This window comes from Haliotis cracherodii, unplaced genomic scaffold (assembly GCF_022045235.1).
Source record: "Haliotis cracherodii isolate W230 unplaced genomic scaffold, xgHalCrac1.p SCAF_27, whole genome shotgun sequence".
Lineage (NCBI taxonomy): Eukaryota > Metazoa > Mollusca > Gastropoda > Lepetellida > Haliotidae > Haliotis > Haliotis cracherodii.
The window spans coordinates 3,505,326-3,577,414 of NW_027266283.1; the positions used below are offsets into that span (position 1 = coordinate 3,505,326).

Sequence of the window (72,089 nt, forward strand, 5' to 3'; positions counted from 1 at the left end):
TTTTCAGTAGCAGGGAAGGAGAACTCGGCTTCAAACCTGTTGCCCCAGTCGTTGTAGATCTGCATGTTGTTCGTGGTGAACTCCTCCCCACCACCAATACCCGTACCTGAAACATAGAACCAATACCCGTGCCTGAAACATAGAACCAATACCTGTGCCTGAAACATAGAACCAATACCTGTGCCTGAAACATAGGACCAATACCCGTGCCTGAAACATAGAACAATACCCGTACCTGAAACATAGGACCAATACTCGTACCTGAAACATAGAAGCAATACCCGTACCTGAAACATAGGACCAATACTCGTACCTGAAACATAGAAACAATACTCGTACCTGAAACATAGAACCAATACCCTTACCTGAAACATAGAACCAATACTCGTACCTGAAACATAGGACCAATACTCGTACCTGAAACACAGAACAACCAATACCCGTACCTGAAATTAAACATAGAACAACCAACACCCGTACCTGAAACATAGAACAATCAATACCCGTACCTGAGAACTATCTGGAGGCTATATGTCTGGCAGTATACAAAGGTGTCTAACAGAGCAGGACATGCCAACTCTTTTTCGCGGACACTTGGCGTCATCACTAATTTTCAGAGATCCATCATATAACTATCATCACTATTTTTCCTTTTACGTCCAATGGAATCTGTCTCGACAGATAATCGAAAATCATTATTCCCTTTTTTTTGCCGTTTTGAATTGATAATTTAATTATCCTCCGCCACGAAGTGGAAGGGGGATATATGAGGGGGTGCTGTCCGTCCATCCTTCACGTTTCATTTTCTGGAGCAGAACTCAAAAACCATGAGAGATATCTTCACCAAACTTGGCACATTGATAGGTCTAGTGGTGAACTAGTGCCTTTTGATATTTGGGGATTTTTAAAAAACACTATTTTTCGAGTTTCCATAGCAACAATTTTGACTTAAACTGAAATTGGTAATATTGGCGGAAGATATGATTATTTCATGCTTGTTTGAATTTGATTTGAGATAGGTAAGGCATGTGCGCACACTGTACATTCTACTTACTGACATTCGTCGATATTGGGACGGTCACGGTGACACCTGGTGTTGCTGTCTGCTGCTGGTTGTTGTTGTTGTTGTTGTTGTTGTTGTTGTTTGAAGAGTTTCCAATAGTTCCAGTGGTGTTCATCCCTTCTACAGACATCGTCATCTTTGGCTGAATGTCTCCAGTAGTTCTAGCCACTAAGTCCAAGCAGAGTTTATCGCCCACATGTTCATTGGCATTCCACTGTTTGTTGGAGAGGACAAACTCCATTCCCCCGTCCATCTTGAGGACATACGCTGTCCCAGTCTAGGGACAGTAAAGTACAGTAAACTACGGTTATGACGAACTTAAAGAGACCACTAGTTTTTGTTCGTTATAACCGTAGTTCGTTATAAGCATATATACACAAATCTACAGCAAATAGTCGGAACAAAAAAGTAAGTTCGTTATACCCGTCAATTCGTTGTAAGCGTGTTCGTTATAAACGTAGTTTACTGTATTATAGTTGATGAGTATATTTTGCCCATGTTCAGTGAGCGGTTTTTTTAATACTTAACACGACTTTGAACAATACATGTATTTCAGTTATATCACGACGTGTCTGATTGATATTGGAGAAACGCTGATGACTATATCATGAACATGTGTTAATGAATCGCAATCAAATATTGTTCCAATGCTGAACCCCAAACAACTTATCAGTGCGACATGTTCACATACACGGCATATGTTACAGACAAACACAGAGGAAGTATAGGAACACGTCCATGTGTTAGCGAGTGGCATACCCAGCAGGTCTTCTGGTCTAAACGGAAAATGTTTCTTCGACATAGGAACATCACTTTACCATCTGTCTGTCTAAGCTATGTACGTATCATGTTCCGTTTCAGATGTACAGTTAACATCCGTTCACAAACACTAAATGATATGCTGAACACGTTGATGCGTTTCCATCACTATCAAAGACACAATGGTGACAGTTTCAATGCACATAAAATAATATAAACAACCACCAATTCCTCTCTCAATACTGGGGGCACGGGGGGCCGAGTCGTCTAAGGCGCCGCGATTCGTTGTGCAGAGTTGCGTCCCTTGGGCACGCCAGAAACCTATGATTGTGGGTTCGAATCCCGGTTCGCCCCGATTATGTTTCTAGGTTTGTCAGCACCATACCCGTGCTCGAGGGTTTCACCGAAGTGGTAAACGTCTTAGACCTGCATCACTTCGGGCTTTCCTCGCACATTAAGCTGACACGCCGTGATATAACTGGAATAATGTTAAAAGCGGCGTTAAACCCAATTCACTCACTCACTCTCTCAATACTTCTAAATACACTTTACCCGATGAAGGAGCAAGAAGTAGCTCTGAAACGTCGTGACAAAGAATAAAAGAAGCTGCTATCCATGAAAAAGTGTCATGTTTTCATGTTCTTACAACTTTAAATGCCTATCAAAGACTTCTCAATACTTTTATTCTCACTAAAGACAAAATTTTCAGCATCTAACATTTTGAAAAGAAATATTACTGAGAAGGAGTAACAGGCCAATCTCGCCCTTTTCCGCAAAGTAGACTCGGTTATAGATGTAGGATAAGGGTCAACTTGTCCCCATGCATAAACAGACCTAAACACGCCGACAGATGCACATTTCTTGTGCATTTACTGTCCGTATGTGTTTAATGTTCGTTAATCTTATATATACATTTTTACAAATTTAATTTTTTTTATCCCTAAATGTATTCAAAGGGTACTTGTACAACAACGTTTTTGAAATATAGTTCCAACATGGTGAATTCACACAAAGGTTTCCTGCACTAGAGTGATATTGGTTACCATTGAACTAAAAATCGTCCGATTGTTTTTGTTTGTCGACTGCCAGATGGGTTATTTATATCACGAGGCAGTCATTTGCTGTTGAGGTCGCATTGGCGACCAACCCGTGGTAATTCCGGGCCAAGCCGAATAACGACTCGTGCCCCTCTTGTGGCCATTGTCTAAGCGCAAAAGGGCACAGCTAAAAGAATTGTCAACTCGTTGCCTAATGATTCACCTATATTCCCCAATATATCATATAGAATCTAACTGATATTTAGCACACATCGGGACTTACAATATTATACAGTATGATAGAACACATGTAACTGTATCTTAAATGTGTATATCTATAGATGCAAGACATGTGTAAAATAAAAACAAATATTCCTGAAGAATTCTTTGACCAAAGTACTTGAAACCATTCGCACATTCTCATTGGTTTGTCGTATTTTCGCACATAACATTAATCGATAGGGGGATGAGTCTTCTTGTAGGTTACGGAAAGGGGCGAGTGGCGACGAAAGGCAAGGTCGCGAGTTAAACATAATGGGTACGAGTCTCCTCTGAGGTCTGTTTCCAGCGGAAATGGACGATCGTCTTCAGTGAGCGAGAAACGGTTAACTATTGGTATGTAGTCTTAGATAAACTGATTTCGTTTGTATAAATCTACATATATAGTGTAATCAAGAGGAGAATGCTGTGAAGATCAGTTAAGGAGACACGCCTATGTACCCAATTGAAATATGTTATCGCTGTTTACATGTACCTTTTCAAACATTGTAATGTTTTGGAGTCTTTAACAAACAAACCTCAAGGGCTTCAATAGTCTGGTCGAACTTGACGTGGACCTTCCATGAGTGAAGCTCTTCTGTAATAGGTATGCAGCCTTTAACCTGGAATCCCCCGGGCCAGTGGTTGCCGATGTTTACGTTAAGATCACTCACTGAAAGGGCGACAAATGTCGCCAGCAGCCCGAGGACAAACATTTTGCTGCAAAGATGAAAATTCTGCAGATTCAGTTCAAAGTGAGTATATGTCATTTTGAACATTTACTGATCACGTACAGTATTCTCTCCGGGATTCTGGTTTTACATGTGTCATCAAAGTAAAATGTAATTTTGAATGGGACGTGACATTGGTAGATAAGTAGATAAATAAATAAATAAATAAATAAGTAAATATCAATGTTTATGTCTCTAACAGGAGCCTCCTGCTTATACTCACCTTGACCCTTTGTGAAAGCATTCATGGAAATTAATTGTGTCAAAATCCGATCCATAGTCATAAGGAAGCTCTACTACAAAAAGTGGTTACTGGGCGATATCATATCATCGATATACCTGAAGCATAAGTTAAACTTGGTCAAATTACCTCGTTTTGCCTTTTAAGAGTCCTTCCTTGATTGTATTAATGATTATGGTTAATCGTTCAGACAGGGATGTGGTGCACCTTTGCTGACCCAGCAATATATCGCTCTCTTAACGGATTTTTATGTAGCTTAACACCAGAACGACACCAAAGTCACGAAAAACCAGAATGGTTACCCCAGAAACTATCTCGCAAAGAAAAACACATTGGCATTTTGTTTTAACAACAGTATGAATCTACTGAGATATAAATAAATATTCATACATGTACCTCTGAATGCTCCCGGCTATGTCACATGCTAGACATGTTTGCTATATTTATATATTTAAACGTGTATCTTCTGATAAGACTGACACACTTCTTGTTCAAGAAAGATATATGCTATAAAAAGAATGACGTCTTATACTGATTTGATGACAGAGACTGTTGTATTCATTTCATATACCGTCTCTATAATATAAACATTATGTAATGTAAGTACTAGTGTACGACAATGGCATACCTTTATACCTAATACCTAATAACTTTCACAAAATAATCAAATATGGCAAATACTGTATGCGTGATTTCATGGTTTTTTTCTCATGTGAACCGCAGTATGATTCATATCTTATCTGCTGATAGGGGAGTAGACCTGTTGTATGTTTAACCGTTTTATTGAACCAGTTTAAATTGTGTATAATATTGGCTCTTCCAGATTCCTGTAAAAGAAATGACCTCTCATTGCATTACGGTTACATGGGAACTGTGTATACTTGTGAATAGACCCGAGAGGAGTTCATGCTTACCGTAAAAGGCGACTATTCTTGCTGTAAAAAGTGACTATGCTTGTCGTAAAAGGCGACTAACGGGATCGGGTGGTCAGACTCGCTGACTTGGTTGCATGTCACCATAGCCCAATTGCGTGGATCGATGCTCATGATGTCAATCACTGGATTGTCTGGTCCAGACACAATTATTGACAGATCGCCGTCATATTGCTGGAATATTGCTGAGTGCGGTGTTAAACAACGAACAAGTAAAGCTTGTGAACATGTCCCGAGAAGGCATTTTGGTGATCATAATGAGAACATCTAATTAGACACGTATCCGATGACTTGATGATCTATGTAGCAGGTAAACCTACTGTGTTTTCAAATTAGAGCATTCTAAAGACGACTCAATACTTGTAAGCGTGAGCGTTCGATTTCGAAAGAAACATTGCAGGTTTTAAATCGGAGTTCTATCTTGAAACCACAGAATGTCCATCTCCATTCTACTACGGCTAAGTCAGAAGATAGCGTGAACTCTTTCGTAATAGAGGAAGGCAAGCGCTGAGTAATACGTTTAATGGGTTGAATGGTCGAATCAATTATGATCGATCTTATTCAGCGTTCTGTTTGCTTTTATATTCGCAAACCATAATTGGGACCCGTGAAGATCCGGTGTAGAATTGTTCTTCAGCAACCCATGCTTGTCGTTAAAGGCGACTAACGGGATCGGGTGGTCAAGCTCGCTGACTTGGTTGATGCATGTCATCGATCCCAATTGCGTGTCACATCGCTGGAATATTGATGAGAGCGTCGTTAAACAACGAACAAACAAACAAACCATGATTGTCTATAAAACGCATGACGTTGCTGAAGGTGGGACAATACATTTCTCCAGCGCACATACTCTGTATGAAGTACTCTAACAGTCCTCCTAATGGAAGACGACCGCCTCCGTGGTATAGTGGCGTCCGCCCGACTCTGTTTTTGGCAGAGATTTCATTTGACTATGGAAAGGTTTCTGTCGCTCTATTTATATTCATGGATAAGTGAGTTTATTTTAACCTTCATTTGTACATATTCCTGTTGATAAACTATTTGTTTAAGACTTGTTAGGGAAAGGTCTACATCTGGTCTGGCCAATTGTCAGTGGGGAGTAGACAAAAGTCGGCTGTGGAGAGATGTTTTGCAGATTTGCAGCACGAAATACGATTTGATCCGAATCTGAAGAGTGAGGAACCAGCTTGGGTTTCTTATGAAACAGCTCTTCATAAAAGGGATTAAAAACGGAGTCATAAGCAGGATTGGTGGGATTGCAACGCAGTTTAGTATTGAAGAGACAATTTAATAAGGTGTTGTTTTGAAGAAGATCAGCCACCACATAAAGGCTACCAACATGAGAGGCGCCAAGACACAATCTTAGGCTTTGGAGCTGGTTGAATCTAATACTTTAAAAGTACTCTTTCACGATCCAGCGTAAAAGAGGAGCCATAATCAACATCAGAGCGTATTGGTAATCTACTAGTATATAAGTGAAGGAGGTGGTCTGATCCCCTCACCATTTAGAATGTGATACGTCTTTCAGCAAGTCCAGGGCCTTCGGGCATTTAGTTTTCAGATATTTAACGCGTGACATAAAAGTTAAATAATGATCAAAGATTTGTCCCAGGAGCTTGGCATCCTTTTATTGGAGTGCAATCTAGAGCACGTTCGGGATGTTTAATGGATTTGTATGTTCTGCAATATTTTCTTTTCTTTTAAATCTTATAAAATACCATGCTTCCATGTCGTATGATACGTTTATTCTAAATACAAAAAAGGTTGATTCAGGTGAGGTGAGGTGAGGTGAGGTAAGGTGAGGTGAGGTGAGGTGAAATTGGGTTTAACGTGGCGTCCAAGATGATTGCACTTATATAGCGACGTGCATGCACCAGAGCGCCAGACAGGGTAACAAGAAGTACTATCATTAAGCGTCTTTTTGTTTGACGAGACCGGGCATCGAACCCTGGACCTTCCGCTCTTCGTGGGGACGCTCTACCAGTAGACCACGGAGGCGGTCAGATTGATACAGCATGTTGTTTATTGACAATGACATTTCTTAAATAAACGATTCTAATCGACCCAAATGGTAAATTTTGCTTCTGTTTTTGTCGGACACCACATTGTATGGTTAGTCATTAGATCGAACTAATCTGTTGCATGTTTTTTTAATTGCAGCTAGTTAAGGATATAGGTCCGGTTTCGGAATGAGAAATAGCCAAGAAGGCGGAAAGTGTCCTATTGTCCAAATTGTCCAAATATCATGAAAACTATTTAGAAGTGTTTCGAGACATAAAAGGAGTTGACAGTGGATAGTATCAGCTCCTGTTCCAGTATCCTAAGCTTGCGCTCGGGCAGTATTGAGCTCAGGAAGTGAAAATACTTCATTATCATTTCACCATTTTTATCAGAATGATAATTAATCGTCTTGATTTCTTGTTGATTTGAATATTTCTGAAATTGGTGATTATAATTTAATGATAAAGAATGTTAAGCTAAAGTTATTTGCAATGTCATATATATCAGTAAATATATTATGTTCATCTTTAAGAATTTGTCCCTGTGCCTTTCATTTTTTGTATCATATATGTACGTGAATTAATCGTTGATACAAATTACTTATTTTTACATTATTTTATATTATGAACTAAAGGATGACGGCGAAAGGATTTCTCTGTCTTCTTCCTACACTTCCTAGCTAAGACGTCTAAACCATGGTTCAAGAATGAGTGGGTCACCAGAGGACTTAGTAATATTTACATCAGCTATATCATTCAGTGTTTCCGTGAACAACTGTGTAGGGTCAAGGGCATTGATAAAAAAGTCTGATTTCAATTTATCAGTTCAAAGCGTCTGAAAGATAGGCCAGTTGTCCTTATAAAAATAGTTGAACGTGTTGTGGGAAAATGGTCACTTCCACGTAGGTCATCGTGGACCGACCATTCAATTTTGTTAATACTCTTAAAATATTGAAGGGGGTCATGAAATACAAATGTTCATACAACGCATCAGAACAAAGATAACAATTGGCAAACATCCTATGCAAGATCGTTTATGTATGTAAATAAAAGCGACAAAACCCTCACCATATGTATAAGAGTGAGTAAGGGAGTTGGGTTTAATGCCGCTTTTAACAGTATTCCAATTATATCGCGGCGTGTCAGCTTAATGTGGAAAGCCTGAAGTGATGCAGGTCTCAGACGTTTACCACTTCGGTGAAACCCACAAGCACGGGTATGGTGCTGACAAACCTAGAAACATAATCGGGGCGAACCGGGATTCGAACCCACAATCATAGGTTTCTGGCGTGCCCAAGGGACGCAACTCTGCACAGCGAATCGCGGTGCCTTAGGCGACTGGGCCCACCCGTGCCCCCCCTATGTATAAAAAACCGCTACGATTGTACAATTCCGAACATATCACGAGCATGTGTTTATGAATCACTATCAAATAATGATACCAGGTGTTAACGAAAATGTAAGCGTATCCTGTCCCATCTGTACCACCCGTCACAAACAAATGCAAAGGTAAGTCAATTGTTCACCAGAAAAAAACACAAGAACAAGTCAAAATAGGGAAATGCATCAGACATATACTTTGTCACTGGTGTCCTGGAAATGTCCTCTACATGTTTACAATAAAACTGAGGACTGGAATGTTGTAACTTGTTCCAATAACCTCTGACAAAGAGTATATATTGCTCGACAGAAAGGGAAAGTTGACTACTGGAAAGGTGCAGTCATCACTCCTGTCGTACAGACATATTTTTGTCACTCTTAATCCTTATGCATAGAACCGAATAGGAAACAGATGAGGAGGTAAAGATGCAGATCAACAAGAATGGGATCATCGCTCTTGTCATACAGTCTTGTGGAGAGTGTTTGGTCACTCCGAATGGTTATGCGTAGGTATATGGTTTCACTAAAAGATAAGGCTTCACTGGTCTCCTTTATTTCTTGGTCAGGTGTGTAAATCAGTGGATAGGAATTGGCTAGTTAAACTTCTTGGCCAAATTTACTTTCTTTTGACTTTGCCATTACAAGTAGAAATTCTGATCAATATGCATATAGAAACAGATCAGCAAGAAGGGGAGCGAAGTTGGTGCCCAAGGGGATGCCTACTTTCCCCATTATTTTACATAGATGTTATAAACGAGGAAGTCAAGCATTTCACAGTAAACTTCAGACGGCATTGCTTTCATTTTTTACTAATTTCCCTGAACGTCTGAAGATAGATGAGTATCTATGGTCGCCATGTTTAGTAACATGGCTCAAAGAATTACGTTTTTTAGTTCTTCAATTGGGATAGCGATGTACAAAGTTGAAAATAAAATGTTTTGACAAAACTGAACTTGACAAAAACAAAACAAAACTGACAAAACTTTCTGAGATTGTAAAAAAGTCAAGAAAATCCTTTGAGTTTTTAAGAATCCACGTGATATTAATTCCACTTGCCTCAAATACTTTCTGTGAATACAAAGAAACGTTACATGGAAACTACAACACATCGTATAGTTTGCACGTGCCTCACGCACTAGAGTCACACACGTGCGTAGGATGTTATTCATGATTTCAACACTTTCAAAGGTCGAATAATCTCTGTATGTAGGCTATTATTTCTGTCAAACTTATTGATTCTGCTTCTCATACTGTTGTATGCACGGGTGGCCCAGTCGTCTAAGGCGCCGCGATTCGCAGTGCAGAGTTGGGTCCCTTGGGCACGCCAGAAACCTATGATTGTGGGTTCGAATCCCGGTTCGCCCCGATTATGTTTTTAGGTTTGTCAGCACCATACCCGTGCTCGTGGGTTTCACCAAAGTGGTAAACGTCTGAGATCTGCATCACTGCTTTCCTCCCACATTAAGCTGACACGCCGCGATATTACTGTAATACCGTTAAAAGCGGCGTTAAACCCAACTCACTCACTCACTCATACTGTTGTGATTCACTTGATTTCATTACTTTGTTTGCGTCTACGGGATATTGGCATGTTGGAAACGGCCACAAGCCAGCGTGCAGTGGGCAATACGTTCACTGTTTCACAGTCTGTGTTTAGCAGAGTGAGTGAGTATGGTTTTACGCCGCTTTTAGCAATATTCCAGCAATATCACGGCAGGGGACACAGCAGAAGTTAGCAGAGTATGGAACAGATACAACAAACCCAAAGTGTTGAATGGTCGACCTCACTCAGGTCGTCCCATTAAAGACAAGACTACAGGATTGATTGATCCAGGCTCTACCGGCGAGCTTAAACGGCGAACTAAATTGTAATACCATATTTGGAACTAATTTTAAATATTGTCTCAGAGAGATCATATTTTCCAGAGAGTTGGAAGTTGATATTCTTGTTCCTCTTCACAAACAGGGGTCAAACAGCGATGTTAATTATTACAGAAGCTTAATATATTCCTCTCAATATATTCTGTAAATATCTACTTCCATTTATAATTAAGAGTTTTGTTTTCTGGGTTGATTTTTTTAGTAAAAAAATAATCGAATCACAAGTAGGCTTTAGAAAGGGATACTCCGCCACTGACAATACTTTCATCCTACATTCTATGATACAGAGAAGTTTATTAGTAAAAGAAGGAAAGTTGTATGCTTTATTTGAAGATTTTACAATGACTTTTGACTCCGTGAAAAGGGTTAACTTGTCCATCTTTCAAAGACATAGGCTTAATAGTTGACTTGGTAAGTTATTGTGTTCTTTATATAAAAATGTGAACAGACGTGTATACTTTCTTTTGCCCGACAATTTAGTCAGGATCGCAAATCGACGTGGTAAACGTCTTAAAAAGGTCACTGCGGGACTTTCTCCCACACGCCGTGATTCAGCACTCGTTATTTGAGTCATTAAAGTAGATTTCCGGACACGAAGATACCAATAATATAATAATATAATAAATTATAATGCAGCTAAGTTTATTCACCAAGTGAATACTCATGGCGCTACTTTTTTTAATTACCCCGTCAACGGATCAGTTTGTATTCAATTTTCCATCTCAGCTCCCTGGGGAGTATACAACCCAAGCTGTCTTTGAGGCGCTAGAAGGTGAACAGTGACATTACCACCTCATTGTACTGGGTACCCATTCACTGACCCCCGATCCCGTTAGTCGCCTCTTACGACAAGCATAGTTACCTTTTACGGCAAGCATGGGTTGCTGAAGACCTATTCTACCCCGGCATCGTCACGGGTCTGTGCGCTGTGCAGAGGACCACGCAACATAAGACACCACTATGCAATCTTGATTTTACAGACTATATTATTTGACTCAGTATAATAATTTGAACGTTTCTGTTTCTTCATGTATCATTACTATTGGTGTGTGGAAAGTAGGTTTCCAGATAAGACCGTGCAAAGGTAACTATATGAGGCGAGGTGGGACGACTACAGCGTCTTTAGTAGACTTACCACGCGTCAGGAGTCACGAGGTAAGGGAAGGCTTTCAATACTTTCAATAGGTCTCTGAATTTCTGATTAAAGCAAGGAATGTTTACTATCAAAACCCTCACTCTACAGATTACTTCCAGGAATGAACACGCCATCTCTCAAGGGACGACGTAGCGTCACTGGATCTGTACAATTTTAGAATTAAGCGACGTTAAAACATAATTATAAAATTGTGTTGATATGTATGAGAACTAGACTTTGTTGATTTGAACAAGTTAATGTTTAGTATTAGTAATGGCATTAAATATACCGAGGACTTGTTCATATTTAGTATCGGCCGCTTGCACTCATTTGAGTGAGTGAGTATGGGTTTACACCACTTTTAGCAATATTCCATTATTATCACCAGAAACGGGCTTCACACATTCTACCTATGTGGGGAATCGAACCGGGCCTTTTCGCGTGACGAACTAACGGTTTAATCACTAGGCTACCCCACCGCTGCCACTCATTTCAGACATACTTATATATATAATTATGTAAAATATACGAAACCTGCTCGTGTAAGAAAGAAAATATGATTATGCTAGTACGTAACTTTTCGTGTCATTGTCACACGGTCTCGTGAATTGGCCTGGGTTTAATGTACCGTTTGCAAAGTTACAGCCATTTTAACACCACATGGTCGATGGGAATGAAGTTCGACATTTTAAAAATGGCATTTCATTCATTTCATTCACTATTTATCTAAATAGAGGGTGTTAAATAGCTAGGGGTAGACAATGTCACTGTTTGATACCTCTGTTCCAAGCATGTCATGTTGTGATGACATCAATATGTTTCCCAGAAGATATTGCTAGAATATAAAAGTGCACTTCCAGATTTATGCATTGGAGGTTTTTTTGTGATTGTCTGTTTGCAGCACGAGAACATTCTACCTTATCAAAAAACAACCAGTCATAATCTTACAGGCATGTGATTCTAACATGGTTCACGATAAAAGTCGAGGTTACTCTGACTCCAAGGTCATCTATATATAGATTTATGGTTGAGATCCGGGTCACCTTGACAATAATAACGTGTGTAAACGTTCACTTGAAGTCACGTACAAAACATTTTTTAAACATATTGAAAGCTGGCATTATAATATTGCTATGACAGTCTGTGAGCTGACAGCATGCTTTATGTTGCCACAACGGGTGTTGCAAAAAAGTGCTTTCCTAACATTTATAAAATAGGTGAACAGTTTTACTACGTAGAATGTAGAGTAGCTCTAATATTGGTAAATGTCGGTTCTGCAAACAGTCTGGTACTTGCATAGTACCTTAATCAAGGAATTACATCCGGGTTAGAACTGGTCTTAAGCAACCCATGCTGGTCGTAAGAGGCGACTAACGGCGGGTCACCAATTGCGTGTATCGATGCCAATGATGCCAGTCTCGTCCAGACTTGCTTAATTACAGACTGTCGTCTTACTGCTTGAATACTGCTGAGTGCGGCATTTCCAAACGTGACATGAGTCAGTGACTAAAATGATATTGGATGCAATTCCCTCTGACTTGTACATTCGTTACCGTTTTGCGAAAACCTGGTATCATCACTGCGTCATTGTGATTCCTAAGCATTTGTAGACCGCCTCCGTAGTCTAGTGGTAGAGCGTCCGCCCGGAGAGCGGAAGGTCCGGGGTTCGATCCCCAGCCGCGACATACCAAAAGACGCTGAAAGATGTTACTTGTTGTTGCCCTGTCTGGCGCTCGGCATTAAGGGGCTTAAACAAGGATTGGTCGGCTCGGAGTCAGTATACTGTGTCTGAGTGGGGTATTCATGTTAAACTGCGGCATGGTATCTCAGTGTGCTAGCACTTTAAATTGGCATCAGTCCGGACTAGTACAAGCAGCCACACACGTACATGCACGTCGCTATATAAGTGCAATAATCTTATAATAACGCGACGTTAAACCCAATTTCACCTCACCTCACCTAAACACTTATGACACAGTAGGAATCGTTCAATGGAACAAAAGAACAGCAGAGATTATGATTATGTAAATAGGTTTGTCGCTTTTATTGTGATATCATAGAAGGATACTCTAAATAGCATTTTCATTTTTAATCAGACACTATGCTGGTGTTTGTACTGGCGGCGCTAGCGGCTGCGGCCTCGGCGGTGGACGTCACCATCGGCAACCACTGGAACGGCGGCTTCCAGGCGAAGGCCTGCATCCCGATTACCACAGAACTTCATAGCTGGAAGGCTCACGTGACGTTCTCGGAGGCTGTTGATACCTTAGAAGTGAGGATACAGTGTTTGCTTTTCGTATTCATCGAATCCGTTCTTCACATGAGCCTGACCACCCGATCCCGTTAGTCGCCTTTTACGACAAGCATGGGCTGCTGAAGACCTAGTCTACCCCGGAATCTTCACGGGTCGCGTTGTAGGGTCATGCATTGTACAGTTAAATAAATAATAGGACGAGATAGATTTTACTTTAAAAAAATGAAAGCCTACGTATATTATTTTATTCCATGATTATACCTGTATTATTATATCTTCATTGTCAGAACCGTATTGTCCTAATAGAGTTTACTGTAGAAAAATATTTGAATTTCTCTCAGCTATTTGATCACGAGAAACAGAAAACGTAATGTAATGGTATATTTGTTTGCACATCCTGTTCTGAAAAGGTAAGGGTGTACGGGAGGTCCAGTTGTCCAGTTATGTCCCTTACCCGCGCAAGGATCCGCTGGTTGTCGGATCGAACTCAAGATGCACCAGAATTATGATTCTTTGTCTGTCAACAGTCGACCTGTAACTTAAATGATAATAGTTTACTATATTGCAAGATGGTAATTAATGTTAAAGAGATACAGTGCACTTTACCACAGGTATCTGAATAAGCGCCCCTTTTACCTTGTAAAATCCGTCGGTTACGGCTGTATATAAGAGGTCTTTACACCGTTGTTCACAGTGCGGCACAGCCGATGTCCTGAAGACGAATGGTGGAAAAGAATTCATCCTCACGAACAAAAAGTGGAACGCAGATGAACACACTGGCGATACACTCTGTCTGGACATTGTCGGTCACACAACTGGGGATATCACCCCGACGACCACCCTAACAATAGAGGGGAATGTTGCCGGGGCAACCCAGGCCCCTCCTCAGGTTGTCCACACAGGTGCGTTCGTTGAATGTTATTATTGAAGGGGGGTGGTCGGGTAGCCTAGTAGTTAAAGCGTTCGCTCGTCACGCCGAAGACCTGGGTTCGAATCCCGACATGGGTACAATGTGTGAAGCCCATTTCTGGTGTCCCCCTCCGTGATATTGCTGGAATATTGCTAAAAGCGGCGTAAAACCAAACTCACTCACTATTATTGAAGGTATCTACGGAATACTGCTGTTCCCAAAAAGCATATTGTCAGAAAAAGGTAATATCTAACTGTTGCAATGGGATGCCTAGCCTGATATGAACTCTACTCTACGTGTTGTCTGTTAATCATAGTCGCATTTGAGGATGTCTCCAGTACCCGTACAATGTCCACGACCTGTGGCCATGTTTGCTCGTTCTGTTTGTTGTTTGAAATTCAGCAATTCAGCAATTCTAGCTTTATGACGACGGCAAATAAATAATCGATGCTGACCAGAGGTAATCCAATGGTCGATATTGTGAGCAACGATCCATTTAGTCGCCTCTTATGATCAGCAGAGTTTGCTTGGGATCTATTTTTAATCCGTAGTCCACACTGGATCCTGCGGCAATGTAGCAATCCAACTTTATAAGTTTTGTTTACTTTACATGTCAGCATGTTATTAGGTAGGAACTGACTATTACCATGTCAGCATGATATTAGGTAGGAACTGACTATTTCTCCAAATAGGAAACCGTGCTGACAGTTTCAAAATGAACTTCAACTGGGACAAAGAGAAACATCCTATCAATGACATTGACAGCACATATATATAGTAGCAGGCCTTCGTATGTTGATATGACCTAGTTAGTGAGTGTGTGTGATTTAAAGCCGCTTTGGACATTATATCAGTTATACCATAGTGACCAAGTATGGTTTTACGCCGCTTTTAGCAATATTCCTGCAATATCACGGCGGGGGACACCAGAAATGGGCTTCACACATTGTACCAATGTCAGGGATCAAACCCGGGTATTCGGCGTGACGAGCGAACGCTTTAACCACTAGGCTCCCCGACCGCCCCAGTTATACCATAGCGTCAAGGCAGGTGTTATGCAGGTCTCAGACGTTTACCACTTGGCTGAAACCTTTTGGGCACGGATATGATGACAAACCAAGAAACATCAGATGGAGGCGAGGATTCAAAGTTAACCCAGAAGCCTCGGTCTTTGGCACGCCTAGAAGACACAACTGTGCACAGCGAATTGTGATGCTTGAAGATGTAAAGAATCTCATATGTCTACTATGTAAAGTCACACGTTATGTACAGGGTAAATTCTGTGTTGAAGGAGGCGGTAAAGCAAGATACAACTATGGCGAGGCTCTTGGCAAGTCCATCCTGTTCTATGATGCTCAGAGATCCGGCAAACTTCCGGCCAACAACCCCATCAAGTGGCGAGGTGACTCCGCCCTGGGAGACAAGGGAGACAACGGCGAGGATCTGACTGGAGGGTGGTATGATGGTCAGTAGTCCGTACCCCAGACACTGTATTGTACCATTTACAACACTGTAGACACTGTCCACATGGCTTTAGGACAAATAGCACCCGATAACTCTTATTAAACAATGACATATACAACATCAACATCAACGTCAGAGAGTCGTCGGTCTTATTCTCCGTTAACACGGGGTGACACGTCGCCTATCGCATCTTAAAAAACAAACATATATTCAAATATTGGTGACTACTTTTCTCTCCAGCTGGTGACCACGTCAAGTTCAGTTTGCCTATGGCTAGTACTTCGACTGTGTTGCTCTGGGGGTACCTACAATGGAAAGATGCCTATGCTTCCACCAAACAAACAGACATGTTCTTTGACATGATCAAGTGGCCCTTGGACTACTACTTGAAGTGCTGGATTCCAGCAAGTCAGACTCTGTATGCACAGGTAAGATTTCGTTGTCGTGTATCCTGGTGTTTCCTAATACAAGTGTATACTGTTGGTTTTATTTGGAATGATAGTGAGTGATCTACCTGCATGGTCAAGATCGAAGTGAAAGTTATTTATTAAGCATGCTCACTTAAATGCTTTTTTTCTGAAATAAACAGCCGGGCGAAAGAAAGTGTACACTTAAAGATTGAATTTGACCAAAACATTACAAACCGTTACCGTTATCAACCCCTGCATACTTCAAGTCCAAAACACAACTAAGATACCCGTATCAAACACATCACCATCAAATAGCAATATTCGTGTTTGTTTCATATTTAGCCACCATTACAAATTGGTGTGTATATATTTTGCCCGGCAGTTTATCTTAATGTGATGTTGAATAATTAGTTTATAACATCCATAGGTCACGGTGACCTACTTTCAACGAGTATTATATGCTACCTTTTCCACGAACAAAGAAATCATAGTTGGTTTAGTCAAGTTATTCTCTTGCATTGACAATTTATATCATATGCTGTATAGTCTGAGGATGTTCTTGAAATATTTGGTATTGATATAAGATCACATCTACTCTTAAAGTCGTACACTGAAACTGTGCAATGCTCATGATAACTGAAGAAGTGTACACTGTAGCAAGAACGAACTGTAGCCATCCTATTTGGGGGTGAAGCCATAAGGTGTTGGTCAACCATCAGTGAAGGACAAGGTCACTGTAGTGGACATTTGTAAGATAGTTCGTCTCCTTTGTGTACTGTGTGGACAACACGTACCTGGTGAGGTGAGTTGAGTTGAGGTGAGGTGAGGTGAGGTGAGGTGAAATTGGGTTTAACGTCGCGTTCAAGATTATTGCACAAATATAGCGACGTGCATGCACGTGTATGTGTGTGTGTGGCTGCATGTACTAGTCCGGACTGACGCCGATTTATAGTGCTAGCTCACTGAGATATCATGCCGCAGTTTAACATGAATACCCCACTCAGTATACTGACTCCGAGCCGACCAGTCCTTGTTTTAGTCCTTGCACCAGACAGGGTAACAACAAGTACAATCTTTAAATGTCTTTTTGTTTGACGCGGCCGGGGATCGAACCACGGACCTTCCGCTCTACCACAAGACCACCGAAACACGTACCTGGTATCCAGCTTGAAATTATCATACATATGAATGTCTGAAATGAGGGTCAATGCAGTAAACTCAGAAGTGCAGGTATTCCATTTATTAAGATAGGTCGACACTTTCTGTTTTACAGCGTGGCTTGTGATTTCTGACAACGGAGTTGCAGTAATTAATCTGTGCCTAAGCAAACTAGCTGGAGGCATGACACTTTCTGTGGTTAAATTTATTTTGGCACCGAACGCTTCTTTTTTCCTGTCCTAGAGGCATACGAATATGAATTAGAATTGTGCAACATTAAGAATGATTTTGTCCAAACCAGAAGTGGCTAGACTGGCAGTGATATCATTCATCATGTTAGCAATAGGTATTTTTTTTAGGTTTGTTTCAAACAGAATTCCACGGAGGTAATGGGCAGTGGGATAGCCTTGTGGTTAAAGCGTTCGCTCGTCACGCCGAAGACCCGGGTTCGATTCCCGACTTGGGTATAATGTGTGAAGCCCATTTCTGGTGTACCCCGCCGTGATATTGCTTGAATATTGCTCAAAGCGGCGTAAAAACATACACACTCACTCACTCCACAGAGGTATGAAGGTCAAACTCTTGCAAATACGTTTCTAGCTAGTTGATGATCCGTATGGCACGATTGATTCCGAAGCATCTGTCGTATGGCAGGAGTATTTCATGAAACATTAATCCCTGTATTCAAACCTAGTGTCTGATTTCCCCAAGGTTGGAGAAGGAAATGATGATCACCACTTCTGGGGCCGCGCTGAGGACATGAAGATGGCCAGACCCGCCTACAAACTCACACCAAGCAAACCTGGGTCCGATGTTGCTGGGGAGATTGCTGCATCCATGGCTGCTGGGTATCTGGCGTTCAAACAGAGAGGTAGGTGTTTGCATGGAACAAAAAGCATAATGCTGTTGTTGTTCTCAGTGTTGAGGACATCTACACACATTAATGACAGACCGTTGTAATGGTGGATAAACAGTACTGCAGATTTAAGAACACCCTTGAGAGTCCATTGCACGATTGCGATTGTATCATATGTTTAAGATTCACTAACAAATTAGGATGATACCAGGTCGCACCCATCACAAACACATGCAAGGGCCTAAATTGTTCACCCCCCAAAAAACATAAGGGGAACATATGATTCAAATCAAAAAAGGGAATTGCATCGGACATAATTTCTGTCACTGATGCGTCAAATTTGGAAATGTCTTCCACATGTGTAGCATAAAACTTTCTTGAGACCCGTGAAGATTCCGGGGTAGAATAGGTCTTCAGCAACCCATGCTTCCTGTAAGAGGCGACTATGTTTGTCGTAAAAGGCGACTAACGGGATCGGGTGGTCAGACTCGCTGACTTGGTTGATGCATGTCATCGATCCCAATTGCGTGGATCGATGCTCATGATATTAATCACTGGATTGTCTCGTCCAGACTCGATTATTTACAGACCGCCGTCATAAAGCTGGAATATTGCCGAGTTCGGCGTTAAACAACAAACAAACCAATCTTTAAACCTTCCCGAGGCTTTGATTGTTGTAACCCCGATCAAACAACTGTTCAGCTACAGTCGAGTGATACTCTGGTAAATCTTTGGAGAAGGGGATTGTTCGATTGAACCTGAAATGTTGTGAAATGTAGACACCAAATGCTGGAGCTGCTGAAATACTGCTAGACATAAAGGGAAAGTCGGCTAGTGGAAAGTTGAAGTCACCCTTGTGATACAGGCTTGTGGAGAGTTTTTTAACCTCAAAATCTTTATGCATAAAATTTGCCCTCTGTCCTGAGGCCTTTAATGTTGTAACCCTGATCAAACGGTGGGACATGGCAAGATAGCAATGGAAATGAAATTATACATTACAATTGTATCGGCATGGTGTGTAATATTCTCGAAGCGCTGTGTGGTAATATCAAGAGCTGAGTTGTCATAAGTCGTTGTACCGTCTGACCATTTACTATACATTAGACATAATGCGGACATGACAAAATGTTTAGATTCTGCCTATGCGACCAAACTCCTGACTGCATCCAAGCAGATCTATGAATTCGGAAAGAAGTACCCCGGAAAATACAGTCAGAGTATCCCGGATGCCGGCCAGTTCTACTCGTACGTATGTCCATTGTAACGTGCAATTTTACTCGTACGCATTTCAATTACAACGTGCAATTTTACTCTTACGCATTTCAATTCCAACACGCAGCTCCAATCGTACGTATATTAATTCCAACATACGGTTAAGGTAGCGAATACTTCTAGTTTGTGCCGATTCTGCAAAGCAATGCCTCATATTGAGTAAGCATCTTTAATAAAATTGTTAAATGTATAAAAGTTATCGCCGTGAATAGTTGAATTGCTGCTGACCTGCAGTTAGCAACATTCATTACCTCACACTGGATTACAGAATGGCGAGTGGTTGACAACCAATGTTGAAGGAATGTGACTACAATAGGTAACACAGCTGCCGAGAGCTGTCATCATCGCCACATAGTACATCGTTGTGAAAAGATTAAATTTGGCTGATTCCAAAGGTGAGAAATTTTATGAAATGACTTGTTTTTGTCTTGAGTCCAGATCAAGTGGCTACAAGGATGAGATGTGTGAAGGAGCTATGTGGCTGTACAAAGCAACAGGGGACAAGTCCTACCTGGCCGATGCCAAGGGATACCACGAGAATGCTTGGGCGTGGGCTCTGGGATGGGACGACAAGAAGATCGCTTGCCAGGTGAAACAAGTCTTTGGCGTGCTCAAGTTATAGGGGTACTGAAGTGGCAGTTCAAGGAAATTTAAAACAGGTCCCTCCAAACCCGCTTTGAATGTCAAGTAACCTACACACAAGATCCATATCAGTAAATAACTACCCAAAATACACAAGACGATATTTCAGGTCGACATATAGCAATAAATGCAAGGGACATAGACTGTGTGATAACATGTTAACAAATGTTCCAAAATATTAAGTAAGCCAAGAAATATGAAGACATGAGACAATAACGATCAGGTGGTTGGTTGGTTTGTTGTTTAACGCCGCACTCAGCAATATTCCAGCTATATGACGGCGGTCTGTATAAGGATGCTAATGAAGTTTTGAACACATCCACACTTGCGACAGGACGATGTTGTGTCTGGTGTTAACGTCAAAATAATTAGTGAAGATCCGGGTTAGAATAGGTCTTCACTCCTCATGGTTTATATTCATGCCGTGTTTTATTGTCCGACAACCAACTCCCACGAGTCGTTCATTTCTTCAATACATGTATCTAGTATATACGTCTCACACAAACGTGACGATCCGGGGTAGAATACATGTAGGTCATCAGCAACCCAAACATGCTGGAAAAGGCGACTGTGCTTGTCGTTAGAGGCGACTAAAGGGATCGGGTGGTCAGGCTTGGTGACGAGGTTGTCATCGTATCCCAACAGTATATATCGATGCTCATGATGTCAATCACTGGATTGACTGGTCCAGACTCGATTAATTACAGACCGCCTTCATATAGCTGGAATATTGCTGAGTGCGGCGTTGAACAAACAAACAAAACATTATCCATGTTGTTATTGCCTTCTTTTCTCTTATTTTTTAAAACTTACTACTTTTCGCCAGTGCCACGTGTCAAATATGTATGTATTTTCGGGTATATGTTACTGTAATATTCAAATCACGAACGAATACAAAGTCGTTACTATTTCTAAAAGATATAATGCAACTGACATTGTATCGTCAGTGTTGACTTCTTTGAATAACACAATTTGTTTTGGTGTACATTTTCGATAAAGTATTAAAGTAAAAGAGTATTACGCCCTTTTAGCAATATTCCAGCAATATAATGGCGGGGGACAACTGAAAATGGAAAAAAAAACTATTGATGAATACATTTATAAAGGTGAGGTGAGGTGAACTGGGGTTTAACGTCGCATCCAAGATTATTGCACTTATATAGCGACGTGCATGTACGTGTGTGTGTTTGTGTGTCTGTTTGTACTAGTCCGGACTGATGCCGATTTATAGTGCTAGCTCACTGAGATACCATGCCGCAGTTTAACATGAATACACCACTCAGACACAGTATACTGACTCCGAGCCGACCAGTCCTTGTTTTAGCCCCTTAATGCCGAGCGCCAGACAGGGTAACAACAAGTACCATCTTTTAACGTCTTTTGGTATGACGCGGTCGGTGATCGAACCCCGGACCTTCCGCTCTCCGGGTGGACGCTCTACCACTAGACCACGGAGGCGGTCCCACATTTATAAAGAGGTTTGTATTCCTCCCACGCTGACCTGAGTGTGTTCCTACTTTCAGCTGCTCTTGTACGAGGCTACAACAGACACTGCCTACAAGAACGAAGTTGAGGGCTTCTTCCAAGGCTGGCTCCCTGGCGGCTCCATCACCTACACTCCATGCGGACAGGCATGGAGAGATCAGTGGGGCTCCAACAGATATGCAGGTCAATCTAAATACATGACATATTTAGGCGTATTTCATTTTGAAACAAATGAGGTTCGATAATGATATAAAGCAGTTCTTCATATCTTTTAAGGGGAGCATGTAAATGTGCGTTCCAATAAGGAAGAGAATTTATTGATGTCAACTTCTTTATTATGAGGATCACAACGTTTCGGAGCACATGCTTAGATGCTTACTCCTTCATCATTCACCTGATGAAGGAGTAAGCTTATACTCCGAAACGTTGTGTTCCTCATACTATAGAAGTTGACATCCATAAATTATCTTCCTAATGTGTATCACTTCTAAATGCCTTTCAAAGACTTGTGCTCCCATAGTTAGTAATTTAACATAAAATAATCACCAGAGTGTAGCTTGTGAGAATATGTATTCAACTTTGTGCCAGACTAACAAGAACCTTTGCTTCAATGTCACCACTGTGTTGCCTTTTAGGCCAAGTGGAATCTGTTTCGGCATTTAATCGAGACTGATAGCTGATAATAGCTTACCAATAAAGTCTTATAGCTTCATCAAAGGCGCATCCATGTCAATAAGTCCTCGCACAAACAGAGTAGTTGCTACCAGATGCACGCAGAGATACGGTTAAGGCCTTACGGGTAGTCATATTCGTAAAACCAAATTTAATCAGTTGCGCTTTCGCCACGTTGAACTCGATCAGAAAGTCTGAACATAAAAACGCAAACATCCTTTTGACAGTTTTTGTGAGTCTATTGTCTCTGCAGTTTTTTAACAGCCTATTTCTTCTCTTAACTAGTGTTGATACACAGTTTATCGACAGTAAAAAATGGTCACTAATAAACCTGAATCAAAACTTCTTAAAAGCTGATTAAATCTTGTACCTATACTTGAAGATACATATAACAGATTATAACGGACACTCATGATGTAGAGTACACCGTTAACATCAACACCATATTTTACTCTTAGGTGATGCAGCATTCGTCGCCCTGGTGGCTGCTGATGCTGGTCTGGACACTGCAAAATACCGGGAGTGGGCGGTGGGACAGATGAACTACATCCTCGGGGACAACAACTACGGCATCAGCTACCAGATTGGCTTCGGCACAAAATACCCCAGGAATCCACATCACAGATCTGCGTAAGTTTTCTTTTACATTTAAATCGTCATGTTCGAAAATATCATTTTGAGCAATAACTGTCACCAAAATTATGGTGTATTCGTTTTTAAGATACTCAGTACATTCAGTACACACAGGAAGTATACGGTAAAAACGTACTGTAATTTAACGTGATGGTTATTCTGACACCGTCCTTGACTTTATACACCATTGTTGTAATATGGAAATTTGTCATGCTAGATGATCAAAGGTCAATGTTTATGACTGTACATGGATCTGAAGAAAATATTACTTAATCATTACAGCTTCTTTAAAAAAATGATTACATTATCATATTTGTGTTCGTACGGAATGTCATGTAAGACTCCACGCAGTCGCTCTAGAAAATGTGTTCTTAAAATCAGTATGCCATACACATGCATTTTGTTTTGGTTTTCATTCAGCGAAAACCTTCAGTCTTGAATAGTCACTTCCCTTATTATCATCTAGTAGGTGTTAGTGTTCTAGATCGTTTTGCACTATCTATGTGGCACATGGATGCATGTATCTAGTCTTCCATCAACTGTTTTCTTCATTCCAGCTCCTGCCCTGACATTCCAGCTCCCTGCTCCGAGGCCAACCTTCACACCGCTGGCCCCAGCCCCCACATCCTTGTGGGCGCCATTGTTGGAGGTCCTGGTAAAGACGACTCCTACAAGGACAACAGGGAGGACTACGTCCACAACGAGGTGGCCTGCGACTACAACTCCGGCTTCCAGTCTGCTCTCGCCGGTACGTATGTCGTCTGAGGTGTGATGTGCAGCCAGAATTACATGCTTTGAATTCGAAAAGGTTCCTAAACATTTCATATAAATGTCAACCCAGAACGTTCAATATGTCTAGTTTGCATGTTATATTTGAGCAATATATGACAATAATTGTAACAGGTTATGATTATTTGGATCTGCCATTACGGTTAATTACGTACATGTATGTACATGTATCTAATTGAAGTCTTCTATTTAAGGTCTAACGCATCTTGTAAACATCAAGGAACTGCCAGCCATCCCCGCGCCAAAGTGTCATGGTTCAACAAACTGAATGTTTTAAAGGAAATAAATCATGGAGTATTTTTATATAATGTCCTCAATTTATTATCGACACCGTATATGTATTAAGTAAGCTTATATTGTTCCATGTCATTCCCAAATTGAAACGATTAGTTAACCCAGAAATCTCTTCATGAATTTTAATGTGAAACCAACGAATGACCAACAAAAGGTATAAATTAACAATTGTTTTATAAAAGTAACTGGGTTTACAAATCAATACAAATTAGTGTACAGCAATTACAATGGCAGTATGCAATAGTGAGTGAGTGAGTGAGTATGGTTTTACGCCGCTTTTAGCAATATTCCAGCAATATCACGGCGGGGGAGACCAGAAATGGGCTCCACACATTGTACCCAAGTCGGGAATCGAACCCGGGTCTTCGGCGTGACGAGCAGACGCTTTAACCACTAGGCTACCCGACCGCCCCGAGTATGCAATAGAGTGGTGGTACAACATTCAATGGCAAATGTGAGATGAGACAGGCACTCACCCGCTCCACTTATACAGTCTATCTAGCTTCCAACACTTCCACACACTGGATAACCTTGGTAAAACACACCTTCGACGATTGTGGCCTTCGTTTCATAAACAGCTTGCACATCGGTTTTTCGAGTCATACCTAAATGAACCGCAAACAATACACAGTCAATGCTTATAAGTAACTTCGACAACGAAAACATGTTTTATGTACGATAGTTTAACCAAACCAGTTGTATATATCAAGGCTGACAAAAATGTCGTGATTGATAATCATTCCAGGTGTAGCAATACATACAGTGGCGTGACAAATAACATGGTCAGATACCGCCAGATTAAAAAGATAGTTCCATGAGAACGGGGAAAAAACAGGTGAACGAGCATGCACGTTTGCTGTTTTTTCCTTCTCGGCCTTCGGTCTCAAAGTGTAATTTGGACAATGAATATACCTGAGTTTCGCTAAATGTCCTGTGCATGACGATACACGTGAACAGAAAGGGAATTCCCTCGACTGTAATATTGGGATTCCCCAACGTTCCGTTATAATAAAAGTAGTCCGCCTCGGTAGGCGTGGCTTAATTTTTTTACATTTATTGGGAAATGAATGCAGTAACACGTGGACCAATTCAGCTAATCAGAATGCAGGAATAACAATGAACACAACGAAATTTTAATTATTTGGCAATCACAAATCATCTTAAAAATATGGTTAAGAACAAATCAATTGATACCAATTTACAATGCTGGAAGCCACGCGAAATAAATCTTCCAAAGGAGCCATGGATACCATAGTTAAAAATAAATTCCTGAATTTCTGAAATTATTTAAAAATGAAAGTAAGTATTTGGCGAGACTTATTAAAATTTAGAACCTCCAACCACAACCTCCAAATTAAAACTAACCTCTAACAGAAAGAAAATGTCCATTTTGTAAATCATTTTATTTAGTTGATGAGTTCCACTTTCTATATGTCTGTCAACAATCTCAAAATGTAAGAACACATCTAATGAGAAAATATTTTTACTTTACACCGGATATGTATAAAATGATTTTGCTTTCGGATAATTAAGTTAATGATTAGCAACTTATCCAAATTTTGTAAAATCATAATGCTGCAGTTATTTAACCCTATCAATATGTCTCGTAACTGATCTGTATCTGTATTTACTGAAACCGTTGCTAGGTAAATCTGTGGATAGGTAGTGTATATTTGTATATAGTGATGTACATGTTGATGTATGAATGCTGTACCTCTAATGCCGCTGATAGCAGCCTGAGTGTAATAAATTTCAGTACAGTTCTGCCAAGCCAGTGTCACTTGAACACCACAAAATATTCCACATGCTTCTTTTACGCTTGACACCCACCCTTGCTATTCCGAATGTTTACAGATAATTCGAGCATTCACCACTGCTTACATTTATGGTACTACATTCCTTTCAATGATCATTGTCCAAATACAATGCAATGAACTTCTACTGAATCTCAACAGAAACAATGCAATACAGTCAGAATCACTGTCTGACGATACATTACCCTGCCACCTACAAATATAAAGACCTGAGGTAGCATTTGCAATTTTTCCGAAAAGGTTATGTTCTGTTTAGGTTTATTAACATTCTTGAAAACCGTGCATTTGTGTTTTATGCCTTATTATGTCAATATATATTGTTTTTCGCCTGGTTCCCTTTGGTTTGGCCGTCGGTGTTCCCATCCTTTTCTGAACCCTGCCTTGTAAACCGTTCAATGTTTTGCAACGAAACTTGGCATATCCATTGCTCCAAATTTTCTTTTCTTAGGTTTCTATGGAATGAGGGTTCATTTCTGGGCCCTAACTTGAAAACCGTTCAATATTTTTCAACGAAACTTGAATATGCTCCTCAGCTTAACTGGTGTCTTGTGCTATTTTTTTTCTTCTAAATTTTATTTTCTTATCTTTCCAACAATTTTGACTTAGTCTCAAACAACTTTTGGCTTCGTTACATAGCCATTACTCTTTAAATAGTGAATATATATGTTTGAAACTTTACATGTGCAATGACTGTATGGCTACGTCCCTGCATTAAACGTAAGGATACGTCCCTGCGGTAAATGTGTGGCTACGTCCCTGCATTAAATGTAAGGCTACGTTCCTGCGGTAAATGTGTGGCTACGTCCCTGTAGTAAATGTGTGGCTACGTTCCTACAGTAAATGTATGGCTACGTCCCTGCATTAAATGTAAGGCTACGTTCCTTCAGTAAATGTATGGCTACGTCCCTGCATTAAATGTAAGGCTACGTTCCTACAGTAAATGTATGGCTACGTCCCTGCATTAAATATAAGGCTACGTTCCTACAGTAAATGTATGGCTACGTCCCTGCATTAAATGTAAGGCTACGTTCCTGCGGTAAATGTGTGGCTACGCTCTGCATTAAATGTAAGGCTACGCTCCTGCGGTAAATGTGTGGCTACGTCCTTGCATTAAATGTAAGGCTACGTTCCTGCGGTAAATGTATGGCTACGTCCCTGGAGTAAATGTAAGGCTACGTTCCTGGAGTAAATGTATGGCTACGTTCCTGTAGTAAATGTGTGGCTACTTTCCCAGAGTAAATGTAAGGCTTCGTTACTTGAGTAAATCTAAGGCTTCGTTACTTCGGTAAATCTAAGGCTTTGTGTCTTCAGTAAATGTATGGCTACGTCCCTGCATTAAATGTAAGGCTACGTTCCTGCGGTAAATGTATGGCTACGTCCCTGCATTAAATGTAAGGCTACGTTCCTACAGTAAATGTGTGGCTACGTCCCTGCATTAAATATAAGGCTACGTTCCTACAGTAAATGTATGGCTACGTCCCTGCATTAAATGTAAGGCTACGTTCCTGCGGTAAATGTGTGGCTACGCTCTGCATTAAATGTAAGGCTACGCTCCTGCGGTAAATGTGTGGCTACGTCCCTGCATTAAATGTAAGGCTACGTTCCTGCGGTAAATGTATGGCTACGTCCCTGCATTAAATGTAAGGCTACGTTCCTACAGTAAATGTATGGCTACGTCCCTGCATTAAATGTAAGGCTACGTTCCTGGAGTAAATGTATGGCTACGTCCCTGCATTAAATGTAAGGCTACGTCCCTGGAGTAGATGTATGGCTACGTCCCTGGAGTAAATGTAAGGCTACGTTCCTGGAGTAAATGTATGGCTACGTTCCTGCAGAAAATGTGTGGCTACGTTCCTGGAGTAAATGTAAGGCTACGTTCCTGTAGTAAATGTGAGGCTACTTTCCTAGAGTAAATGTAAGGCTTCGTTACTTGAGTAAATCTAAGGCTTCGTTACTTCGGTAAATCTAAGGCTTCGTTACTTCAGTAATTGTAAGTCTACGTTCCTTCAGTAAATGTGTGGCTACGTTCCTGCAGTAAATGTAAGGCTTCGTTACTTGAGTAAATGTAAGGCTTCGTTACTTCGGTAAATCTAAGGCTTTGTTACTTCAGTAAATGTAAGGCTACGTTTCTTCAGTAAATGTGTGGCTACGTTCCTTCAGTAAATGTAAGGCTACGTTCCTTCAGTAAATGTATGGCTACGTTCCTTCAGTAAATGTAAGGCTACGTTCCTGCAGTAAATGTGTGGCTACATTCCTGGAGTAAATGTATGGCTAAGTTCCTTCAGTAAATGTATGGCTACGTTCCTTCAGTAAGTGTGTGGCTACGTTCCTTCAGTAAATGTGTGGTCCTGCAGTGAATATATGGCTATGTTCCTGCAGGAAATGTATGGCTACGTTACTGCAGCAAAATATATGGCTACGTTCCTGGAGTAAAAATATGGCTATGTTCCTGCAGGAAATGTATGGCTACGTTACTGCAGCAAAATATATGGCTACGTTCCTGGAGTAAATATATGGCTACATTCCTGCAGTAAATGTATGGCTACGTTCCTGCAGTAAATGTATGGCTACGTTCCTTCAGTAAATGTATGGCTTTGTTCCTGCAGTAAATATATGGCTACGTTTCTTCAGTAAATGTAAGGCTTCGTTCCTGCAGCAAATGTGTGGCTACGTTCCTGCAGTTAATGTATGGCTATGTTCCTGCAGTAAAAATGTATGGCTACGTTACTGCAGCAAATGTATGGCTACGTTCCTGTAGTAAATGTATGGCTAGGTTCCTGCAGTAAATGTATGGCTACGTTCCTTCAGTAAATGTGTGGCTACGTTCCTGCAGCAAATATATGGCTACGTTCCTGTAGTAAATGTATGGCTAGGTTCCTGCAGTAAATGTATGGCTACGTTCCTGCAGTTAATGAGTGGCTACGTTCCTGAAGCAAATGTATGGCTATGTTCCTGCAGTAAATGTATGGCTATGTTCCTTCAGTAAATGTATGGCTATGTTCCTTCAGTAAATGTATGGCTATGTTGCTGCAGTAAATGTATGGCTATGTTGCTGCAGTAAATGTATGGCTATGTTGCTGCAGTAAATGTATGGCTATGTTGCTGCAGTAATTGTTTAGGTTCGTACGTTGTGTTATTTCCCCGGACAGGTCCTCACCTATTGCAGCAAATCAAACATAACACATAGTGCACATACTACCAAGGAATACCACTAACTTGACTTACCGACCTGGACCCACTTGCATAAAGCAATCTTAGCACTACGACTATTGTTAACCTATGTTAAATAATGGGAGTTACGATCATCTTAGCGCTAAGACCGATTTGTGCAAGTGAGCCCTGGACTAGAGATAAAGACCAGTGAGATCTCCTCGTCTGTTTCATATATAGATCTATGCTTCACGATTCAGATTTACGAAACACTCCCAGCAAGACTATGACAAGAGCGAGGACTTCAACTTTCGAATAAGCAACTTTCCCTTTATTTAATATATAGCTCTCGACTTCGGAGTGCACAGTTCAGAACTTTTGAGGTACAATGGAGCATGCTGGTTCTACGAAGATTTCCAAGAGCCTCAAGTTGTTTGATCAAGGTAGTAACATTGAAGGCCTCAGTAAAGCTTTTAAAAAAGTTTTATGGCAGACTGTGGAGTACATTTCCAAATTTGACGAATCGGTGAAAAAAATGATATCCGACGCAATTCCCAATTTTGACTTGTAGCATATGTTGTTGTTTTTTTGCAGATGAACAATTGACTTGCTTTTGCATGTGTTTGTGACAGGTGCCACCGGTTTGGGCAGGATACGCTCACATTTTCGAGAACACCTGGAATCACCATTATTAAACACATGCTTTTTGATATAAACTTCCGGGCAAAATAGTGCATGCATATACCTTGAAAATTGATTTGGCCAAACAATTCCAAGCGTTATCAAAACGGAATCATTTTGGTCGATTTTTATCACCATACCCGTGCTCGTGGGTTTACCAAAGTTGTCTTTATAGCTTCATAGCTTTAGAACTTCATAACTGTTAGGCACATGTCTGCGTGATGTCATTCGTTATTTTAGCCAGGAAAGTACATTTCTGAATAAGAAGATACCAATATTATAATACTATAATAAGTATATTAATAATGCGCCAAATTCCATTCACCAAGTTCATTGCGCTTCATTATTAATACCCCGGCCAATGGATCATTTTGCACTTGATTTTCATTCTCAGGGGCGTTAGAAGGTAATGAGTGACATTTCTGTCTCATTTTACCGGGTACCCATTCACTGCTAAAGTCACATGCCAAATGAAACACCACGTGCCTCACAATTGCTTCAGTGCGGGGCTGTACAGAAACCCCAGAAGCTCTCAGGAGTCAACCTACCTAACACCGTTATCTCGACGACCATCATTGATTAACTTCATCTGATGTTTGACATGTAAGCTATGCACAGGTCGACGTGCCACAGCACAATTTTAAGTCTTTTTTTTTACTCTTTATAATATTTTTAAAAGATTCCATTTCAACTGCACGCTTCTTCGTGTATCGTTACCATTGGTGTATGGAAATTTTGGCTTCAAGATAAGGCCGATGACAGGTGAGGCGAGGTGGGACGACTACCGCGTCTTCAGTAGACGTACCGAGTCAGGACTAAGGAGGTAAGCGTGTGTTTGTTGTGTGGCGCGTGTCTACAACAAGGTTTTCATTACTTAAGCCTGATATGTGAATTATTCAGTGGCACGAATGCATTTCACTTCCATCACAGAACGCTGAAGTTATGATTAAAGGAGTGAATGTTTACTATCAAAACCCTCACTCTATAGATAAATTGCACGAATGAAATGCTCTCACTGGACGAGGTGGCCCTACAGGATATGTATGCTACAAGAAGGGAGCGAAATTTTCAAAAATGTTATGGGAACAATACTTTGTATTTTTGAACAAATGTGTGTTTAGGATTTGTAACATCAAATTGGTAAGGCAAAAACGTTTCGAAAACGCTGAGTTTGAAGGGTCAGGAAGAGGAAGCGTTAGACTAATATTTATACAAGGGGAAGTCTTTATCCCAAGGTGATTTTAATGACTTTTCGATAAAGAACTTGCTAATACTTTTAAAATCGGCCTTTTGCACTCGTTTTTGACACACTTACGTATTTGGTCATGCCTATGGAATACTGTAAGGGACATTCTCGCGATCTCGACCATTGAAAACGAGCTAAATATGCCAAAAACACGAGAATGCGAGATCGCGAGAATGTCCCTTACAGTATTCCGTATATGCAAGAAAAAAACAAACTTGTAAGTGTAAGAAAGAAGATAGAGACTAGTTTCCAGTTGTTCGCAACTTGTGGTCCCAATGGTCAAACGGTCCCAATATGAATTGGACTGGGTGTAAGATAGTCCAAAGTTGCAAGACATTCCGAGATCGCGTGAGGAACATTGCTAATTGCATTGATTTCTGCATTAAAATACGAGACCGTCGATGGAAGTGAGGTGCGACATTTTACAGATGGTGTTTCATTCCTGTAGTTTCTCTATACAGAGTGGGTGTTTGATAGTTAAGGTACACAATGTCATTGTTTTAATCGGAGATTCAGATTCCCGTGCCTCTGTTTGTAACGCTCTGTTCCTTTTATCTCCTACACCACATGTGTCCTATTGTCTTCAGTCAATGGACAGACGGAGACTTTTTGTGAAGATTGGTTTCGTTATCGTTAAACTTTCATATAATTCAATAACTAACCTGAATAATTTTATTTTACTCCCTTGTTTTTATGTATATGGACAAAAGTATTATTGTGTTAAAGGGGTATTATGAAAATTAAAAAATAACATCAACATGCTTTCCTGAAGATATTGTTAGAATAAATAAATAAATAATAAATTCCAGATTTATACTTTGGGGTTGGTTTATTTGAGATTTTCTGTTTGCTAAACGAAAAGGGATTTTTTTTACCTTATCAACAGCCATGCAGTAATAATCTTTCCAGCATGTGATTCTTACATGACAAAGGTCGAGGCAACTCTTCAACGCCATGCTTCTACAGAGATATGGTTGAGGTGTGGGTCACCCTGAGAATGAAGACATATGTAAACGCTGATCTTGAGTCACTGTCAACTTGTTTGGTAGATATGTCCAACATAACATATCCAAACCTGGAATTAGGTCATCGCTAAAACAGTCTAAAACAATTTAGATATACAGTGATACATACTACATGTTGTAAGTCCAAAGTATGTCCCAGAACTCAAATCAATGTAAGGAGATAACTGTATATGGACAGTCTGCTGTATGTGAAGATACAAATGCCATGTGTGATTTGTTTCATTCGAATATCAAATGTATCAAGACTGACCACATACCGCACAAAACTATAACCATTCGGCCAATTTGACAAACATTGGTTTGATAATGTTCTACGTGATCGTCAAAGATTGATTGAATATGGTTATACGCCACTTTTAGCAATATTCCAGCAATATCACGGTGTGGGACACCTGAAACATTTACATAACTATTTTCTGAGAAGTCAGCTTTTATATAAGTTCCAGTACGGATTTGTTTTGAGGCCACAGTACTGTCTCACAATTACTTGAAATATATAATAACTGATGTCAAGCACGAATTATATCGTGGGATATTCTGTGATGTTTCTAAATCATGTATGCGGTTTTGCATAGAGGCCTATTATATAAACTTGAGAAATGTGGTATTAATGGTAAAATCTTATCATGGTTAGGAAATGACATTTCTAGGCCGAAAAAGTATTTGTAAATTGTAGCCTGTCCTCTTTGAAATACATATCAGCTTGGGTACCCCAAGGTTCTGTACTGGGTCCCTTTCTATTCCTAGTTAACATAAACGATTTGGCTGATGACCTTAAGAATCCAACTCCTTTATTTACCGATGACGCGTCTATTGGTGCATCGTCTGTTAGACTTAACCATTAGGAAGAGACCTTGAATCATGATCTATGTTACCTCTTCAACTGGATGTATCATTGACTTATAAAATCTAATCCCGACAAAACAAGATAGATATTATTCAAACAATATTGCCCAACATAATTTTTGTCTATAACAATACACCACTTCATTCTCCCAAAATATGAAATGGTCTACATTATGAAACAGAATGGAAGACACTCTCAAGCAGACATAAAACTTAAAACTATATCTCTATAAAAATTTCTTAACTACGTAAGCCCCGCTTACTTGAATGGCCTTTTACCACCAAGAGGAGACAATATTAGTCAAAATAATCTAAGAAATAGAACAAATACTGGTATTCCTCACGCTCGAACTGACAATTATCGGCTCCCTTTGATATCAGACATACTCAAATTATGGAGTAACCTTTCATGGGAATGTAGGCTATCTTCTACATTTTCAGGTTTTAGTGTAAAACCAGATAAAAAATATGCTCTTATTACCTCTCCTCTGGGATAGAAGAGCAAATATACTTCGTACCCATTGCTGTAGTTCCCTGAATGCAGATTTATTTAAAGCCAATTTGTCAGAAAACTCAACAATGCCTGTGTGGAAAGCCATGAGAAAACGTACATCATTCATCACGGCAATGATTTATGTAATTTCATTACTATTTTTACTATTTCCATAATGTATCGAATTTTGTATGCACGTTATGCGTTTCAATGTGTAACATTAACGCTATTGTCAGTTATCTGTATAGATGTTGATGGAAAAGCGTTTTAAACTGGACAACTTTTGCCAAATCCATTTGACCTATTAATGTCAATAAAATTAGATTTAAAAAGTTTTGAATGAAAGTGTTTTTGATTTGTCCTGTTTCTTTTTCTTTTATTATCATCAAATGATAGTTTTTTCTTTTCTAATCAGACAATATGCTGGTGTTTGTACTGGCGGCTCTAGCGGCTGCGGCCTCGGCGGTGGACGTCACCATCAGCAACCACTGGGACGGCGGCTTCCAGGCGAAGGCCTGCATCGCGATCACCACAGAACTCCATAGCTGGAAGGCGCACTTGAAGTTCTCGGAAGCCGTTGATTCTCTAGATGTGAGGTTGCCTTTCGTATTCATCGGTCGAATGGTTTATGCATATGAAACCTACGTGCACATGACAATCATATCTCTTCTGGCTCGTGCGAAAGAGTGTTTGCATTGTGGCGACGTGCGATGCAAGTTAATCAAACAAAATACCCGCGATAGAACCCAAATAGACCCCCTCCCAAAGAACGACAGTCATATACTATTTTATTCCCGATTATATCGTTGTACATTAAGAACCATACAGTCCTGCTGTATTTTGCTGTGGTAAATCATATTAGAATTTTTCCATCTATCTTATGACAAAAAACAGAAAACGTAATGATATTTATTTATGATATATTTAAATTAACATCTTGTAAGATAAGGATGCACAGCAGGTCCAGTTGTCTAGGGCGCCTTGTCAATGAGGCTATTCCACGCAAACATCCACCGGTTGTCCCGCCGAACACAAGATTCACCTGATTTATAATTCTTTGTCAACAGCCGATCTGTATCCGAAATGATAACAATGTAAGATTATGTATGATTGTAATAATGTTAAATAAGTAAGACGCCTCTTATCATTGGCATCTTTATAAGCGCCCCCTTACCTAGTAACGTCCATCGATTGCGACTCTGTATACGAGGCCTGTATGCTATAACGTTGTTCACAGTGCGGCACAGCCAATGTCCAGAAGACGAATGGTGGAAAGGAATACATCCTCACGAACAAACAGTGGAACGCAGATGAGCATGCTGGCGACAAACTCTGCCTGGACTTTGTTGGTCACACAAGTGGTGATATCAACCCTAAGACCACCCTAACAATAGAGGGCGTCACCGGCGGAACCAGCACGGGTACCAACACGGGTACCAACACCGGTACCCACACCGGCACCCAGGCTCTTGTGCAGGTGCCCCACACAGGTGCGTTGGTTGGATGTTTTTTTGTTTTTTTCACAGCAGTAGCTAAAACACATTGATAGGTAATATCTATCTGTTGGAATTGGATGGCTAGCCTGATATGAACAATCGTCGTGTTGACTGTTCATGATAGGCACAACTCAATACCGTATTCAAGGTTCTCACCAACATGAACATGTAAATGTTGACGAATTGCAGCAACGTTTGTTTGTTTGTTGTTTAACGCCGCACTCCAGTTACCAGCAATATGACTCTTAAGTAACCGATTCTGGACCAAATATAATCCTTTGGTCTATATTGTGAGCGCCGATCAACACCGGGTTTCGATAACACCCAGTCAGCAGGCTTGAACACCAGATCAGTTTGGTCGCCTCATACGACCAGCATAGTTTGCTGGGGATCTATTCTAACACGGATTCCCCACGGATCTTGCGGTATACTTAACTACGGCAATCTACCATTCCATGTCAACATTTTAGATCTGAACTGACTATAACTCTAAATAGGAACCCATGTAGATAGTTTTAAAATGAGCTGCAACTGAAATAAAGAGAAACATCCTATCATGCAGGATTCAATACAATGACAGCACGTATATAGGGTAGTTAACCAGTATTGCGATGACTCAGCACGTAAGTTTGTTTTAACTCCGCGAAAGGTCGTGGTTAGGATTCAAACTTACAAGCATAGGTCTCTGGTGCGCCTAAGGAACGCAACTCTGCGCAGAGAATTCTGATGTCTAAAGATATAAAAAATCACATATGTCTACTATGTAAAGTCACAAGTTATGTACAGGGTAAATTCCATGTTTCAGGAGGTGGTAAAGAAAGATACAACTATGGCGAGGCTCTTGGCAAGTCCATCCTGTTCTATGATGCTCAGAGATCCGGCAAACTTCCGGCCAACAACCCCATCAAGTGGCGAGGTGACTCCGCCCTGGGAGACAAGGGAGACAACGGCGAGGATCTGACTGGAGGGTGGTATGATGGTCAGTAGTCCGTACCCCAGACACTGTATTGCACCATTTACAACACTGTAGACACTGTCCACATGGCAGGACACATATCACCCGTTGATTATTGTATGTACATTATTGTTAAAATAATGAAATATGCAACATCAACGTCAGAGAAACGATGGTCAGTACTAACAGACAAGTAGTACCCTAGACAAAACATTGTATTGTATACCCGCTCCTGGATACCCTGTGTAAATAACAGCGACATATTCATAAGAAATCTCTGCTGAAAGGAGAATCGATTGTTGAAACAGCTTGTGTTTATGAATCACTGTCCAATAGTGATGACACCAGGTGTAGCGTATCCTGCACCACCGGTGGCACCTGTCACAAGCACAAGGCAAGTCAATTGTTCACCTGAAAAAGAAAACCCACGGGAACATATGGTACAAGTCAAAATAGGGAATTGCACCAGACATAATCTTTTTCTATGATTTGTCAAATTTGGAAGGTTCACCACATGTCTACCATAAAGCTTTTTGAAGGCGTAATTGTGGTTTTGAATGGTGCTACCTTGAACAAAAAACTTCCGAGCAAGAGTCGTATGACGCACTGTAAATTCTGGGTAGAAAGAGCATGAACGACTGTATCTAACAAGTTGTGAAATGTAGACATCAAAATGAACGTTGACAATTGGAAAGTTGAAGTCCTCCCTCTTGTCATACAGTCTTGAGAAGAGTTTTTCGTCAAAAGCTTTCCTCACTTCACTTAAATGAATTAATGTAATGAATGATTATATAAATGGTTGTGTCGCTTTTATTATCCCTGGGGTATCGCATCGCCTAAGGTATCTTAATAAAGGGCTATGAACTACATACTTTTTTCTCCAGCTGGTGACCACGTCAAGTTTAGCTTGCCTATGTCAAGTACTTCGACCGTGTTGCTCTGGGGGTACCTACAGTGGAAAGATGCCTATGCTACTACTAAACAAACAGACATGTTCTTTGACATGATCAAGTGGCCCTTGGACTACTTCTTGAAGTGCTGGATTCCAGCAAGTCAGACTCTGTATGCACAGGTAAGATTTCGTTGTCGTGTATCCTAATACAAGTGTATACTGTTGGCTGAAATATTGCCGATGTGACGTAAAGCATTAACTCACTCACTACTGTGGGGTTTAATAAAAGTGTATTCAAAATCATGGCGACACAAGTACAAACAGAAACCTACACTTAATCCCTGTATCCTTCCATGCATTCAAACCCAGTTTCTGATTTCCCCAAGGTTGGAGAAGGAAATGATGATCACCACTTCTGGGGCCGCGCTGAGGACATGAAGATGGCCAGACCCGCCTACAAACTCACACCAAGCAAACCTGGGTCAGATGTTGCTGGGGAGATTGCTGCATCCATGGCTGCTGGGTATCTGGCGTTCAAACAGAGAGGTGGGTGTTTCTATGAAGAAATGCTAAATACTGTTGTTGTTGGTATCAACAAATGTTTATGACACACCAATGCTTTTGGTTAATAAAAAGCTTTGTAGATTAAGCATTACGCACATTTCAGAAGAAGATGTTTGACGACACAAGATAGTAATGGAGATCAAATTATTCATTATAATTGCAGCGATATGGTTTTTCAAATTCTGGAAGAGCTGCGTTGGAATATTGACAGCTGTGTTATGCTCAGTCATTGCAGCGTCTGTCCATTAACTATATATTTGATATAATGCTGACATGACACAATGTTTCCTATACTAGATCCTATATTAAGAGCTGAGTTATGATAAGTCGTTGTACCGTCTGACCATTTTCTATATATTAGACATAATGCGGACATGACAAAATGTTTAGATTCTGCCTATGCGACCAAACTCCTGACTGCATCGAAGCAGATCTATGCATTCGGAAAGAAGTACCCCGGAAAATACAGCCAGAGTATCTCCGATGCCGGCCAGTTCTACTCGTACGTATGTCATTTCCAGCGTGCAGCTCTATTCCTACACACGTCTATTCTAACATAGAGTTATATTTGTATGCATGTCCATTCTATCGTGCAGACCTACTAGGATGTATATTCATCCTAGCAGTTCTGTTCGTACGTATGGCAATAGAAACGTGCGATTCTACTCTTACGTACGTCCAACGTATTTATTCCTGTGGTGTCTGGTAACGTCTTCAATTTTACAAGCAAAGTATTAATCTCACCCGAATGATGCATTTTGAAGTATATAAGTTAATACGCCAACACCTAGAGTCACACTTCATACAAGATCACATCAAGCTGTTAATTCTATAAATTGTTTTTTTGATTTTAGATGCGTAAGATAAATTTTTCTTTTGAGGAAATATCTATTCAAGTTCACGAGGTGAAAGCTCACGGATGCTTCTAGTTTGCTCTCAAGGTGCCAATTCTGCAAAGCCATATTCGACAGACAGGATTGATTTTGACTTAATGCTAAGTATATAATAGTTATTGCCCCGAAGAGTTGAAATACTGCTGGTATGCGGTCTTCAACATTCCCTCACTCAGTCAACCTGGATTACAGAATGGCGGGTGCTTGACAACCAATGATGCCGAGAATGAATGTGACTTGGACAATACCTACTCACTGGTAGCCTTCCGAAAGCCCATCATAATCGTCATGGAGGATACCGTTTGGATAAGATTAAGATTGGGTAATTCCAAAGGTGAGAAACGTTATCAATGACTTTGTTTTGTCTTCAATCCAGGTCCAGCGGATCCAAGGATGAGATGTGTGAAGGAGCTATGTGGCTGTACAAAGCAACAGGGGACAAGTCCTACCTGGCCGATGCCAAGGGATACCACGAGAATGCTTGGGCGTGGGCTCTGGGATGGGACGACAAGAAGATCGCTTGCCAGGTGAAACAAGTCTTTGGTTTGCTCAAGTTTAAGGGGTACTTAACTGGCAGTCCAAACAAGTTTGTTGTCAACTAACCTACACTTATGATGCATGTCATTAAAGGAATACCCAAAATACAAACGGTGAATTCACAGTTCGACATATGACAAAGGCTGGACAAAGACTGGAAATGGGTACCAGGTGGTAGAGCTTTGTCCCTGTTTAACTATGGCTCACACACCTACCTTGATCAAATATAGATTGCGGGTGATAACGTGTTTCCAAATTTTCAATATTATATTGGAAACTGAATCAATTATGCGAATAAATGTGATGAAAGACAATAATAATCAGTGTAAAATATCTCCTTGTAACGGTCTTTTTGGACAAAAGAACGAGGAAAGACACTTTTGTACATATTGTTTGGATTACACCTATGCTCATGTAATTGTACAGCTGCTCCTCTACGAAGCTACCAAAGACACTGCCTACAAGGCAGAGGTGGAGGGCTTCTTCAAGGGCTGGCTCCCTGGTGGCTCCATCACTTACACTCCATGTGGACAGGCGTGGAGAGACCAGTGGGGCTCCAACAGATATGCAGGTCAATCTACTGGACATAACATTTAGGCGCATTTCATTTTAAAACAAATTGTGGTGCGAAAATAATAAAAAGCAATTCTTCATTATCGCTGGTGAGAGAAACTTAAATGCGTGTTTTAATAGTTAATAATTACAAGATGAAATCACCATGAGTTTTGGCAATCAGGAAAATAGAGGAGTTGCCAGCAGATGCATGTAGTAAAAAGGTGAAGAAGACCTTATAGGTTATCATTTTCGTAAAACCAAATTTAATCAGTTGCACATTGGTAACGTAGTACAAGACCAAAATGTCTAGAAATATAAACGCCAACATAGACTTGATGTTGTATGTATTGTATGGTGCAAAGTATCCCTTTGACTGGTCTTGTGTCTTTTGTCTCTGCAGCTAACTCTGCATTCGTCGCTCTGATGGCTGCTGATGCTGGTATTGACACTGTAACCTACAGGAAGTGGGCAGTTGAGCAGATGAACTACATCCTCGGGGACAACAAATACGGCATCAGCTACCAGATTGGCTTCGGCACAAAATACCCCAAGAATCCACATCACAGATCCGCGTAAGTCTTCGGTTATGCACTCGCCAATTGATGACGTCATATAATGGACGACATTTTTTTTGAGAGGGAAGTGTCGGGTATGTTGGGCTACGCTGATAGACGCAGTAGCCGAACGATCGCATCCAAAAGTGGGAGAGATATGACAATATATATTAGGAGAAATGGTACAGATAATCGACGTGAGTATTGTGAGAATATGCGGAAAATACCAAACTTAACCCGCCTGGTAACCCACCAATTCTGGATTCTATTCAGGCAGTTACCATTATTAAGAGACTGATAAGTTTTTATAAAGCTTGTATATTTTATCAACACACTAAAAGAGGCTGCACATAATGTTGACATCTGATATAATATTGTTTAACTTACAATAAAACACAGTAAGGAGCATAAACCAATCGGGGCTGCGCCCCTCATGGTTTATATTCCCGCCGTGTTTTATTGTACGATATTGTACGATAAACGAGTCTTTTATTTCTTATATGTCTCACACAAACGTGAAGATCCGGGGTCTAGGTCTTCAGCAACCCATGCTTGCCGTAAAGGGCGACTATGCTTGTCGTAAGAGGCGGCTAACGGGATCAGGTGGTAAGGCTCGATGACATAGTTGACGCATATCATCGTATCCTAATTGCATGGATCGATGCTCATGGTGTCAATCATTGGATTGTCCGGTCCAGACTCGATTAATTACAGACCGCCGTCATATAGCTGGAGTATTGCGGCGTTAAAGAACAAACAAACAAACAAACAAACAAACACACAAACTGTTCTTCATTCCAGCTCCTGCCCCGACATTCCAGCTCCCTGCTCCGAGACTAACCTCCACACCGCTGGCCCCAGCCCTCACATCCTTGTGGGCGCCATTGTTGGAGGTCCTGGTAATGACGATTCTTACACGGACAACAGGGAGGACTACGTCCACAACGAGGTGGCCTGCGACTACAACTCCGGCTTCCAGTCTGCTCTCGCTGGTACGTATATCGTCTGATGTGTGATGTGCAGCCAGAATTAAATGCTTTGAAATCAAAAAGATTCCTAGACATTTCCTATAAATGTCAACCCAGAACGTTCAATATGTTCAGTTTTCATGTTATATTTGAGCAATATATGGCAGTAATTGTAAAAGGGAATGATTATTATGATTATCTGCCATTACGGTTAATTACGTATGTATCTAATTGATGCCTTCTATTTCAGGTCTAACTCATCTTGTACAGGCCAAGGAGCTGCCAGCCGTTCCTGCACCAAAGTGTCACGGTTAAGTGTCGCGGACTGTTTTGAATGAAATAAAATATTGAATGTTTCTTTGTATTGTTGATGATTAAGGATTGGTACTGTATATTTGCACTGTACAAACGAATTTAATATAACGTTCTCAGATAGTATTTTAATTTGTGCCGAAATGCTAATGTTCTGCTCGAACATTTTACAGATGCATTAGCGTTCTTGATTTTTTGTTTTTGAGTCTGGCTACGTTCAGTTGTGCTTTTATGTCTTGTTTGTTTGTTGTTTAACGCCACATTCAGCACCCTCATTGAAACGCAACTTTGTACGTTTTGATAGCTCAGAATAGACGTGAGACCACGGAACTGGATCCATGGTCGACTCATCGGGTACCAAGCTTACAATAACCTTATCATTGATATATTAACGCCAGAGGAGCGCGATCAGTCGTCTAATCAGATTACAGTCATTTGTCCGCAATAGTTTTTATCAACAAGCAGTACCCTGCTTCTGTGATAGTTTACGGATTTCTATGTTATAGGTCTTCGTGGTACCACCATTTTGGAAGGCTGACATTTTATAGTTAGTGTTAGGTTGGCATCATATGACCAGGAAGTAAGTTTTGAGTTCACCCAGTGTCACTGAAGGCAATCTTGCTGCAAGTTGACCAAATGATATCTTTCTTCGACATTACATGAAAGCGTAAATGTTTGACATTCCAAGTGACATTCCTTTTAGCAGATATTTCTTATCAATATGGAAAAAAATGCTGCTTATATTCATTTTCAGTAAATGTATGGCTACCTTTCAGTAAATGTATGGCCATGTTCATTCAGTAAATGAAACACTATATTCTTGCAGTAAATGTAAGGCTTCGTTACTTCAATGAATGTAAGGCTTCGTTACTTCAGTAAATGTAAGGCTACGTTCCTTCAGTAAATGTATGTTTATGTTTCTTCAGAAAATGTATGGCTACGTTTCGTACGTAAATGTAAGAGGGGCGTTCAATAAGTTTTTGCAATATGGGCATTTGTGTTTACACAAACAATGTCAACAATGTCAACAATGTCAACTTGTGGCAGGTGTGACACCCGTCATAACAAGTTCCAGACACAACAATAAGTTACATGTGATGGCTCCATTCACTTAAGGGTGGTCACAATCATGGATTCTCTCAAACATGAACAACGCGCTGTAATAAAGTTCCTTACCAAGGAGGGATGCAAAGCAAAAGAAATCCATGATCACATGTGGCCGCCACATGTGAATGTGGATTCGAACAGTTAAATCACCTAATGAAATCTGCACAACGTGGAAGACACTTATAGGATGACGAGGGCATAAAGGCTGCCACAGAGGCGCGGTTAGAGGGCCAATCTGCGGATTTCTATAAAAGTGGTATTAAAAGCTTGAAGGAACAAATGGAACAAGTGTATTGAGGTGAATGGAGGTTATATTGAAAAATGAAAGTGTAAAAAATATTCTGCGACTTGGTCTTATGTTGAAGTTGCAAAACTTATTGAACGCCCCTCGTATGGTTATATTCCTGCAGTAAATGTATGGTTACGTTCATTCAGTAAATGTAAGGCTACGTTCCTGCAGTAAATGTAAGGCTACGTTTCTGCAATAAATGTAAGGCGACGTTCCTTCAGTAAATGTAAGGCTACCTTCCTGGAGTAAATGTAAGGCGACATTCCTTCGGTAAAATGTAAGGCTACGTGCCTTCAGTATGTGTAAGACGACGTTCCTGCAGTAAATGTGTGGCTACGTTCCTGCAGTAAATGTGTGGCTACGTTCCTGCAGTAAATGTATGTTTATGTTCTTCCAGTAAATGTATGTTGATGTTTTTTCAGTAAATGTTTAGTTACTTTCCCACGGATCTATAAGTATTATACATCCATGGCTTGAATAATAATCAAAGAATACAAAGAGTGCAGAATGTAAGAAACGTTCCTGTTCATACTTAGTTCTTTCCCCTGAATGTCTATCATGCAATGTCTGGAATGACAGGCCATTGATAATGAAACCTTAATTGAAAAGCTTAGTTAAAAGCAAAATATGTCACTGTTCAACAGGGGTAACAATCGTCTAAGGCGTTGCAATTCGCGTTGCAAAGTAGAGTTAAAAGATCTGCCTAAAGCTTATAATCTTGGGCTATAATGACAGCATCACGCTGTCTAATATTCTTGTTTTTATGTCGAGAAATATACCATCAGCTCCAACCATTGGTGCCGACATTTCGCAAAAAATTGAGGTACAATCGCACACGCTCTTTCTACGAAGATTTCGAAGAGAGGGAGGTATACGACTCTTGCTCAAAAGTTGTTTGACCAGGTTTCCAACATTCAAGGCCTCAGTATAGCTTTCAAGTAGACTTGTGGAGGACATATATGCATTCGAGTGAGTGAGTGAGTGAGTATGGTTTTACGCCGCTTTTAGTAATATTCCAGCAATATCACGGCGGGGGACACCAGAAATGGGCTTCAAACATTGTCGGGAATCGAACCTGGGTCTTCGGCGTGACGAGCGAAAGCTGTAACCACTAGGCTACCCGACCGCCCCTATATGCATTCGAAGAATCACAGACAAAAACTATATCTGATGACATTCCCTCATTTGACTTGTACCATATGTTCCCGTGTGTGTTTTTATGTTTACAATTGACTTGCATGTGAGCATTTGTGAGGATACGCTCACATTTTGGCGAACACTTGTTATCATCACTGTTAAAGATTAGATTTGGATATAAACTGCCCGGCAAAAGAAGGGAAATACTTGAAAATTGATATTAACCTAAAAAATTACAAACGTTATCACAACGTTACTAGGCTGAACACGGTCGCCGAAATACTGCGAACGCAAGGTCGAAAATACAGCTATGACACCCGTATAAAAATATCACTATCCAATAACCATTTATTGTTTGTTTCATATTCAGCCACCATCAAACATGTGTGTGTGTCTATACTAATCCCTTTAGCTTTGCTGAAACGTACAGTCAACTCTCCTTTTTGCAAAGGGGGGCGGTGGGGTAGCCTAGTGGTTACAGCGTTCACTCATCTTCATTTGGTTTGATTCCCCCCATGGGTACAACGTGTGAAACCAATTTCTGGTATACCCCGTCTTCATATTGCTGGAATATTGCTGTTAGCAGCGTAAAACCATACTCACTCACTTTAGCAGAGATTTCTCATGAAAAGGGTTTACCAAAGAAGTAAACATCTAAGAAGGGTCACTACGGGTTTTCCTCCCACAAGCCGTGATATACCACTCACTATTTTAGTCAGGAAGGTAGAGTTCCGGATTAATGATTGCTGATAGCTTTTCATCATAATGACCCAAGTCAATGGATCATTTGCATGGTATTTTAATTTACAGAGTCGCTACAAGATTGCCATTTCATTGTACAGGGTACCCATTCATTGCTAGCGTCACATGCTAAAGGAGACACCACATGTGCTACATGTGCTTTAGGATCGAATCCCAAGAAACTGTCAGGACTCAAGCTGCCGACAACGGTCATCCATTCAAGTACCCTCCACGACCAACGTTGCTTAATTTCCTCTGATTAATGACATGGGCGCTGCGCACGGGTCGACGTGACACAACACAATTTTTAATTCTATATTTTGACTCTGTATAATATTTATTTAAGTTTCTACTTCAGCTGCGCGCTTCTTCGTGTATCATAACTATTGGTGTTTGGAAAGTAGGTTTCAAGATAAGACCGGTGACAGGATAGGCGAGCTGGGGCGACTACAGCGTCTTCAGTAGGCGTACCGAGTCAGGAGTAACAAGGTAAGGGAAGGTTTTCAAATACTTATGCCTGATATGTGAGTCCGTGGCACGAATGCATGTCATTTTTACTTCTGTGACAGGACTTTGAAGTTCTGATTAAAGCAATGAATGATTACTATCAAAATCCCCACTCTACAGATAATCTGCAGGAATGAAACGCCATCACTCAAAGGTTGCCCTACAGGATCTGTATGGTATAAGAATGTTATAAGAATTAAGCGACATTAAAGCGTCAGGAGTCAGGAGGTAAGCGTGTGTATGTGTGACACCTTTCAACAACAAATAGGTTTTCATTACTTATGCCTGAAATAGGAATGATTCCGTGGCACGAATACATGTAATTTCACTTCTAACACAAGGCTCTGACGTTCTGATTCAAGCAATTAATATATACTGAACCAAATTAAAAACTTCACAATCCTAAAATTTTAACATTTTGACCAGTTATCATTGTTGGCCCTTATTGTGTATTTAAACAGTAATGGCCACGTATTGTCTTCAGATAACACCCGTTGTTGTGCAGGTGAATCGATCAAAATCATGTGCACAGCACTATAGTGGCAAAAGTGTTTTTTCACGTGCAACTGGTCACGTGGCCATAATACCGCATGTGTTTTCAGCCATACTTGTTAGCAGTCATTAATAAAAAAAAGAAAAACACAAGAAAATAAAAGTCTTTACGGCCATTTGTCATGCCACGCCTGTCAAATGTGCAAAGTGAACGTACCATCGGCATGTTGCAGACGGGAACGTCCGTAGCTGAAGTCGCAAGGACGATGGGTTGTAGTCGACGGACTGTTTATGATTTACGGACGTGTCTACAGCAAACGTGTACCACCGCTGATCGCCCTCGGCCAGGTTGATCACGTGTGACGTCACATGCAGAGGATCGTCAGATTGTCTTACGTCACCTCCGTAACAGATTTTTGACGGCTACATCAACCAGAAATGAACTGTCTAGGGGTAGACTGAGTGCGCAAACTGTTCGAAACCGTCTGAGAACTGCTCACCTTCACCCGATTTAATCTTCGATTTGCTGATGGTAGGGCGAGGGTGTGAAGGCGCCGTCATGAACGTAACGCGCAGTGTTGTGTACAGGAAGTTGACAGATTTCGAGGCGGAAGTGTCATGGTGTGGGGTGCTTTCTGTGGCAATGCACGTTCCAGGCTTCTTGTCATCCCTGGCAACCTAAACGCTGCTGCTTACCGCGACCAGGTAATGGCACAAGAACTTCTGCCTTTTATGGCAGCACATGGACCCGGTTTGATCTTCCAACACAACAATGCCAGACCCCACACAGAAATTTTGACAAGGAATTTCCTTCAGAATGCGGGAGTCAACGTCATGGACTGGCCGTCAAGGTCTCCCGACCTCAATCCCATCTAACACGTCTGGGATGCTCTTGGCAGAAGTCTGCCTATTCTCCAGAACCAACCACAGAATTTGCAAGATCTTGGCACCATTTTGCAGCAACAATGGCGTCGTCTTCCCAATCATGTGTTCACAAGCATCACAAGGACCATGCGGAGGCGTTGTGTGGCAGTTGTCAACGCACATGTTGGCCATACACGCTACTGAACTTGTGTGCCATCAGATTCTCGTGCTTGGGACTTATGATTTAAACTGTTGATGTTATTACCGAATACCGTAGGTGCTTGGAACAACTTATGGTTACCACCGTTAATTAAAATCCTACTTTGGACATTAATGATTAAAAATTACCTTCTCTGATACATTTATCCGTTGTATATCATATATGGGATTACTTTTATAAATGTGAAGTTTTTAATTTGACTCAGTATATATAACCTACACACACTCACTCCGTAGAAAAACAGCAGGAATGAAATGCCATATCTCAAAGAACGAATTAGGCACAGAGGATCTGAATGCCACAAGACTTGAGCGAAACTTTCAGAAAATGTTATCATAAGTATGAGAACTAGACTTTGTTTATTTGAACAAATGTGTGTTTAGGATTTGTAACAACATCAAATGTATAGGTAAATACAAAACGTCTCGAAAATGCTGATGGGTCAGGATGGGTCAATCTATTATTTATACACAAGCAAGTCTTTGACCCGGGCTAAAGTTCATGGGTTTTGGTAAAGGACTTGCACGTTTAAACTCGGCCTTTGGTACTTGATTTAGACACACTTACGTATTTGGCCATGTCAGAAAATCAAAACCTGCAAGTGTAAGAAAGAAAATAGAGGCTAGTTTCCATTTTCTAGCAAGTTGTGGCATAATGATCACAAGGTCTCAATGTGAATTGGACTCCGTTTAATTCATACCGAGACCACGCCTGAGGAGCATTGCTGATTGCATTGAATTTTTCATTACAATACGAGACCGTGGTTGTGAGAGAGGTGCGACATTTTAGAGAATGTGTTTCATTCCTGTAGTTTATCTACACAAAGTGGGTGTTTGACAGTTAATGTACACAATGTCATTATTTAATGCTTCAGATTCCCATACCTCTGTTTGAAACGCACTGTTCCATTTATCTCCTACACCACATATGTCCTGTTGTCATCAGACAATGAACAGACTGAGAATTTTTGTGAAGATTGGTTTCGTTGTCGTCAAACGTTCATGTAATTCAATAAATAATAACATGGATATTTTTATTTTACTCCCTTGTTTTTATGTATATAGACATACATATTATGGAAAAGGGGTATTATGAAAAATGAAAAATGTTTTCCTGATTATATAAGTGAAATTCCAGATTGATGCCTTGGAATTGTTTTATCTGTTATTGTCCGTTCGCTAAACGAGAAGCCAAATGTTTCCCTCATCAACAAACATTAATAATCTTACCTACATGCGATTCTACCAAGGCCCATGGTTTACTTCAAGGCCATCCTTCTGCAGACATATGATTGAGGTGTGGTCACCGTGAGAATGAAGACATGTGTGAACGTTGGTCTTGAGTCATGGACATTTTTTTGTGTAAAAATGTCCGACATAACGTTTCCAAACCTGAAATTATGTTACTGCTTAAAACGTCAAAAACAATATTTGATATTTAGTGATACACACTCCATGCTATAAGTCCAATGTATGTCCAAGAACTGAAATCACTGTAAGTTGGGAACGAGTGAGCTGGGTTCAACGCCGTTCTATATTCTTTTCAAGCTAGCAGTGGAGAATCTGTGTACTGACATCATGCTTTGTGTAGCCACAGGAAGCGTTGTTGTGAGACTGAATTATGTTTTCCTAACATTGAATAAATAAGTGAACATTGTTACCACGTAGGGCGTAGAGTAGCTCTAACATCAGTAAATGTCGGTTCTGAAAATAGTGCCTTAGTTGCATAGTCCAGAGATGTACCAATTGCCAAGAATACCTCAAAGAACAGGGAGCCTGGGAAAGTCCGGATAAAAAAAAAAAATTTTCAGCTAACCATTCTGGTCGTAAGATCGTTACTGGATCGATTGGTCAGTGAGAAAAATGACAGTACCACATGATCCCGTTCAGGTGAATAACTGACAAGCCACTGCATGTGTTTGAGTAGGAACTCATCGGAGGTGCAGGATACGTTTTCGTGAAAACCTTGGATCATCACTTATTGATAATGGTTAAAAAATACATGATAATGACATTGTCGTAATCGTACAATCGACTCTGTTTTCAGAAGAAACTTCTTATGATTAAGGAAATGTTGTTTATTTGTTGCTTTTTTTTACAATATCATAACATGATAATTTAAATAGTATTTTTCTTCTGTTATCAGACAATATGCTGGTGTTTGTACTGGCGGCTCTAGCGGCTGCGACCTCGGCGGTGGACGTCACCATCAGCAACCACTGGGACGGCGGCTTCCAGGCGAAGGCCTGCATCCCGATTACCACAGAACTCCATAGCTGGAAGGCTCACTTGAAGTTCTCGGAGGCCGTTGATTCTCTAGATGTGAGGATATACTAGGTTTTCGTATTCATCGATCGAATGGTTTATGCATGTGGAATGCAATTATATCTCTTCTGGCTCGTGTGAAAGAGTGCTTACTTTTTATACGGAATAGTTTCTTCTGCAAATAAAAACTAATCACATATCATTATATTCCCGATTACATTATTGTATCCAAATATTAAGAACCATACGGGTTTGCTGTAACAACTCTCCGCCATCTTATAAATATAACAGAAAATGTACTGATATGAATTCATGGTATAGTATGTTTGCACATCCGCTGGTTGTGCGGTTGTGCGGTCGTACTCAAGATTCACCAGAATTATAATTCTTAGTCAACAGTCGATCTGTAATAGAAATGACAACAATGTGAGATTTTGTACGATAGTAATTAATGTTAAAAAAGTAAAGCGCCCGTTACCACTGACATCTTTATCCCCTCCCTCGCCACTACCATTGTGTACCCGTGAAGATCCAGGGTAGAATAGGTCTTCAGCAACCCACGCTTGCCGTTAAAGGCGACTATGCTTGTCGTAAAAGGCGACTAACGGGATCGGGTGGTCAGGCTCGCTAACTTGGTTGATGCATGTCATCGGTCCCATTTGCGTGGATCGATGCTCATGATGTCAATCACTGGATTGTCTGGTCCAGATTTGATTATTTACAGACCGCCGTCCTATAGCTGAAATATTGCTGAGTGCGGTGTAAAACAAGAAACAAACAAACAAACTACACTACCATTGTGACGTCCGTCGACTGCGACTCTGTATCGGAGGTCTGAATGCTATTACGCCTTCACAGTGCGGCACAGCTGATGTCCAGAAGACGAATGGTGGAAAGGAATACATCCTCACGAACAAACAGTGGAACGCAGATGAGCATGCTGGCGACAAACTCTGCCTGGACTTTGTTGGTCACACAAGTGGTGATATCACCCCTAAGACCACCCTAACAATAGAGGGCGTCAGTGCCGGCGGAACCAACACGGGTACCAACACGGGTACCAACACCGGTACCAACACGGGTACCCATACCGGTACCGGCACCCAGGCCCCTGTGCAGATGCCGCAAACAGGTGCGTTCGTTGGATGTGTTTTTTGATAGCATTAAAAGAATGTTGTTGTTCCATACAGTATATACTATTAAAAACACTTAGCTAACATCCAACTGTTATAGGCTTATATGAACTCTACCTTCGTTTCTGTCTGTTCATTCTATGCACGAAGCCATATTCGAGTCTGTAAATAACATGTACATGCTGACGAAATGTGGCAACGTTTGTCTGTGGGTTGGTTAACGCCGCACTCAGCAATTTCCAGCTATATGATTGTGGCCTGTAAATATTCGATTCTGGACCAAATAGAATCCAGAGGTCGATATTGTGAGCGCCGATACACACCGGGTGTCGATGAGACCCAGTCACCAGATCCATTTGGTCGCCTCTTACGAGCAGCATACGTTACTGGGGATCTTTAAAATCCGTTTTCCCCATGGGATCCTGCGGCAATCTAATTTTCAAAAATAACTATACATGTTTTGTAGAAATCAAGCCAAATTTTAAATGTCCACATATTATCAAATAGGCACTGACTATAACTCTGAATAGGAAGCCGTACGTGTAGACAGTTTCAAGAAGTGATCTAACTGGAATTAAGTATTTCATGCAGGTTTAATTACATTGACAACATTCACAGGGTATTTTAGTTATAGCAGTGCGTGTCCACTTGATGTGAAAGTAGAGGTATGTACAATGCAGATCTTATATCGTTTCCTAGTGTGCACGGGTATGGTGCTGACAAACTTGGAAACATAATCAGGTCGAGGCGAGGATTAAAACCCACAAGCATACATGTAGGTCTCAGGCACGCAACTCTGCACAGAAAATTGCGATGTCTAAAATGTAACATTTCACATACATCTCAAATGAAGAATGTACAGGGTAAATTCCATGTTGCAGGAGGCGGTAAAGCAAGATACAACTATGGCGAGGCTCTTGGCAAGTCCATCCTGTTCTATGACGCTCAGAGATCCGGCAAACTTCCGGCCAACAACCCCATCAAGTGGCGAGGTGACTCCGCCCTGGGAGACAAGGGAGACAACGGCGAGGATCTGACTGGAGGGTGGTATGATGGTCAGTAGTCCGTACCCCAGACACTGTATTGTACCATTTACAACACTGTAGACACTGTCCACATGGCTATAGGACACATATCACCCGCTAACTGTTGTATGAACATTATTATCACTGATTTGTCAAATTTGGAAATATTTTCCGCATGTCTACCATATAGCTTTTTGAAAGCTTCACTGAGACCGTGAATGTTGCAGCCCTGATCAAACAAATTTGGTATGACTGTTTGAAGTCTTCGTACACACTTAATTGATCCCAAAAGTGTGATATGCAGACACCAAAGGTTGGAGCTGCTGGAATATTGCTCGACACAAAGGGAAAGTTGACTCTTGGAAGGTTGAAGTCAAATCTCTTGTCATGTCTTGTGGAGAGTGGTTCCTCACTTCACAGTTAATTAAGTTAATGTAAATACAAATGGTTGTGTCGCTTTTATTATCCCTTCGCCTAACGCATCTTAAAGAAGGGCTATGAACTACTTACTTTGCTCCCAGCTGGTGACCACGTCAAGTTCAGCTTGCCCATGTCCAGTTCGTCCACCCTGCTGCTCTGGGGATACCTACAATGGAAAGATGCCTATGCTACTACAAAACAAACAGACAACTTCTTTGACATGATCAAATGGCCTTTGGACTACTTCTTGAAGTGCTGGATTCCAGCAAGTCAGACTCTGTATGCACAGGTAAGATTTCGTTGTCGTGTATCCTGGTGTATCCTAATTTTGTGTGATCTACCTGCAAGGACAGACAGACAGACAGGTTTATTTGCATTAAAGGCCACGAGACCAATAGTACAAAACATACATTTTACATCATAATTTGAGTTACCACATAACAAAATTACCTATTAAGAGGAACAGTTCTTAAAAAGGTGTGTTAAGAACTTGGTAAATGGCAATACTACATTGGCGAGGTACATAGGCCTTTAAGTGAATAATACTGCTTATTTGACAATTTGGGTAATAACAGTTTACACTCATCTTCATAATGTTTACAGATATATACAACATGAATTTAATCTTCAATTGCGTCACACAGAACATTATCATCGGTTGTTTTTGATACACCCCTACGTCGATGCTGTAAACCCAAAGAATACAGCCTATTCTAAACTTTGTTCATAGACGTTTGTACTCCCAGGGCATTAGAAGAGACACATATTTTTTCACAATCTACAATGATTTCTGAGTCTGATAACAAGTTAATACATTTGAGTCTAAGGAGGCATGCCATTCTTGCAAAGAACAGTTGTCCACTCTTTCTTTAAGCTGGGTAATAAATAGCTTTGGATCACCAACATCCTGTGAAATCCAAGCGATACCAAAACCGTAGGAAAATAATAAATGACTTACATGTGTGGCTTTGTTGGGGCGTTACCTATCAACACTCGCTAATAAAAGGAGATAGCAATTATATGGATATCTATTAAAGTTCATATAAGGCAGTCTTGACCAATATTTAACACATCTTACAAAATAGGTCATACACAAATGAACTCTGCCGCATTCACCATAGACAGCAGCGGGATGATCTATAGCTACCTGCAAGGTCAAGATTACGGTGAAGGTCATTTATGAATCATGGCCACAAAAACACAAACCTTAACTTAAAGTCAAACACTGAAACTATTTCATTTTTATGATAACTGAAGAATTGTTCACTGTTGCCAGAAAAAACGTTGCCCATCCTAATGTTTGGTGAAGTGCACATAACTTTTTTATAAAGTTGGATAGAGGCATTGGAACTTTTGTGCCTATGAATCTTTAATTTTAAGTTATACGACTAAGGTCAGCAATAGCTAAGGGATGCTTTTTTGAAGTTGTAGTAGGAAGGTACTTCCCCCGATTTCCCCAGGTAATTATAACAGACCTAATTCCGTGGTGGTATGTTCTGATTTCCGTGGACTTCTAGAAATGGCGATGAAGTGGCAGCCTCTGTGTATGCGTGTACTTGCAAACACGTTTCTTGTTGATGATCGGTATAGCATGGTAGACTCTGCTTACGAGCTGAAGGTTTGGTATCTGCGCCTGGAGCACAGTAGGTAGTCCCCTGAACTAAGCGCTCATGTATGGCTAATTAAGGAGGAATCTATCCGGTTTTAAACTGCGTCATTCTTACAAAACAAAAGTCTAGGTTGTTTGCAGGCCTTCGTCGAACATCTGGTGTGATCACTAGGTTTCTGTGATCCATTCCTATAATTTCTCTATTTTGCCTTTCGCGACCAGTTTGACTGATTATTCACTGGCATTAACGGTTTGAATATACTTACAAAACAAATGAAATCATTAATGACTGTATCCATCTATGTATTCAAACCTAGAGTCTGATTTCACCAAGGTTGGAGAAGGAAATGATGACCACCACTTCTGGGGCCGCGCTGAGGACATGAAGATGGCCAGACCCGCCTACAAACTCACACCAAGCAAACCTGGGTCCGATGTTGCTGGGGAGATTGCTGCCTCTCTAGCTGCTGGGTATCTGGCGTTCAAACAAAGAGGTTGGTGTTTGCATAGAAGATAATGCTGTTGTTGTTGGTGTCAGTCTTGAAGACAATTGCAAATGTTAATGACACACCATTGCTTCTGGTAGAAAATAAATTTTGCATATTTAGCATATAGCATATTTAAGAAGAATAGGTGAAGTAAGGTGAAACTGGGTTTAACGTCTCGTCCAAGACTATAGCACTTAGTTAGCGACGTTTGTGTGAGTGTGGTTGTTTGTACAAGTCTGGGGTCGACCAGTCCTTGTTGTGCTCCTTAATTCAGAGTGCCATCTTTTAATGTCTTTCTGTATGAAGCGACCGGGGATCGAACCCCGGATCTTCCACTCTCCGGGTGGATGTTCTACTACTGGACCACAGAGATCTTCCACTCTCCGGGTGGATGTTCTACTACTGGACCACAGAGATCTTCCACTCTCCGGGTGGATGTTCTACTACTGGACCACAGAGGTGGTCTTAAGAAGATGTGGGACGCTTCAAGATAGTATTCGAGATCAAATTATATATTACAATTGAAGCGACATGGTGTGTCAAATTCTCGAAGCGCTATGATCAGCCATTGCAGCGTCTGTCCTTATCTATTTATTTGATATAATGCTGACTTGACAAAATGTTTCCTATACTAGATCATGCCTATGCAAACAAACTTCTAACTGCATCCAAGCAGATCTATGAATTTGGAAAGAAATATCCTGGAATATACAGCCAGAGTATCTCGGATGCCGGCCAGTTCTACTCGTACGTATGTCCATTGTAATGTGCAATTCTTCTTGTACGTATGTCATTTCCACCACGTAGTTCTAATCGGACATATATCTATCCCAACATACAGTTGTATTTGTATGTATGTCCATTCTTCATAAGATAGAAAGTAATGAATGCTTCTAGTTTTCTCTTAATGACAATTCTGCAAAGCCATATTCGAGAAATAACTTACAGCAAGTAAGTGTCTTTGATATAATTGTTAAATGTATCAAACTTATTGCTGTGAATAGGTGAAATACTGCTGACATGCAGTCATCAACACTCACTCACTCACACTGAATTACAGAATGGCAAGTGTTGCAGAGAAGGAATGTGAGTTGGACTATACAGACTCACATCTGCCGAGTAGCTGTCATGATCACCATATAGTTTACCGTTGTGATAAGATTAAATTTGTCTTATGCCAAAGGTCAAATGACTCAGCTATTTATGTCTTGAATCCAGGTCCAGTGGATACAAGGATGAGATGTGTGAAGGTGCAATATGGCTGTACAAAGCAACAGGGGATAAGTCGTACCTTGCTGATGCCAAGGGATACACCGATGATCACTGGGGATGGGCTCTGGGATGGGACACCAAGAGAATCGCTTGCCAGGTGAACAGGTCTTTGGCTCGAAGGGGTACTAAGCTCAAGTTAACTGACAGTCAACATATAAATGTCTCTCCTAACCCAATTTGAGAATCAACTAACCTACACTTATGATGCCTATCAGTAAATGAATACCTAAAAATACAAACGCCGACTTCACAGTCGCCGTACGGCAATGGCTAGACAAAGACTGGAAAGGGGTACCAGGTGGTAGAGCTTTGTTCCTCTGTAACTATAGCTCACCCACTTACCTTTGTCAAATATACATTATGAGTGATAAATTGTTTCCAAATGTTCTAAATTATATAACAAAATGAATAACACAGCGACGATGTGCTAAAATGAGAGAGAATCATGATCATGGTTTTTACTAAAGCAGTGTAATCATCCTTGTTTCTCTATATTTTTCCTTGTAACCGACTGATTGTGTTGGTTGTCGTAAAGGATAATGATGATAATGAAGAGATGAATCATTATTAACACATGCGATAGGTGTGGGTGAGTGAGTTGGGTTTAACGCCGCTTTTAACATTATTCCAGTTATATCACGGCGTGTCAGCTTAATGTGGGAGGAAAGCCCGAAGTGATGCAGGTCTCAGACGTTTACCACTTCGGTGAAACCCACGAGCACGGGTATGGTGCGGACAAACTTAGAAACATAATCGGGGCGAACCGGAATTCGAACCCACAATCATAGGTTTCTGGCGTGTCCAGGGGACGCAACTCTGCACAGCGAATCGCGGCGCCTTAGACGACTGGGCCACCCGTGCCCGCTACATGCGATAGGACGATTCTGTGGTCGGTATTAATGTCAAAATTAATAACCATGTTGTTATTGTCTGCCAGTGCCACGAGACCCACGCATGTAGTCTCCGCTGTATAATACTGAAATATTCATATCTCGAAACAATTTCTTAACCAAAATTGTATTGACAACTGGCATTGATGTCGATAAAGTATTAAAGTAATAAAGTATCAAATCATTTTAGCAATATTCCAGCAATGTCACAGCGGGGTACAACAGAAATTGTTAACACTATTAATGAAACTATTTATTCTGTTGTTTTTATTACACCCATACTAATCTGACTGTGTTCCTGCATTCAGACGCTCCTGTACGAGGCTACCAATGACACTGCGTACAAGAAAGATATCGAGGGCTTCTTCAAGGGCTGGTTCCCCGGTGGCACCACCACCTACACTCCATGCGGACAGGCGTGGAGAGACCAGTGGGGCTCCAACAGATATGCAGGTCAATATCATAGACATCACAATAGCAGTCCAGCGCTATGTTGAGGGAAACGTAAATGCGTGCTCGAATAGTTATTCATTTTAACATGAAATCAACATGAGAGTGTACTTAGTGAGTATACTTATTCCCAATTGTGCCAGAATAACAAGAATCTGAACGTATTTGTGGGTGGTCACATTCATGATTATTAAGAAGTAATGCTCCAGACCCCCAAAAGCATGTTTGACATACAAGTTTCGGTTAAGTAATTTAATTTGCCAAGTTGAATCCATGCCAAAAGTTTCTTCCAGAAATAAGGTGAAGGACTTACATTCGTAAAAACAAATTTAATCAGTTGTACTTTCATCACGTTGTAGTAGACCAGAACGTTTAATTTAAGGAACGCCAACATAGACTTGATGTTCATTGTATGGTGCCAAGTATCCCTTTGACAGGGTTTGTGGCTTTTGTCTCTGCAGCTAACTCTGCATTCGTCGCTCTGGTGGCTGCTGATGCTGGTATTGACACTGCAACCTACCGGAAGTGGGCAGTTGAGCAGATGAACTACATCCTCGGGGACAACAACTACGGCATCAGCTACCAGATTGGCTTCGGCACAAAATACCCCAGGAATCCACATCACAGATCTGCGTAAAGTTGTCTTTCACGTTTAAATCGTTATGTACGAAAATATATTTTTGAGCAATTACTGTCCATATGCCCGCCAACAAAGTTATTGTATATTCGTTTTTAAGATACTCAGTACATTCAGGACACACAGGAAGTATACGGTAAAAACGTATTGTAACTCAACGTAATGGTTATTCTGACACCGTCCTTGACGTAATACACCATCGTTGTAATATGTAAATATGTCATGCTAGATGATCAAAGGTCAATGTTTATGAGTGTACACGGATCTGAAGAAAACATTACTTCTTCATTACAGCTTCTTTAAAAAACAATATGATTACATTATTATATTCGTGTTCGTACGAAAAGTCATGTAAAACTCCACGCTGTCGCTTTAGAAAAATTGTTTTTTAAAATTAGTTTGCTATACACATGCATTTTTTGGGTTTTCATTCAGCCAAAACCTTCAGTCATGAATAGTCACTTCCCATGTTATCATCTAACAAGTGTTAGTGTTCTAAATCGTTTTGCACTAACTATGTGACATACAATGTATGTATGCATGTATCTAGTACATATGTCTTCCATTAACTGTTTTCTTCATTCCAGCTCCTGCGGTGACATTCCTGCTCCCTGCACTGAGGCCAACCTGCATTCATCCAGTCCCAGCCCTCACGTCCTTGTGGGCGCCATTGTTGGAGGTCCTGGTAAAGACGACTCCTACAAGGACAACAGGGAGGACTACGTCCACAACGAGGTGGCCTGCGACTACAACTCCGGCTTCCAGTCTGCTCTCGCTGGTACGTATATCGTCTGAGGTGTGATGTGCAACCAGAATTACATGTTTTGAATTCGAAAAGGTTCCTAAACATTTCATACAGTTAGTAAGTCTGGACGTTCAATATGTTCACTTTTCATGTTATATGCTTGTAATATATCACAATAATTTTGATAGGTTATGGGTATTAGTACCAGTCACTACGGTTAATTACATATTTATCTAATTGAAGCTTTTTACTTCAGGTCTAACTCATCTTGTCCAAATCAAGGAGCTGCCAGCCGTTCCTGCACCAAAGTGTCACGGCTAAACAAACTGATTGTTTTGAATGAAATAAAATATGGAACGTTTCTATATATTGTTATTAATTGTTGGCACTGTATATGTATAAACGAAGCAAGTATGACGGCGTAGCATCCAGATAGCATCTACATTTCATAGGTGTATAAACATTCTTGAGAACTTTTGCTTTTATGTATGGCGACACCCTTTTGTGCTCTCATGTTTTGTTTGTTTATGAGTTGTATAACGGCAAACTCCACATTGCCTCCGCTACAGATGGTGGTAAGTAAATTACCGAGTCTGTGCCAAGCAAATTCATCGACGCCATCTCGTAACTGGGCCTCACCCCTGCAACTCTTTTACATCTCCCTCTCAGGGTTAACCATTGTCTGAACCTTTTATAACCTAATACTATAACTGTGATGCTTATCATAATCAAATTATAATGATAATCATTCCGAGATTACTGATATTGCATTAGGCTTTTAGTTTTTCATTCCGCATATTTCTCACTTCATATAGTAACTGATCCACAGATATCATGTCCTTCAATAGCAGTGGCAATGTAATTAGATTTGTCTTACTGAGGGTGGAATGATCAGGTTCTTACCCTTTAAGACTAGATAACATTAAATACTTTGACCGCATCAAAGAAGTAGCCGGGATCGAGGAAGTAAAACCTCGCACTTCGCCCTCGGTTTTACTTACCCGATCCCGGCGACCTCAGGTTTTACAATCTCGATCAAAACCTCGGTTGAGCGTTTTATCCTATACCTAATGTTTATGATATCGAACAGATAAGACTGGTATCATTTATTGTGAGTAAATCAGTGGAAGTGAATTTGCAATATAAAGATTATTGAACGATGTCAGATGGTTAATGTATCTGAAGTTTAAGTTAATCTTCCTAGCCAATTCATGTGTTTTAATTTGGGATTTTATCGAAAAAGAACACAATATTGTCACCGAAAATGCTTGGTAATGTATTGACTTTAGATAGATACTTCAAATGTTCAATCTGTCTGGAATGCCATGGAGACGTGTGGAAATGGAATGTTTCTTATAATAACTTCTCCTTGTTTCTAGACACTGTCGTTACATGATCAGTGACATTGACATATACATAGTAACAACACGCTGGCCATCTCACGGCCTCGAGATTAAACATGACTTTACATCCATGAACTAGGAACTGAACTGATCTGAACTGTACTTCACTCAAGGCTCTCATGGCATGTTCAGGGTTGACAGAGATCAATGCATACACATATTTAGCGGCACTAGTACAAGAGTCACTTAAAAGCATATATAGAAAATTTTCAGAAAATTGACAATTTCTTCATGGTAAGTTTATCTTTACATTCAAACAATTTCACCTGTTTAAACATTGAAGGATTCCTTGTATAATAAGAATATTAGAATCATATTTTGATAGGAAGGTAACAAACCCTTCACAAATTAAGATACAATGCTACTCAACCGAAATGTCATTGCATGTACAAAATGGGCGTGTTCTTTCAACTAATGGTATGTTTATCCAGAGACCATATTCAAATGGTAACCTGGCGCAAAACAATCTAAATTGTAAAAGTGGAATGTGGTATTTGTTTAGGTAAATTATTAGGGTACAATTCTGTTTTAATGGATTTCTTATCTGATAAGTTCATAGACTCTAGATTTTGAGGATGCTCTCATATCAGAGTGCCATTGTTGGATGAACTGATCTTCAAGACGTGTCTTAGCCATATATTTAAAAGACAGTTGTATGGACAGAGATTGATTTATCTAAAGATCATTGTAACCTGATATGAAAAGAATATTACAAATGGCAGGGATCCATTTGTCAGAATAATTATTAATGCATTTATCAAGCAATAATTTATACATTATAGTGGATATTGTTGACGATTTTTCCAGTGATTAGTTTTGTCCAGAAAGCGGCCATGTTTCTCCATACAGTGATATAAAGTGGTTTTCAGCCCATTTCTGCATACGACATATAAAGTGAAGTACTGTTTTTGATAGGTAACAGTTTTTGCCATAATCCCTGTCTCCAGACATTGTCGAATGCCTTTCAAGAATCAGTAAAAGCACAGAACAACGTTTTCTTTTGTGTTTTGAAAATATGAATAAGACTGTACAGATTGAAGATATGGTCACTCGTAGAATATCCCTTCCAGAATCCAGCTTGAATTTCAGAGAGCGCTTCAGTGTAATTGAGCAAAGAAGTTAGTCTGTTTTTTTAAGACAGACGTAAATGATTTGCTCAGACACGATAAGAGAATAACGGGTCTATAATTCTTTGGCTCATTAAAATCCCCTATATATTTATAAATGGGGCTTATAGAACCATTTAACCATGATTCTGGATAACATCCAGAATCTAAGACTTTATCAAATACAGCTATCTATATATATATATGAACATTATGTTTTTAATTAATTAACAGCAATAGCAATTTCATCCGCCGTAAATGGTCTGTCCAGATATTTATAATAACCTTCATTTACTTCAGCATCTGTATTAAGGTCTTTGAAATACTCATCAAGCTTGTTAAATAATGTCTTTGCTTTGGAATATTTTCCACGGGCTAGCTTGCATTCACCTCCAAACCACGGTTTACTTTCCTTTAGATTTGTTATAAGATCTATGTGTATATAGATCTCTGTGTTTAAAGATCTCTGTGTATATAGATCTCTGTGTATATTCCCAAAGAGCAACATTAGCAGCTAAGCTAAACATATCATTTATAGTACTGATAAGATCAATCAGCTGATTTTCTATATCATTATGTATGGGCAAGTGTGTGATTGCATCACAGAGCCTCTCAGTATCACATGTTTGGATTTTGGCTCTTGTCGAATTTGTTAATCATCACAATATCTTGGGTGTCATCTTCTTTTGTGCCGGGTGGTATTATTTCACAAGTGATTTCAAAGCAAAGTGAAAGGACAGAGTGTATATCTGCGACTAAAAGATCCAAGGTCCACAATAGGAAAAATGTTATGTGTGGTATAATATTATGAGATGCAATAGCATAATGCACAACACTTACGTCTTAGTATTTATCCTGATGTAATCTAAAATGTAAAGATTGGTATTTTTACAAATATTGAAAAGCATACTCCCATGAGTATTTACATGACCTGATTCACCGGAGGTTCTTGTGGTGGGTATGCCAAGGTCAGAAAGAATCTGTCTCTCCTGTCCATCTTCCAGCAGTTCATCAGGAAGGTCTACACTGGGATTAACTTCCTCAATGTCGACAAAACCAGGATTCGCTCTTGTCACTGCATTAAAGTCTACTAACATTATAACACTGTTATTCAATTTATATACCATTATGTCGAGATAAATGAATTGTTCCTTATTAGCATATGGTGATCATTCATGCGATACATAGGTGACCCTATTACAATAACCTTCTTATTCTGATCTTGTTTGTGTACCTTCGGCAATACACAATCAGTTTGGGAATCTCATTTACAGCTCACAAGCTCAGTGATCAGGGCTGTGCTCCATGGGTTACCTGTTTTCGTGAGCAGATGTTCATGTCCATGTTTTGCCCTGTCATGATGTGTAAAAATATAATCCGTGTTGGATAAAATAAGTCAACAGATAGGCGAAACGAGCTTGACACCCGGACATCTGAGATTTCGGTACAATACCACGTTTGCTCTCATTTGTCTAACCACGTGCACATATAAGAGTCAAGGGTCGGACCAGTAGATAAGCTTATAAGGCATAAGGTCAGGGTGTGGGATACACTGAAAACATATATCTATGACTTGCAGTGACCACGTTTCACTTCTCATCTGAACATAAGGAGGTAAGGACACCTTTGCCTTTTTTCCAAAATCATGTGGAAATACATATAGGTAGGTGCAAAAATATCCATAATGTTTTTTTTTCTGAATGATTCATTTTTAACCTTTATGAATAAATGCGCTCACAATTTCGAGAAAGTGAGTCAGTGGGAACATTATTGCCAGATGTATCGCAGGATTATGGAATATTTATTTATACACCGCTTTTACTGGATTTGTACTGTAGAAAGAATGGTATCGCTCGTATCTACGGTGAAATTCCTGGCAGATAGTTGCCAGTAAAAGTACATGAAACGTTCCGGTCGCAGATACGGGCGTACCGTACGTACTGTGTTGACGTTTTCATGTACAGTACTCTTACTGGCATCCAACTGCCAGGGCTTTTACCGCAAAACACAATACGGTTTTTTTTACAGTGTACACAGTGTAGCATTAAATTCCATTCTCGTGTATTCTCAAATCGCGAACCATTATCACCCTCGTCAATGGATCAGTGTGCAGTGGACGTTTAATTCTCATCTCCCTGGGGAGTATACAGCCCAAGCTGCCTGCGAAGCGCTAGAAGGTTAACAACCACATTACAATCTCATTCTTAGTGGGTCCATGGTATTACTATTCACACGGCGTGAACATGTTGAGATCAGTTGAGATATTCGCCCACGTTCAGCGTTTCGATTTTCGATCGGAAGCAAAGCAATAGGCACAAATTGTCACCCGTACATGTTGATGTTATGGAGTGGTTTCCCTTCCAGTCACGATGATTGTGTTTCTCGTGGCGACTATCGTGGCTGTCGGGTCGGCAGTGGACGTCAAACTCAACAACCACTGGAACGGGGGCTTCCAGGCCAAGGCCTGTATAGGGATTACCAAGGAGCTGCACTCTTGGACGGCACATCTACGTTTTGACCAAGCCGTCGACAGCATTGACGTAAGTAATTCATTGTTGCAAAAGCTATCACAAACAAATCGTATATATATATGTAATTAAATAAGTGGAGTAAGATTGAACACAGTTTTAATAGGCTAGCGCTTTCAACTCGTACCACGTACGAGTCTCATCAGGCCATAACTGAATAACGGATAATGAAGTAGTAACGTATAGTTACGTGACGTCATAACATTTAGGAAACTATGACGTCACAATACCAAGGTGACAATGGACAAATAACTTACGCCTTTACATTTAACTTAGGCGCGTATTTATGAATGAAATAATGATCTTTTTATATACTTTTGTATATAAAAAAACGTCTGTCTCTCTCTCTCTCTCTCTCTAAATATATATACGTGTATGTAAGAGAATATACATCTATCTGTCCATGTATCTACCAATAAAATATATGTATATGTATATGCATATAGATCGATTCCATCTTCTCAGTTCTTTTTTCAAATTAATATATTGGCTTTAGAGTCAATTCCCGTGGAAGATATTTTCAAAGATATTGAGCACATTTCCATAACGCACAATGGCATAACGGTTCGTTATGCCTCGTTTGAATGTTTTGGATACTATACTCAAACCTCACACGAGTACAGTTTGAAATGACACATGTAAGATATAAAATCTACGCAACCATTTCAACATCACCCGTGAAGATCCGGGGTAGAATAGATCTTCAGCTACCCGTGCTTGCCGCAAAAGACGACAATACTTGTTGTAAGAGTCGACTAGCGGAATCGGGTGGTCAGGCTCTCTGAATTGGTTGATGCATGTCACCGTATCCCAATTGTCTAGATCGATGCTCATGAAGTCAATCACTCCAAAGCAGTCTCAGATGGTGGCACAAGAACAGGTTTCCCACGATATATCTATATATAGGAATCGGATCTGGGTCTTCGATGTCACCACGCACGCTTTAACTGTAAGATTACCACACCGTCCATTTAACACGATTTTCTTTCTAACTCGGCAGGTATGGACGGCTGATGCTAAGAAGGCAGATGGGGGCAAGGAGTTCGTGTTGACCAACAAGGGTTGGAATGCCGACGAGCATGTCGGGGACCAACTTTGTATTGACTTCGTGGCCCACACAACTGGGGACATTACCCCCCAAACCACGCTTGATATTGAAGGGATGAGTGGTGGCGTTGTGCCGTCATCAGGGTCTGTTACCCAGGGCAACCTGCCCACTCAGCCTCACCAAATAGCAACAATTCCACCAATCCCACATACAGGTCAGTGAATCTATACTGAGTGAGTGAGTGGGTTGTGTTTAACGCCGCTTTTAACAGTTTTTTTCAGTTATTACACGGCGTGTAAGCTTAATGTGGGAGGAAAGCCCGAAGTGATGCATGTCTGAGACGTTTACCACTTCGGTGAAACCCACGAGCACGTGTATGGCCTGACAAACCTAGAAACATAATCGGGGCGAACCGGGATTCGAACCCATAATAAAAGGTTTCTGGCGTTCCCAAGGGACGCAACCCTGAACACAATATGTTTTGGGACTTTATATGACATTGTGTGCTGTCTTTACTACAGAATATGTTCCCCAAAATATTCATGACCCCTACTGTTTTTGTTCAGGATATGTCGTTACACAAGGCTGTTAGATCCACTCATGTTTAGTGCCTGGGATTATATAACATTAAATCCATTATAAAATGGAATTCGCCATCTGTATTTGAAATATAGCTATAGAAGAAATGAGTATGAGTGTGAGTGAGTTTGATTGTACGCCGCTTTTAGCAATATTCCTGCAATATCACGGCAGGGACACCAGAAATGGCCTTCACACATTGTACCCATGTTGGGAATCGAACACGGGTCTTCGGCGTGACGAGCGAACGCTTTAACCACTAGGCTACCTGACCGCCCAGAAAAAAATGAAAAATGAATCTAACAAAATATTATTTGAGTTTGTGTTAGCTCTTGCACAATCAACAATTTGCTTCATACAGATACGTTAAGGATAACCCACAAATAACTAGACTATCATTAATTATAACAAATATTTAACTGACTCAAAATACAGCATCAAAGTAACAAAATACTGCGTAATCAGATTTAAAAACGGCCTTGAAATAAATAAAAATAAATGATGAAAAATCACAATTATGCTGCAGGGAAAATTCATGTAGTAACTTCCTAATACAGAATCTTTAACTTCGTACTCTAATATCGTGCTGCATTTGAACTGCAAGTGTATTTTGCCGCATTGGCTTGTTGTAGTCATTCGTAATGCACGTGTTTAGACTTAAGTAGGTCAGTAAACTGTTTATTCGTTACAAATAATCTACAGTTGAAACATTAGAGTGACGTCATATGTTTTTTTAAAGAGAAAGATAAGATGAGATAAGATGAGGAAATACGGTTTCTATTGTGTCAAATAATTCTGATTTTTTAAATAATCATAATGACCTTTGCCATGTTATTGATTAGGTGGCGGAACGGCCAGATACGCCTACGGAGAAGCTATGGCCAAGTCCATCCTCTTCTATGACGCCCAGAGATCAGGCAAACTTCCGGCCAACAACCCCATCCCCTGGAGAGGAGACTCCGCCCTGGGAGACAAGGGAGATAATGGGGAGGACCTCACTGGAGGATGGTATGACGGTGAGTGGAAGCGTTTTGACATGCTAACATTATTATCATGGCACATGAATACTATCAGAATGAACACAAATCCATGCAAATTAACCGTTTTGCTTGTTTTGACTATCAGTGATAAGATAATAAGAACAGGCTCTATAACAAAATATAAGGTCATTTAGAGTTGTCTCCCCGTAGTGTGTTACTTAAATAACAATATGTCCAGCCAGACCACGATAGTTTCTGGCAACAAACCAAACTTCTCCATGACATCATCAATCACTGGCAAAAGAGAAAACTGCAAGAAATCATAGAAATATGAAGAAAGAGGCGTGCCATTCACAGAGACAAATGCCAACTTAAAATAACAAAATATCATATCTTTGTCATTTGAGACACAATAATGAGAAAATCCTTATCATCATAGTCATGGGAGGTACACAATCATAAATCACTTGTGCCGCATGTAGTATTCTGAATTTATCAAATTCATTGTAATTTCCATCGTAAAGATAAAATGTACGCTGCTAAATCTCTTAATATTGTGGTGAAGATTGTAGTCAAGAATTATGTGAGATAGGGAAATGCATTTGTCTAGAGTATTTTAAGCTACGCGCCATAGCTACTGGTCGCAAACATTTACAACGTAAGGAGCGCTGGTAAATAATGACCCATTTAATCTGATAAAGTAATCACCAAAATGAAACTATATTTATCACTTGAAGGGCCAAATTAATGTCACGGGATGAAATTGGTGTGACTTTGTAGTTTCCCCACTTTTGTTTTGTTATTGTAAGAATTCACTCAACCTGTTCATGCATTCGATGGCCATTGGTTAGAATCCATGCTTGTCTGTGACATGTTCCCGTTGCTAACAATTGAGCGACTTGGCAAGTGACGATGTATTTAATCTTCATAGTACTATAGTTTGTCAAATTGTAAATAAAAACTGGAATATGAATTATTTACATATTCAATATGGGGAAAAGTCCATGCGAAGATATGTATTATGCAGAATGTATTTGTGTTCATGTCAGCATGGTTATTAAAACCTTAACTTTAATCAAACTTGTATTCATTTGTCATGAACCAGACGAGAAACATGTTGATCATTTCACATTAATTTTTCTGTTTTGTGAGTAGAGGTGCTGGCAAACGGCACCACACACAACATAATTAAATTTAGGCTTTGTCCATTCAGTCTCACTTTTTGCTGTGAGGTGGTTTGCAAAATCCACAAATAACTACAAACCTTAAATACTTTTCAATCGGTCACACAACAGTACTGTTTACCACTCATGACACAACAAAAGCTAGGGTATTTTGTATCAGTGAAATCCTACACAAACAGCCCAAAAGAAAAGATCATGAGAGAACCCGAGGAAACTCACAATAATTAACAGTTACATGTGATCGAACAGGTTTATGTCTTTACAAAACATGGAAACGATTTTTACAAAAGAAAAACACATAACAAAATACATTTATTGAGTAGAAGTGGCACCATGTTACAAAACACACGTGACATTTATTGATTTATGGACTTTTGTTTTGTCTCGATAACCTTCAATATGTCCGGGTTTGTGCCCACGGTTGGCTGGCCTACTGATAGGGTTGGAAGGTAGGTAATGGAAGGCAACAGAGGACATAAACATAATGGTCCTGCTTACCTTGCAGCTGGTGACCACGTCAAGTTCAGTTTGCCCATGTCAAGTACTTCGACTGTGTTGCTCTGGGGCTACCTGCAGTGGAAGGATGCCTATGCTACGATGAAACAGACAGATATGTTCTTTGACATGATCAAATGGCCACTGGACTATTACCTCAAGTGCTGGATCCCATCCAGTCAGACTCTGTATGCTCAGGTGAGTCATTACTCAGCGTAACGTCTCTTTAAGAGCAGTTTATCTCTTAGAAATATGACATGAATCTGCAGATACACCCCAGATGGATGTTCCTGTTCCATTTAGGACAGCGGGAAACACGTATACTGCTCCTCGTCTGACAGGAACAATCAGCTATGTCATTCTATTTACAAGTACCCTTGGCATAATATAGGAATCAGTTTTGTGTATCATGGAACGATACAAATATCGCCATCAAAGTGGAGGAGATCATGTCATGTTGAGTACTGTGATTTCTGTACGCCAAGTCGTCAATGGGCAAGAAAAAACACTTATTTTTCTAGCAAATTGTGTAACTAGTTGAGGCTGCCTCCAGAGCAGAACATGCTTACCCTTTTCACGAACGCCTGGTGTCATCACCGATTTTCAGTAATACATTCATATTATTTTCAACTATTTTCCATCTTACGCCCAATGGAATGTGTCAGGATAGATACTCGGGACTGACTTTTGGGATATACCTTTAGAATATCCTTACCAAACACATGAAATCATTAATCACTGTATACTTCCCTGTATTCATACCCAGTTTCTGATTTCACCAAGGTTGGAGAAGGAAATGATGACCACCACTTCTGGGGCCGCGCTGAGGACATGAAGATGGCCAGACCCGCCTACAAACTCACACCAAGCAAACCTGGGTCCGATGTTGCTGGGGAGATTGCTGCCTCTCTAGCTGCCGGGTATCTGGCGTTCAAGGAAAGAGGTGAATACGAAGTGTTGAAGTTGAAATACACCACCACTCATGAAACTCATTTTGCTTCTATGTTAATATCAGACGCATTAATGTACATGTTAAAGGTTAGACTTGAATGTGCCGCCTGTCATCTGATGAACGTTGGATTACAGATGCCAAATACGCCGCCACCCTTCTGTCAACATCCAAGGAGATTTACGAGTTTGGCAAGAAATATCCCGGGACATACTCATCCAGTATCCAAGATGCTGGGCAGTTCTACTCGTACGTAGCCTTTTACGCCATTCGGAATCTTTTTCGTAGGAAAATCGAGACTGGTTATTCTCTGGCATTGACGTTTCATATTTAGGTAGATAGTCCAAGGCTGCATTTTCTAATGTACATTGCAGAAAATGAGGATGAATAGAATATTGTTAAAGAGGTCCATTGGTCTGTGATCAGAGTGTTTAACTTTTTCTGGGGTATATATCATATATAAAATCTAGATGACTTAATCAAACTTAACAATTTAAACAAGGGTCATCAGAAAATGACAACTCCCCCCCCCCCAAAAAAAAACAAAAAAACAAAACACACACACATTGAAGTTGCAATCTCTTGATACTGGTTGGGAAACCAATGTACTTCGATGAAAGTTTGTTCGGATGGAACCTCGCAGTTATAGGCAAAATGGCAGGTTAAGCAGCAATAAACACATACAGTGTTATGCTTCAACGAAAAGAAATATTTGAAATACATAACACTGCCACACACCTTCAATGGGAATCACAGCTGGAAAAGGGTAACAGTGCAATTTATCAAGCTGAACATCTATGGGAAATGTTCTGAGTTGAGAAGGAACAGCAGTATATTTCTCTCATTATTCTTAGTTTCCTGTAGGAGTATGGCAGGTAGATTAGGACATGCTTACTCTTTTCTGGAGCACATGGTGTCATCACTTATTTTTAATGATCCCTTCATATAAATTTCCCCACTTTCGGTCTTACGCCCAATGGAATCTGTTTCGATGGATAAGCGAGACTGGTTGTTCTCTCGCGTTGACGTTGAGTATTTACCCGTGAGCATGGTGATGTAATTGGTTCTCCAGATCAAGTGGTTACAAAGACGAGATGTGTGAGGGCGCCATGTGGCTGTACAGAGCTACAGGGGACAAGTCCTACCTGGCCGATGCCAAGGGATACCACGAGAATGCCTGGGCGTGGGCTCTAGGATGGGACGACAAGAAGATCGCTTGCCAGGTGACATAACGTGAATTCTCTCATTCATAACACACATTCGAAGATATTTTTGAAACTATGAAGTATACATTCCATCTCTATGTTTTTGTTTGCGAGCCTGTATGTAGCTAACAAAAGCAGGTAAAGTGCTGCGTGGTGTATAAAATAATAGCACTGTTATACAATAGACTCTATCGAGCCAACAAGTAGACAAAAGAGAACATAGATGACAATTTCATATCTCCTTGTAAGGCATTTAAAGTGATTAATATCAGTTTCATGGACATCAATGCGTATGGTTGATGGTCACATCGCGTTCAGAGTGTTCGTAATTCATAACATTATTTGAAACTTGAGCCTGTCAACAAGGGTAACTGAGGCAACAAACACACAAACACACAAACACACAAACAAAAAGACATGGAAATTGCGTGAGTGGCGGAAGCTAACGGTGGAGCATTACATGTTTACTCTTTACGCGAACACCTGGGGTCCTCCTTGATTTTCAGTGATCCATTCACATCATGATCATCACTATTTTGCATTTTTCGCTTAAATGAATCTGTATCGACATATATTAATACATAAACCATGTTCTTTAAAGAAGCCTATGTCCTCATAAAGGGTGGGTATGACCCGTAGTTCCATTGTCGATGAAGATGGGACTGACTATACTCTCCACTCTGAAATATATGATGGCAAAGTCTAGAGAAGCCATCTTTCAAGAAACATCATCAAAGTACTGACAAATGCCCATGTTCAGTAGTTAAATCAATGAGCAGTCTCTTAATAACATTGTCCTAAGCAGGGAAATGATCAATAGTGCACAAAAGGTAGTTGTAAATGCATTGGCAATTGTGGGAAGCATGATGAACGAGACTACAAAATTTCGACTCCTCAATGTGGGAAGAACAAAGCGTTGCAACAATATGAATCTTATCACAGACCTATTAAAGACGTTGGGATATATCAATGTTGGATATAAATATGTGAATACCGTCGATGAAAAAGAAGTAAGCATAAATAGGGTTTATTATTTAATAGTTAATTATTTGGGAATAATTATCTTATAATTATCTTAATCATTATTTATTTTATTTGTGTTTCAGGTGTTGTTATACGAGGCTACCCGAGACACTGCCTACAAGGCGGAAGTGGAGGGCTTCTTCAAGGGCTGGCTCCCTGGTGGCTCCATCACCTACACTCCATGTGGACTGGCGTGGAGAGACATGTGGGGCTCCAACAGATATGCAGGTCAATATCAATGTTTATGCATACATTCAGAAATGACTTACATTCCATTGCAAAACCAGTGGGGCAATGCCATATATGTAGGCAACTGTTAGAGATATTTGGTCGCAAGAATCGACCTGGGGATTTTAGGAAGAACATGAAACCATTTAAAATCTATACAATAAAAGAAAAACAGTTTACAATTCTAAACATTTTATTTCAGTGATCCATTCATATATCTTTCATTGCTTTTATGCCTGTTATTCCACTCTCAGCTGATGCAGCATTTGTCGCCCTGATTGCTGCTGATGCTGGTATTGACACCGCAACCTACAGGAAGTGGGCAGCTCAACAGATGAACTACATCCTCGGGGACAACAACTACGGCATCAGCTACCAGATTGGCTTCGGCAAAAAATACCCCAGGAGTCCACATCATAGATCAGCGTGTGTTAACTTGACTATATTTTCATTCATTATCCTTTATTAGCATCTCGAATCACAACACATGCATTTATTACCCCAAAGGGCCCCGTGAAGATCCGGGGTAGAATAGGTCTTCAGCAACCCACGCTTGCCGTAAAAGGGGACTATGCTTGTCGTACGAGGCGACTAACGGGGACAGGCTCGCTGACTTGGTTGATGCATGTCATCGATCCCAATTGCGTGGATCGATGATCATGATATCAATCACTGGATTGTCTGGTTCAGACTCGATTATTTACAGATCAGCGTCATATAGCTGGAATATTGCTGTGTGCAGCGTTAAACACCAAACCAACCTACCTCAAAAGATAAGTGGTTTAACATGTGACATTGAGGTCAAGGTATTGGAGTTGGAAATCTGAAGACAGATGTTGGTTTCACCACTCCCAACCATTTTGAAACACATTATTGGTCTCCTGTACTCATATACTCCGAACTTATAATTCCGGTGTGAGGAAATACAGCGCAGTCATGGTATTATAAAATATTCTCTGGAACCATTTTCTGACAAACACGTAGCAGCTATGTCTTCTTTCTGTTATATTTTTTATTACCCACTGGGTTAGAATATAACCAAGCTCATAAAAAAAAGTATGTGCACTCGTGCAAATATCCCTTACGCGCACCAGTGTTTTGTTAACGTCACCCGGACGGTATCAATGACACCACAATAGTCGAATGACGTCATGGCTGAATGTTGACGTCATTCGACAATTGTGGTTTTCTGAGATGGCAGTCGCGATCAGTGCACTTTTCAAAAAAGGAACTCAAAAGGATTAACAAATGATGGGTAAGAAAGAAGTATTACACTCGGATTTGTGACAAACTGATTTTAAGAAACTAGTGTAAGAATTCATGTATTACCCTCACTCTCGCTCTGGAATTACAAGAATTCTGACACTCTTTTCTTAAAATCAGAAAGACACACATGGGAGTATAATAATCTCTCTCTATACATGTTTGTTCACACCACAGTTCCTGCCCCGATCGTCCAGCTCCCTGTACCGAGGCTAACCTCCACGCCTCCGGCCCGAGTCCCCAGCTCCTTGTCGGCGCCATTGTTGGAGGTCCCGAGAAAGACGACTCCTACAAGGACAACAGGGAGGACTACACCCACAACGAGGTGGCCTGCGACTACAACTCCGGCTTCCAGTCTGCTCTTGCTGGTACGTGTGGTTATTTTATTGACACGCATAATGGATGCAATTTGTTGTTAAATATCCCAGCTACTGAAACGCTTTCTTGGTAATTACTGGAGGTTCATTTAATGCATAGCTAATAATTGTAAACTGATGATGGATGTTGGTGCACTCGAGAACTAAAAGAAACCTTTCTGTTCTAGGTCTTACTCATCTTGTCGCCAAAAAGG

General features: G+C 40.4%; 4 protein-coding genes across 5 annotated transcripts in view; 3 read left to right on the forward strand and 1 right to left on the reverse strand.

The window, feature by feature from the left end:
* Positions 1-4,545, reverse strand: part of LOC139473188 (uncharacterized) — a 16,594-nt gene extending 12,049 nt beyond the window's left edge. The window contains exons 1-4 of the mRNA XM_071255705.1: positions 4,486-4,545; positions 3,657-3,837; positions 1,055-1,340; positions 1-106 (exon numbers count right to left, since the gene is read on the reverse strand). The exon at positions 1-106 is cut by the window's left edge and continues 55 nt beyond it. Of these exons, the coding sequence (XP_071111806.1) occupies positions 1-106; positions 1,055-1,340; positions 3,657-3,833 (569 nt within the window). The 5' untranslated portion in view covers positions 3,834-3,837; positions 4,486-4,545. The remainder of the gene's footprint in view (positions 107-1,054; positions 1,341-3,656; positions 3,838-4,485) is intronic.
* A 6,793-nt stretch (positions 4,546-11,338) lies between these two features.
* On the forward strand, positions 11,339-24,261 carry LOC139473187 (uncharacterized). Of its 2 annotated transcripts, none has more exons than XM_071255704.1 (12): positions 11,339-11,437; positions 13,514-13,689; positions 14,366-14,573; positions 15,873-16,046; positions 16,286-16,473; positions 18,325-18,484; positions 19,603-19,714; positions 20,180-20,330; positions 21,907-22,051; positions 22,999-23,170; positions 23,731-23,921; positions 24,157-24,261. In XM_071255704.1, the coding sequence occupies exons 2-12, from the start codon at positions 13,519-13,521 to the stop codon at positions 24,228-24,230; spliced, it is 1,746 nt and encodes a 581-aa protein (XP_071111805.1). In that variant the 5' UTR covers positions 11,339-11,437; positions 13,514-13,518; the 3' UTR covers positions 24,231-24,261. The 2 variants fall into 2 exon arrangements, with proteins under 2 accessions (XP_071111805.1, XP_071111804.1); XM_071255703.1 differs by lacking the exon at positions 11,339-11,437 and adding an exon at positions 12,895-12,915.
* A 6,391-nt stretch (positions 24,262-30,652) lies between these two features.
* Positions 30,653-41,281, forward strand: LOC139473189 (endoglucanase E-4-like). Its single transcript, XM_071255706.1, has 12 exons — positions 30,653-30,724; positions 33,927-34,102; positions 34,749-35,001; positions 35,813-35,986; positions 36,847-37,034; positions 37,241-37,400; positions 37,809-37,920; positions 38,688-38,838; positions 39,275-39,419; positions 39,804-39,975; positions 40,759-40,949; positions 41,176-41,281. The coding sequence occupies exons 2-12, from the start codon at positions 33,932-33,934 to the stop codon at positions 41,238-41,240; spliced, it is 1,782 nt and encodes a 593-aa protein (XP_071111807.1). The 5' UTR covers positions 30,653-30,724; positions 33,927-33,931; the 3' UTR covers positions 41,241-41,281.
* A 3,630-nt stretch (positions 41,282-44,911) lies between these two features.
* The window catches only part of LOC139473157 (uncharacterized), a 27,931-nt gene continuing 753 nt past the window's right edge, over positions 44,912-72,089 (forward strand). Inside the window, exons 1-23 of the mRNA XM_071255673.1 lie at positions 44,912-45,000; positions 48,740-48,915; positions 49,717-49,990; positions 50,873-51,046; positions 51,538-51,725; positions 53,380-53,539; positions 54,169-54,280; positions 54,752-54,902; positions 56,004-56,148; positions 56,607-56,778; positions 57,370-57,560; positions 57,784-57,837; positions 62,401-62,576; positions 63,565-63,826; positions 65,034-65,207; positions 66,861-67,048; positions 67,634-67,793; positions 67,937-68,048; positions 68,872-69,022; positions 70,111-70,255; positions 70,510-70,681; positions 71,696-71,886; positions 72,063-72,089. The exon at positions 72,063-72,089 is cut by the window's right edge and continues 34 nt beyond it. Coding sequence (XP_071111774.1) covers positions 48,745-48,915; positions 49,717-49,990; positions 50,873-51,046; positions 51,538-51,725; positions 53,380-53,539; positions 54,169-54,280; positions 54,752-54,902; positions 56,004-56,148; positions 56,607-56,778; positions 57,370-57,560; positions 57,784-57,837; positions 62,401-62,576; positions 63,565-63,826; positions 65,034-65,207; positions 66,861-67,048; positions 67,634-67,793; positions 67,937-68,048; positions 68,872-69,022; positions 70,111-70,255; positions 70,510-70,681; positions 71,696-71,886; positions 72,063-72,089 — 3,550 coding nt within the window. The 5' untranslated portion in view covers positions 44,912-45,000; positions 48,740-48,744. The remainder of the gene's footprint in view (positions 45,001-48,739; positions 48,916-49,716; positions 49,991-50,872; positions 51,047-51,537; positions 51,726-53,379; positions 53,540-54,168; positions 54,281-54,751; positions 54,903-56,003; positions 56,149-56,606; positions 56,779-57,369; positions 57,561-57,783; positions 57,838-62,400; positions 62,577-63,564; positions 63,827-65,033; positions 65,208-66,860; positions 67,049-67,633; positions 67,794-67,936; positions 68,049-68,871; positions 69,023-70,110; positions 70,256-70,509; positions 70,682-71,695; positions 71,887-72,062) is intronic.

Bases quoted from the DNA above. Each gene is read 5' to 3' on its own strand.
- LOC139473189 (XM_071255706.1), top strand. From the start codon at position 33,932: ATGCTGGTGTTTGTACTGGCGGCTCTAGCGGCTGCGGCCTCGGCGGTG. The intron at 35,002-35,812 runs GTGCGTTGGTTG...TCCATGTTTCAG, and splicing joins TGTGCAGGTGCCCCACACAG to GAGGTGGTAAAGAAAGATAC. The intron at 38,839-39,274 runs GTGAAACAAGTC...GTAATTGTACAG, and splicing joins ACAAGAAGATCGCTTGCCAG to CTGCTCCTCTACGAAGCTAC.
- LOC139473187 (XM_071255703.1), top strand. The intron at 13,690-14,365 runs GTGAGGATACAG...CGTTGTTCACAG, and splicing joins AGGCTGTTGATACCTTAGAA to TGCGGCACAGCCGATGTCCT. The intron at 20,331-21,906 runs GTGAAACAAGTC...TCCTACTTTCAG, and splicing joins ACAAGAAGATCGCTTGCCAG to CTGCTCTTGTACGAGGCTAC.